Here is a 67,357-nt window from a genome sequence, read left to right on the forward strand (position 1 = left end):
TCACACAGCTCCAGGAGATGGGGACAAAGCTGAGGCCACACCGAAATCCCAAACGGGAATGCTCCAACCCCCAGGAAAAGCTGGGGGAGCCGAACGTTTGGACAGTGGCAGTCTGCATATATATATACATATACTATATGTATAAGTATACTATATACATAATACTATATATTATGTACTATATAAAATAATATAAATGATATATATATATGCGAAGTTTCGGATGATGGCGTGGATACCACCGTGCCTCCAGGGCTTCGTGATCTCCTGCTGGATACCGATGACGAAGAGTGACCAGGCTGCAAAAAAGACATTTCTTCATAGTTCCAATTAATGTCTTATGTTTTGTTCAGACTCACTAAATGATGCATTTCAGGGTACATCACATGGGAATATAAGAAGACTATTCAGAGCAGGAGCTGCAGAGCAAGATGAACGGCATGAGAAGGTAACGCCGGGAACCAAGGACACAGCTTTTGTGTCACTCAGCCACCTGTGGCAGAGGACAGGATATCTGTAGGTATGGGAAATCATCCCATCACTTAGTGCCTTACAAGGAGCTGAGAAGCTTTTCTTGCTCAAGTCCTGCTTCCAAGCTTAACCACCTACAATGAAGTAGTTGTCAGTTTTCTGGTGTCCTTCAATTCCGTGTCCGCATTTTCCCAAAAGCAAAAGAATTTGGAGGTAACCAGCTGCAGTGAAGTGAGCGATTTCAGTGCCTATTTCTGATGGTGGCAATGAGTTCAGAGGTCACACTTAACTGACGGTGCCTGTTTCCATTCTGACAAAGGCTGTAGTTGCAGCTGACTTCCCGAGGCTGCCATACGTGGTGGTGACGCAGCCTTGGGCTTGTGCGTTTGCATGACTCCCACCTTTCCTTTCTGTGTCTTGCAGGTCAGCTGGTGCTGGAAGCGGCCGGTATCTGAGTAGGAATGAAGGTGAGTGCAGGAGCAGCTGCTGAGGGGAGGAAGGAAGTCCATGCTAATGAGCTCTGAAGCATCTGTGGGTCCGGTACCAGAGGAGGCAGCAGTGATGAGAAGGGCACGTGGTGAGTGCGTGGACAGGGTGGCACAAACGCGTGCGTTTGCTGAGGAGTTGGGTTGCACACAGGTGCAGACAAACGAATATTTGTGGAAGGTGTAGGCACATACGTGTTTCCAGGGATGGTTTGCACACGTCTATGAATGCAAAGGAGGGCATACAATGCAGTGCGTGGACGTGGGTGTGCAATGCAGGGAGGGTGGCGCGTGGGTGTGCGTGTGCACATGGATAGGGGAAGGCTGGGGTTACAGGTTGACCTGTGCTGAGGTAAGTGGGGGCTCACAGTGTTGCTCAGTGGTAGATTTGTTCACAGTGAGTGCTAACAGGAAACTCGCACACCCTTTTTGTTTCAGCTGTGCCAGTGCTGTGATCCCTTGCTACAAGGATAGGGTTTTGGACGGATGGTGTGCATGCTGAGCTCCCATCTCTTGCAGGAATCAAGTGTAGAGCAAAAGGGATGTTTGGGCCAGGTGACTGTAAGAAGGCTGGCTGCTTTGGATGGTGGCAGCTGATGGAAACAGGTGCTCTGGGGACCGTTCAGCTTTTAACAGAAGTCAGGGGTCCTGCAGCAAGAACGACTAGGTTCTCGAATTGCTTCAAACTTGCACTCTGATTACGTCTGTCCTGCCGTGCCATCTCTGCTTCTCTGTGATGAAAGCATTTTCATGACCACGTGTTGGGCCTGTTTGCTTGTAGAAGGAGGAATGTTAGGTGCAGTTTTCACCAAGAACTTCTGCTAGGATTTCTGTGTATTTTGAATCATGAATGTTAGCACAGTGAGGTGAAGGAGGGCCCTGGAAGCAAGTTTGGTGCTATTGAAGCAGTGTGCGATGAGCAGGTGGGAGGTAACACGTGCTGGCAGATGTGGAAACTACTTTGGGATTGAGGTGTGGAGGAAAGGAAAGGCGATGAAGGAGCTGATGGCAAGGAGTTTCCTGGGGAGGCTCGGTGCTTGCTTGGGGATGGATCTGATCAACTTCTTGTGTGCTGGTGTCCTGCTGGGCTTTGGAGAGCAGTCTTCATTCCAGGGTCTGTCTGGTTAACTCATGCTAACGGCATGAGTTTCAATAGGGCCAAGAGTCGGGTCCTGCATTTTGGTCACAACAACCCCAGGCAACCCTGCAGGCTTGGTGAGGTGTGGCTGGAAAGCTCCCAGATGGAAAGGGACCTTGGTGTGCTGATGGACAGTCGGCTGAATATGAGCCAGCAGTGTGCCCAGGTGGCCAAGAGGGCCAATGGCATCTTGTCTTGTATCAGGAATGGTGTGGTGAGCAGGACTAGGGAAGTCATCCTGCCCCTGTACTCGGCATTGATGAGGCCTCACCTCGAGTACTGTGTTCAGTTTTGGGGACCTGAGGAAAGGAAAGACATGGAGTTACTGGAGCAGGTCCAGAGAAGGACAACAAGGCTCATGAAAAACTTGGAGAATCAGCCCTATGAGGAGAGGCTGAGGAAGCTGGGGCTGTTTAGTCTGGGGAAGAGGCTGAGGGGAGACCTTATCGCCCTCTTCCAGTACGTGAAAGGTTCTTACAGTGAGAGTGGGGCAGGTCTCTTCTCACTAGTGACAAGTGAGAGGACAAGGGGAAATGGCCTCAAGTTGCAGCAGGGCAAGTTTAGGTTGGATATTAGGAAGCACTTCTTTACAAAAAGGGTAGTTAGGTACTGGAATAGGCTCCCCAGGGAGGTGGTTGAATCGCCATCCCTGGTTGTGTTTAAGAGCCGTTTGGATGTGGTACTCAGGGATATGATTTAGTGTAGGGTATTTACAGTTAGGTCACTGGTTAGGCTGCGGTTGGACTTGATGATCTTCAAGGTATTTTCCAACCTGGGCAATTCTATGATTCTATGGTAGGACCGGGGCTTGGACCAGGCCAGGGTGAATCCAGTGACAGGAGTCCAATGGATTTGAGACCTGACTTGAAGCCTGTGGGCATCACCCAGGACTTGAGATGAGAGGATGAGGCGTAGGAACAAGAACCTCTTTGGTCCGTATTAGCTCCTGCCGTTCCTTTTTTTTTGGTTAGGGATCAATGTTGGTTTGTCTGTGTAAAGAACAGATACATTTTGCAGCCTGGGAATGAATTCATCCTCACCTGCTGATTGATGCTCTTCTCTAGATGGAGCTGCAGTGGAAATGGACACTTGTGGTCCGATGTCCGATCCCCTCCCTCATGCTCCGATCATCCGAATTAGCAAGACCTGGCTGACGGTTGGTGAGTTGGCTTTTGTTGGCTTGGAGAAACGTCTTCCAGTTGCACCTCACATTATATCTGTTGTATTGAGCTCTCGATCTCCAGCCCAAACTGGATCTATGTATGAACACAGAAGGAGTAGTTTAGATCTATGTTTACCTTGACTGGAAATGCAGTGCCAAGAGCTGCACACTGCTGTCACAGCTCTGAGATTATGGAAAAGGTATCTGGTGGGTGAGCGCTTTGCTGGGTGAGCATCCCCCTGCTGAAGAGCAGGCAGCTGTTGTGTTTGTAGACAGAATCATCCGTGGGGATTGGAGGCGTTTCCAGCCTTCCAGCTCTTGGCTGTTGCTGAGAGAGTAGAGCTTCCTGCCCAGAGAGAAGGAGCAGCAGAAGGGATCCCATGAGAGCAGCCTTAGAAGCCTTTCAGACAAAGCAGGTGGATCAGGCTGTGGCCTGTGCCTGTGGTTTGCAGTGAAGCCAGCAGGCTTTGCCCCAAGCAGAATGAGCTGTGGGTGCAGCATCCAGCAGTGCAAGTGGCCAACAGCTGGAGACAGCATCACCTTGAGCAGCACTCTTGAGGGAAATGCTGAGTGTGAAGGAAGGCCACGAAGAAGAGAGTAGCTTGTGGCTGTGTTCCCGGGGTAAGGTTTTCCTTCCTGAGCTGTTACCTCTCAGGTGCTGTGTGAGTCTTCTGCAGTGTGCCTACAGCTGTGCGATGTGCTCTGCAGGAAGCGCTGATGTTGCACATGCAGCCCTGTCTTTCATGTCTCATGTCCAGTTCCACATTTTGTTTGAAGCACCATCTTAGAGGCAGCCTTGATTTCTGCAGCCCCGAGCTTTGTGCCACGAGAGCTCTCCTGCTTCTCGCTGTGATGTGAGACCAAATGGAAGGCCCTGCAGAAGTCTGGGTAGGTGATGTCAGTTGCTGTTGATTTCCCAACCCATGCTGGGAAAAGCAGGGAATGGGACTGGGGGACATCCCGGTGGTGGGATCCTGCCTCATCAGAACTGAATGGCTGTTCTGATCCATGTATTTTAACCTGAGTGAATCTGACAGTAATGAGAAAGGGGAGGGACCTGTGGGAAGAAAATGTATGTGCCGCAGTTTGTGGTGCAAGGTGTTCTAGGAGCTGCTGGTAACAGTGCCCAGAAAGCTTGCTTTTTGACGGGGAGATAATTAACTAGGTTATTTTAATGAATCTATTTTCTTTCTCTTCATCATTCATACTACCTCTCAAAAAACTGTCTGTGGATTCTCAAGTAGTATTTCTTGCTAAAGAGAATTCATGTGCATCCTTCCTATTCGTCTGCTCAAATTATCTTGCAATCATCTCTGTCTGTGTTTCTTTTAGACCCTGTGATGGAGCAGAGAGGAACACAGACTTGGGTGGATCTTCATTCAGGAGCAGGGACACGTCATGCTCATCTGAGGTGTCTGGCTGACAGCAAGAGCAGAGAGGTAAGTTTCATAGGGTCGCGTGCCCATTTTATTTTATTTTTAATTCATGATGCATAGAGGCGTTCCCCAGACAAAGTGAGCATTTCTCAACTGGACTTTCTGGAAATGAGCTAGGCAGTGAAAATGGGTTTGAAGCATTCCTAAGAGCCCCGCAAGAGAATGCTGAGAGTTAATCTGGCACCCTCCTTTGGAAACGTCCGTTGTCTGTCAGCTCTTCAGCTGTGCCCTAACACCTCCCATTGCGCTGCCACACCAGGATAGAATTCCAAGCCCACACTGAGTCCTGGAATGTTGTGGTGCCGTGTTGGAATCAGATGTGACCACGTGGTCTTGGCTCCCCGCCTTGTGGGGGGTCATGGTGGACCAGGCTGTTGGCCGTTGGTGATGTCATAAGCGGCTGGAATGAGGGGAGGAGCGGTGCGTTCTGTGTTCCTTTGTGGGTGAGCTAGTGGTTGGAGTGGTTGGTTGTCTTCTTGGTCTTGTGCCTTTAGTGCCGTTAGTTAGTTAGTTCTGTTTGTTAGTTAGTTCTGTTTGTTAGTTAGTGACTTTAGTTAGTTAGTGCCATTAGTTAGTTAGTGTTGTTAGTTAGTTAGTGTTGTTAGTTAGTTAGTTAGTTAGTTCCTTTAGTGTTTTTTTCTTCACACCATCGTGTGCAGCAGCTTGTAGGTAAGTTGAGCTGGCGTGGGATGGATGGGTGGGCAGTGAGGTGTTGAGAACTGCTGGCTGTCGGAGCTCACAGCACCATATTGCTTACTCTGGACCATCAGACGTAATTTTCCCCGGTACACACGTTCCAAAGGGGGTATCAGTAAAGTTGGCACCTGTCCCGTGCTTCTTCCATTGTCTTTGCTCAGTAGTGGAAGCATTGTAAAGTTGCTGGGTGGACAGGCATCACGTAGCCTGAGACTCAGCATGTCTTGCAGCAAGTGGATGGGACAGTTGTGCTGTGTGTGTTATTCCATGACTGTCTTAGCCCTGCTCACTGACCTGCTCTTTCTCTCTCCTCTCCTCGCCCTCCGCCCACTGCCTCGGTGCAGCTTTTGCTCTCATATCATCTGAGCAAAGCGACAAGGAACTGCTGCAGAGAGCTTGAGGTGATCTCACTGCCAGGTACGTGCCATGTTTTTTCCCCTGCATGGTTTTGCCGCATGGTATGTGAATGTAGTTCTGAAGAATTCTGTCCATACTGTGCTGTGTGAATAGAGAAAACAGAAGTGTGTTTCTGCTCTGTTCCAGCTGTTCACACTTGCTGTGATGGGTGCTGCGTGCAGTGGGATCAGCCGTGAGCCTCAGTTGGTGGCGACGGAGGTACAGTATGAAGCTCTGGCTGGTCTTTGTTCCCTGTGTTGAGCCATTAGAAGGAGCTGCAGATGTACTCTCCTGCAGGAAAGATTGGGCCAAAAAAGGCCTGGCCAACTGTCTGCGCCAGTGCCATTGCTGATTAGTCTGGGTAGAGAGAGATGCATCTTTGCATGGCCTGGCAATGCACGCCAGGAAGAAAAATAACTGTGATGAGACGTGCAGCTCCTTCTGAAGTGCACCTGATAAGGACGGAGCACATTTGCTGCAGCTTTCTCTGCAGATGTGCTCCTCACCTTGAAATTCTCCTGGTTTGTCCTCAGCCCCTGACCATGGCCTGTTCTCTGTTTTGCAGGCTGATAACATGCGGAAGCCGCAGCTGGAGCGTGTGGTGTCATCTTTGAACGTTCCAGCGATTGCGGCGGCCCATGTTATTAAGACCTACGTCGCCCAGGGGCCGGGTGAGCTCTCCCTTGAGGTAAGCAGTTACAGGCGTTCCTTGTTGTCATGCATAGAAGAAGGCAGTCGTTTGAGATCTGTTTTCCTACCAGATTTGCTGAATGTGGGATTGACGTTTCAATCTCTTGCAGGTTGGAGATCTGGTGTGCATTATTGACATGCCACCAAAGGAGCTGAGCCCCTTTTGGAGAGGCAAGCGTGGCTTTGAGGTAGGCACACGTTTTTGAGCAGAGAGCACAACTTGAGTAGAGTCAGGAATCTCAGGTTGGAGCTGCTCTGCCTGCACAGGATGGCTTCTGGATGAAAACGGTTGCCCTGTGTTGGTGTCAGAGGACCTTCCCTTTGGCTCTGTGTTTGGTCTAATGCCCACCTGTCTTTTTGTTCTTATTACAGGTTGGGCTTTTCCCTGGTGAGTGCATTGAACTCATCAGTGGAAAAGTTCCCGATTCCCTCCTCAACTCATTGCCAGAGCCAGGTACGTATGTTACATTTGATAATTCGGGTTAGTAAAATGGGATCAAAATGTGAGTTTCAGGGGATTTGTTAATACCCAAGTTCAGCAAGCTTAGCAAGAGGACTGCATTAAGCTCCTTGGGCACCTCCAGGGATAGGGAAAATCTGTTCTTGCGTGTCCTTGTTGGGAATTCTCTTCCCATTGTTACATGCTTTGTCAAATGCATTATGTTTGGCCTTGTCCAACCGAGCCAAGCCTGAAATGAACTGGTTTCTTTGTTTTGTTGTGCAGTGCCAAGGAGACGGGGCAAGCTCATCCCCTTCCTTCGTTCCCTGGTGAAGGCCCGCCCCAGGAGAGCGACGGAGCCGGAGCCAGAGAAGGAAGGGGTGTTTGGTTGTGACCTGGGGGAGCACCTTCTCCGCACTGGCCGTGATGGTAAGGAACAGCCCATTCCTGAGATCTTCCTTCGTTGGGCAAGTTGAGCTAACCGCTGGCTCTTGTTCTGTAGTCCCCCAGGTCCTGCAGAGCTGTGCTCAATTCATTGAGCATCATGGCGTGGTGCGGGGGATATACCGCCTGTCTGGAGTCAAGTCCAAGATCCAGCGACTACGGTAAGAGTGCTGCGACTGACACAGCTGTCAGTAGGGGCACGTGCCATGCTGCGGGTGTTCAGAGGATCCCCTTCCTTTTCTTGACTCTATTTTGTGTGGCTGTGGACTTGTTTTCGTCTTTCTCAAAGCCCTCTGCCCAATTCTGTGTCCTTCTCTGCAGCCATGAATTCGATACGGAGCAGGTTCCCGAGCTCAGCGTCCAGGACATTCACAGCGTGAGCTCCCTGTGCAAGATGTATTTCAGGGAGCTCCCAAACCCGCTGCTGACCGAGGAGCTGTATGACAAGTTCCTGGTAAGCACTGGGGAATGTCTTGGAAATGACACATACCTGTTCCCTGGGCGTCCTGGCTAGTGGTTGCAGCAGTGCCCCAGCTCTGAGGTCTTCTTCCTGTTAGCCCCATGAGGCATGTCTTTGTCATATCCTGCCTCTCACTGATGGCACTTGTGGTGGTGCCAGGAGGTGCTTATTTAAGCTATTCACAATGCTTGTGAGAATTCCCTTTCCTATGCTGTTCCCCAGCTATTGCTAGAATGGGGTTATTAGCATTTTGGAGAAAAAATCCCTGCTGCGAGTAGCTGCACTATGTAATCAGGCAGTAAAGCCCCCCAGATCTTGCAATGCTTGGCCTTGGTGGCACAGGCTGCGTGCTGCTGTGTTCCCCTGATACCTCTTGGAAGGCATCGAGTCTGCCTCAGTGCTGACCACTAGCGCACTGTCCCATGGTTCACAAACCTGTGGCAGCTATCTATGCTGATTGGTGTCTGAATCCCTTCCTGCCTTTTTCCAGGACGCTGCCGGTGCTGCAGAAGAGGAGGAGCGGGTGCAGAGAATGAAGGACGCCATCCAGCAGCTGCCCGCTCCTCACTACAGGTCAGTGCTGCACTAGGTCTGCTGAGCTGGATGAAGTTATGTTTGTTTTGTGCACTGCAGCACAGCTTGCTTTTTGGTGGTGAACATCTGCCTCTCTTGTTTTCCAGGACCCTGGCGTACCTAATGAGACACCTGGCGTCTCTTGCAGGGAAGTGCTCCGACACCAGCATGGACGCTAACAACTTAGCTATTGTGTGGGCTCCAAACCTCTTAAGGTAAACTTCTTTTTCTGTTTCAACACGATGCTTAGTTCTGCTCTCCTCCTACCCCAGGGACACAATTTCTAGATGACAGTTTCTACTCACTTGTTTAGCTGGGACTGCTGTGTCCCTGATCATCCAGGAGAATTTCGTCAGTGGCATCGCTGTTTGCCCACTGCGGAAGTCTCCAGAGCCCAGTTTGACAGTTTTTGGCTACAGAAATTCAGACTTGGAGAAATGATCTTGGGGAAATAACTTGTAAGATCTGCCTTTTCTTCAGATCCCAGCAGAGCCCATCTGCCTGCTCCAATAGTGAAGCTGCCTGCATGGAGCTGCAGACACAGACAGATGTTGTGGAATTCATAATCAGTCACACAGATGTCATCTTCTGCTCCGAAACCACATCAGCCGTGGGAGAGGGTGAGCGTCTTCCTCCATTAGCTTGATCTGACACTTTGATCCAATCCAGAGCTTCTCCAAAACCTTTGAAAATGGTTTTGCTGTCGAGGAGACAGCAGGCTTCTGGGCTTAGATTAGCATATGGTGCCCTGTTGCTGGGTCCTTAGTGTGTCCAAACCCAAACCTTACATGGAGAAAACTGTCACTGCTGTTAAGATATTTTGCAAGCAGCTGAAGCTTGATTGAATTGTGGCAGCAAAGCTTTCTGAGATCCCTGCCCCCTAGTTTTTCTAGGCTTTTTGTTTGCCTGTTTCAGTATAGTGAGCTGCTCTTAATTATGACTGTGTCCTTTGCCACGAGCATACCTCTGAGCACACTGTTAGTTTGAGCTCCTCTTCTTTGAGTGGTTCGGATATGGAAGTCTTAGAGAAATGCAGAACTGGGATGGCTGTGCTGCTGCTTTCTGATCCTCCGTCTTACCTGTGTTTTTCCCTTGCAGGGCACAGTTCTCTGGCCGGGCCCAAGTCTGTGTCTCCTGCTACAAAGCTGCTCACGCTGCAGGAGGCACAGGCTCAGAGAAGCGGCCAGAGCAGCTCTCCCACTGCTACGTGGAGCAGCGAGATCGAAGTGGAGGAAGGCCCCGCAGCTGTACCTGGGGCCTTCCACACTGTCATTGATTTTCCATCTAAGAGGTAAAGAGGACTTCCCTTTCCAGACCGTATCTTCATTGGTTGGGTGGGTTTTATTGGTTTAATATTTGTCCATTATATATATATGAGCCTGCCAGCTCCTGTCCTGTCCAGCTGTGTAGCCTTTACTCACATGCTCTGTATCTTGATTGACATGGTTGAGAAGAATGTAGCCAGCAGGACTTGAGGGCTGAGCTGTAGGAATGGAAGCATCCTCTGCTGTTTGAAACAGAGTGTGTTTCTAAGCTGTGTTTCAGCAGAAAGCAGGCAGTGCTGGCAATGGGCAACTATTGGCAAGGGCTCAGTGCAGCTCTTCCCTCACCCTGCACCGCGACTGACAGCATGCTCTGTTTTCTCTCTCCAGACCAAGTTCTCCCAGTAAGAGGGCAGAGTCACCAGCTTGCAGTTGGTGTTCGTGCTTCTGCCTGCACAGACCATTCCATATGGCCGAACACCAACTGCAGAGCAGTGCCAGTGCGCCCTCTGAAGCAGAAGTCGTGGTCTTGGCAGGTAAGGGTGCAAATCCAGCTTTCAAAACACTGCTTGTCAGCAACACTGGTAGAATTCTTGCTTTCAGTGGGCTTGTACCTCCTTGTGGAGTTCAGGCCCGTGCCTGACATCTTCAGTTGACCCCTGTCTTTCCCAAATGAGTCTCTTGTCAACACAAGAGCTGGACCTGCACGAGGATCACTTTCAAGACAGTGACACTGTTGCTAGAAGCATATTTGCTTCTGCCCACCACCACTAAAAAATGCCAAATGTCAAGAACCTGTTTCATGATTCATCTTCTGAACATTCAACACTAACCACTGTGCATCTACTCGTTCCTAGGAGACTATAGCCCTTGTGGAACTGAAGGACGCAGCTCATATGATGATGCCGCATCCTGTGCTTCCATCAATATAGAGCTCATGGGAAGCACAGGATGCGGCACTTCAAGTGACAGCCTATCATATGACAGCAGTGACGAAGAAAGAAATGTCATCATCGTTGAAGCTCTCATTCACCCCATCCCTGATGAACCTGCTGACCTGAGCCTGCCAGACACCTCAGGCACCAGCCTGGACTGTGACCCAGAGCCTTTCCAGGAAAGCCCAGCGAAAGCACAGCCCGAGTGGCCCGACAGCAGCACAACCATGCAGGCTCAGGTCAGCTTTACAGAGGAGAAGCCAAACATCTTGGAGGGGCAGGTAGAATCAGGCCAAGAGGCCCAGGCTCCGGGCAACAGCACGACTTCTGAGCCACTCTCGTGAGACAACAGTGGATGAGTCCCGTCGTTCCGCCAAGCTTCACACCCCCTCCTTTCTCCTACTGAATAAAGGCACGCTCGTGCTCAATCGTGCCATGACTGCATTCTGAGTTTTCATTTGCAGAGTTTGGGATGAGTGTAAGAAACATCAAGGCAGCTCAGCTTGCAACGCTCTGGCTGTGGGGTGCATGCAGGGACACTGTAACCATACAGGGAAAGGCTTCCACTGCTTCCTCAAGCTGTAGTCCAGCCCTGCTACTGCTCTGTGGCACAAAGCCCTGAGGGATGTTCCATATTGTTAACCTAAGTGAAGCCAGCTTCACACACTGTGTTTTGTTGTTGCTGGGTGAGAGGGGGATGCACGTTGGTGAGAAGATGAGCATTGCTGGATCTGCCACGAGTGTCCCTTCTGCCTCTAAGAATATGTCCTAAGTAGGATGTGAACACTGCTGGCACTTCCTCATTGCACGTGCTTGGAGGATCTTCAGTTCTTGCACATTCAGGATGTCTGTCAGTGACTACAAGGAAATTCTCCAGTACTAGGAATTCCATGAAACAGTTGGAACGGGTAAGTGTCATCTTTGTACAGAAACAGCACGCCTAACAGTCTGTCTCACCACTCTAGAATTAATCTGAGAATAGATTAACAGCTCTTGTCAGTTCTCTAAGTCAGGTTTCATTTAAATAAACTTGAAATTGGATTTTTGAATCCAGTTGGAAATTGATGGTGCTGATTACCTCTTCCTCTAATTAAAGCATTACACACAATGTATGCTAGGTACTCTGCTTTACCTGTAATATTATATTAGAGAAGAATTCACACTCAACTTTAAGCATCTGTGTTCTGAATTGTAGGTGGTTTTGCAAAGGTAAAACTCGGGCGGCATCTTCTTAGTGGTGAAAAAGTTGCAGTAAAAATCATGGAGAAAGTTACTTTATGGGTAAGCCAAAAGGCATTTAAATATGATAATATCTTCTGTTGGAGTTGTGGAGTTCTCTAGAACACAGGGGCAGGTGGGATGGTACATAGGAATGCAGCCTACTGGTCCCATTGCCTTTTGAAAGATGCTGTAGAGCTGGAAAAAGTTTAACAGAGCACCACAAATCTTGTTCCTCATTGTTCAGAGGGCAGTATTCTCTGGCTGTAAAGTGGAGGAAGTTATTACATCATTACATTATGTCATTACAACATTATTACATTATTACAGCAACTTTACCAAAATGCCAATGAAAATGCTGAATGTTTTACTTCTCAGTTTTCACAGCTCTGTTTCAGAATTTCTATGGGAGTGATGTCAGTCATTGCTGAGTTGATGTTGAATTGTGTACAGTCCCATATGTGCTTGTTATGTTCCACAGCAGTCAGATGTGGTACCTGGTATGTCACAGTAGTGATGCTTTTATGGTCTCTTAAGGATGACTTGTCTCATGCTAAAACAGAAATTCATGCCGTGAAGAACTGAAGTCATCAACATGTTTGCCCATTGGATCATGTAAGAGAGACATCAAAGAAATATTTATAGTCTTAGAGGTAAGAAATAATTTCTGCCACACTTCAGTTGATTGTTTTTATCTTTAGCAGTAGACAATAATATAAAAATAAAGCTGAAATGAAAGGATTCTTATATATCTCAGTGGAGACTGGGTTCAAGATTCATTGGTTTGAAAATTAAGTAGAAAATTTTATATATTCTGATATATATTCTCTGATTGAGAACGGGGAACTGGAGAGTCCTGTCGGTGCTGTTCCATGCTTTCTGTGCTGTCATTGTTACTTATCTCTCTCTGATACTCTCTAAATGCATTTTCAGCCTCTAGAATGAAAACGTAGTATTACATCAGACACTGAAGAAAATAATTCAGTCCCAGCTGAAACTCAGACAGTAACGTGTGCTTAGGATTCTTTCCCTACAGGAAATGTTAGATAATTATTGCTATGTGGTACTGTGTTCTGTAGCTGAGCTGGAATTTGTTATCCTCGAAGAAGTATCTTCCTCTGAAAGGGGAGTAAAACATGATGCTCCGAATGAGCGGAGCAGAGACACAGATCTGATCTGAGTGTTGGTTTCACATTTTTGTGATGCTCTTTGCTGCAGTTTGTATCTAGAGAGAAGCCCTTGTGGTGTCAGTCTGTTGTGTAACCTGCTCTAGTTTTGTGCCTCAAGGAAGAGTGATCCTTTAAACAAATGGTGGCTATACAGAGGGTATGGGGTGAGATGCATTCCTCTGGCCCCATCCAATGGATTTTCTGTCACTGAAGTCTTGAAGCACAGGTTAGGTACTGGAAGGCTTGAATATTTCCTCACCAATAGGTTAGAGCTTGGCATTCTGTAAGCTGCTGGTATCTCTCAGTAAAGCAAATAATTACAGCACGAGCATTTTCCTAGGCATCTTATGAAATCCCTCTATCTAAGGAGCCTTTCCTCACTGAAAAATAAAGCATTGTCTATACCTTTTAGAAGTAACTGGCTTCCATCTGAGAAGCTGATGGATTTATAGGCTTGGACAGGAACTGGGTGTGGAGGTGACTTGTAGAGATTTGTGCCTGAACCTGCTGCTCTGGGAATCGTGAGACCAAGTTTCTCAAGAGCTTTTCCCACTCTCATCATCACCTTCTGCAAGGGATGAGGCTGCATGTTCTCTCTGGGTAATATGTTCAGTGCTTTGAGAGCTATTTCCTTCTATCTAGTCTGCTGTTTTGGTGTATGACTGCTTCCTGTCACTATCCCATCGTGACCTGCTGGCCAGAGCCTCAGTCAACCTTCATACGCACCCCCTCTCCCCACCCCGCAGGCATTGAGAAGCTGCCATGAGGTTCCTCTGCACTCTGAACAAACATCTTTCTCCCCAGCTTCTCTTCTCTGAGTGGGAGCTTCAGCCCCCTGCACAGGCTGGAGTTCATTCACAGAACTTGTTTCAGGTTGTTATCCTTCCTGGCCAAAAACCAGATACAGTATTGTAGATGTGGTGCAATGAGTGTTGAAGCAGGAATGACTTGTCCTGGTCTGGTTGTGCTGCTTTTTAATGCAGCTGATGATCTTGTTGTACTTCTTTTCTGTCAGAGCACACTGCTGGCTTGCATTCAGCCTGTGGTCTCTCACCACTTGTCCTCCTAGTCCCCAGGTCCTTTCCAACAGATACAAGCTAGTATTTCCCACCTGGGATATTGGAAGATGGGAACTTGCCAGCAGTCAGTGAAGATCTCTGAGACAGCGAGAGCGAGCGAGCTTTGAGTAGACTGGGAACCACTGTCCACAGCAGGAAAGAAGAGAAGAGAAAATATGTTTCCTTGGGCACTTGGGTGGAAATCATTCCTGACTGCTTTCTCATCCACCGGGAAAATCTGCTGATTGACAATTAGAAGCTGATGGACTTTGGACTCTGTGCAAAGCCAAAGGTAAGAGGATCTGTTAAATCAAATACAATGTGCCCCCAAGTAATGCATGTTTGACCACCGTATGCAACAGGGGCTTGTCCAAACAAACACCCTAAAATCAAGCTGTTTCTGTGGCTGACATGTCATTGCATCTTGTTTGGAATGGCCTGAACTGTGTGAGAGTGGTTAACAGATTGCTCAGAAGCACAGGTAGATTATTTTCTCTAGCTAGACTCCCTGTTTTCATAGTCTAAGCTGTAGATAATTTTGTAGGTATATCACCTGTCTTATGCAAGGTTCTGTAATAGGAGCATGGGGTTGGATAGAATAAAATGACTTTTGCAGGTGACGTACGGATCCTGTGATTGCATATGCTTGAACTGAATTGTTCCTTGATCTTCAAACTGATTTCCAGAAGCCTTTATTAACATGTAAGATAGGTACGAAAGAATGGGAAGTCTGACTTACTGATTCCAAAAGAATTACTTGTCATCAAATGAGTTTTCCTGGCCAGACTTAGAGCCTTTCACAGGTAATTTAGACCAACAGGCTGTTTGATCAGCTGAGGAAAATAAAGCATCATGCCAAGGGTACTAGATAAGTGAGCAGCTTGAGATCTCCACATTCATGTGATGCTCATGGTTTTAGACAATATTTGCTTCGTGAGGTCACATTGAATGAAAGCAAAATCAAAGATGAATGAAAAAATACACAGGAGAAGAAGCCTCTGAGGCTTCTGAAGTGTTATGACCAGAAGACATAAACTCTGTTAAAGCAAACATTTCTCTCTATTTTTTGTGTTCTTCCAGGGAGGCCTTGATTACCACCTGAACACATGCTGTGGAAGCCCAGCTTATGCAGCACCAGAGCTAATCCAGGGCAAAGCGTCTATTGGCTCAGAGGGATGTAGAGCGGTGTTTGTTTTCCCCTCTTTCCCTTCCCTCTCCACAGAGCATTTAAAGGCAGTGGAGCTCAGGTAGGCTCTCTTGGTTTCCCTTCTGAATTCTGCTAGGTTGCATTGCTTGGTAGCTCTCAGAAGCTGTCAGTGGCCACAGACTAGAAAAGTGCAATTGGTCTCAGTTCACACAGCTGGCTGGTTTGTCTCTGGCTAATCCTGAACTGCCTCAAGCGACTGCTTTGGGGCTTTACAGAACAGCAGCTTCAGAGATCTCTTTCTATTACTAAGTTTTTGAAAGAGCAATTTGCTGTGTTCTAATTATCCATCATTTTTGTGCAGTCTTTTTTGTCAGACTTCTCCTTAGATTCCATGTTGTATGTGAAGATTAATTTGCATTGTGATTTATAATGTACTAAAAATTGAGAGATGTCTGGAATTTTGGAACCCACTACTTGCAGTTGTTAATCTGTCCAAACTGGTCTGGTTTGCAATGCCCTCATCCTTCTTGAATCGCTCTGCTGTTAAAGGCGGAGCAATTCCTACAAGTGCCATGGCCCCACTGTTGTTCTAATTCTTGTTTCTTTGTTTTCCACACACTGCTTTTCAAGCCTCCTTTTTCTTTACAGTCCAAGTGAGAATTGCACTGTGAGGTGTCTGAACCTTGTTGTGCCTCTACATAAAGAGAACAGCAGCAAAGCCTGACAGGTGACTGTGCTGACAGCTCTCGTAGCCAGTAACACGTAACTGTGCTAAATCCCTTGTGACGGCTTTGATTTCATTTTTGCCAGTGAAATCCTTGTAAAAGGAACTGCAGCAGTGTGATGAGCTAAGGTGAAGATGCTGGTTTCAGTAGTGCTCTAAGCTGAGCGGAAGGGCAATTGAATGAGGGTTATATGCTTTCTCTGGGACGATAAGGTTTTTTTTCCTGAGGGAAAGAGCCAGCTTTTCATGGGCTATATGTGGGCTTTGGCAAGGGCAGACAATCCAGTCTGTCAGGAAGCCATTTGAGGTGCTTCAGGTTTGTAAGCTTGTCTTTTTGTTTTTCAGGCGGATATTTGGAGCATGGGTGTAGTCTGTATGCTCTGCTGTGTGGGTTTTCCCTTTGGATGATGACAATATGATGGCACTCTACAGGAGGATACCAGTGGGTATCAGTGGTGCTAGAATACACTGAGAAGGGAAATAGCTGAGCTTGACAAGAGGCCTTGCTTTTTGGATGGCAGAACATGCTGAGCTGTGGGTAGAAAGGCCTGTCTGCTGAATATTGTCCCTGTTTTTGCTGCTTTGTCTACCAGTATTTTGTGGATTTGGTTCTACGCTTGGTTGGCCTATGTGGCACTGTAGCCTGATTCTATACCATGATAGCATACAGAATTTAAGGAGAAGTATTTTCCTGCTTATTTGATTTCCCAGAAATGAATGTTCCTAATTGCCAGCTCTTCTCATGTCTACAAAGAGCAAAGTTCTGCATTTGCCATTAGAATTTCCTCTTCCAGAATCAGGAGGTAATGTAGGACCCCACAGATTGCCTTCAGAATTCAACAGTTAGTTCTGTTTCCTTTCTGAGTGCATAACAACCTGAGCACATGAACTGAATGATGTGGCTTTTTAGTCTGGTACAAACTCTGCTGTACACTGAAACTTGGTCCATTTGTAAGCAGGACTTTGTCCATTTTGTAGGACAGCAGAAAACCCTTTGTGCTAATCATGATGCCAAGAAGCAGAATGCGGCAAATGGCAGATGATCCAACTGCTTCAGGTATTCATTGCCTTAAAACTGAGAATAGTTTTGGACTGCGAGTTTGTAAGCAGAACGGAGTTCTTAAAGCTGTCAGAGATTATTTCTGCACTGTTCAGTTCTATCTGCCTAACATACACCGGATCTCAGAACTGCATTGCTTGAACTGGTGGAACTTGTTGAAGTGAACTGGGATGAGCAAATTTTAGAACTTAGTCAGAACGCAGTAAAAAATGGATAATCTCATGGGTATTAAGGTACAGGCTTGCTATTTCTGCACTGAATTTGTTTTTATTTTAAATGGTTGTGATCTGAAAGTTGCTTGAAACGCAGGCACCTCGGCACTGTTGTGTAACTGAATTTCACACATTATTGAACCTCAAATATCCTGGAATCTAAAACTCTGACTTGTTTTCAGTCTGCTGCTTGAGTCTAATCAGGTTCATAGTGTCTTTGTGCAGTGGAGTGTGTGGGGAGATTGTTGCTGCAGATCCTGGGAAGTTGCTGTGTATTTGCAGACAATGGCTGCTGTTGGTCACTGGGTGCCACTGTTGCTCTGCAGAACAGCTGTGCTGTGCATGCAGCACAGCATGCTGTGCACGCCATGGAACTAGGAATCAAGAAGAGAGAGAAGCGTCACTTCTGCTCTAGTAAAAGTTCTCATCTGCTGACAGGCTTTTGTACTTGAATTCAGAACTCAGGACCTGTTGCCACAGAGGGACTAGTTGCTGAAGTTGGACGACTCTTTCTGATTACTCCTTGTAATATGTAGCCATAACACTATTTAAAAAAGAATCTGAAATCATGGCTAATTATTGACTGCTGCACAGCAGAACACTACCATGCTGAGATTGGGCTGTGAGATGACTTGAAAGCTGTTTCCTCAGTATAGGTCTTATTCTTGCAGCTGGGACACCTTGATGAAGACTGTGTAACAGCTTTCTGTGTTTCACAACAAGAGAAGAGAGAGTAGATCAGCATTAACATCAGAGGGAATAAACGTATGTCAGTAATTCTCTGTATTTAAGCCCACTCCTACAGTAAATAACCTTACTGTATGAACAGACTCTAACACTCACTTATTCTCAAACATGAAATATTTCACACCTTTCAGAGGCAAGGTACCACTGCAGAACTTCATAGTCTACCTAATAACTACATTTCTGAAGTTCACATTTATTCCTTTTTTCTCCTTTAATTGTGTTTTTTCAACCTTTCTGTTATATTTTACCATGCTGAAATCCTTATGAACCTCTGGAAGTCCAGGCAGACTCAAAACAGAAACTGATGGATGAACAGCAGATGTCACATGCTGGCTTAACTCCCTGCTTTGAAATGTTTCACTAATAGGTGGAAAATAACAACACATCAGGTAAGGCAACCAAATAAATTTGGAGAATTACAGTTCACAAATACTTCAGGAAATAAATTAATTCCACTAACTTTCGAAAACAAATGAGAAAAGCTGAACTGAGTGCTGCTAGAGATGCTGTATAAATGTCAATAATAACATTCCAAGCTGTAGAAGAGATTTAAAACATGATGGGTACTCTGGCTTTAACCTGAATCTGAAAGTTGTCTCTTGCAATTGAGTTGTCTTTCTATTAAATAGAAAGTGGTAGCATTTGAAGGATTGTTAAGATTTCCATATAACTTTAGTAAGACTAGATGTAAAATGTAAGTTTTATCTAGGCTAGATCGTTTGTGGAGTCACTGTTTCTTTTCTTTATGTACAGGGAATAAAGAGAACAATCGACCTACATGGGGAAAGACTTCTTCAGTTTAAGTCTGTGATATTTTCACAGTCTTAATTCAAAAGACTTCTAATGCCTGATAAGTAATTCAAGCTTATTATACTACACTGAGTCTGTCAAGCATTGTACCCACGGTTCTCATAGTAGTCAAAAAGCTGCTGAAAATCCAGCTGAATGTCGATGCTCCTTGGAGCTGGGCTGAAACTTGCCCCCAGAAATGGGAGTCCAGCTGAAATGCTGTACAAACTGAATTAGTAGGAGCTTTGCCATTCACTTCAGTAGAGAGATTCTGGCACCAGCTTTAGTTTTCACTTCCAGCAATTGTACAATACACTAACTTTAAAGCAAAAACGAGCGTGGTCTGCTTCTTCATCTCAGACATATTGTGTGAATCAGCTGAGGCCTGAAACTACCCTAATGTGATCAGACGTGAAGGTTGCACATCAAGGGGAAAATATGGCAGACATGCAGAAATTTTCTTTGTACTGACTGTTTTTCTGAAGAGATCTATATCCTCTTGTTTTCTAGCGGAATTACGACCAGTTGTGTCAACCTATCTCTTGCTTCAGTCTAAGAAGGCTCGTGGCAAGCACATTCCCTTGAGATTTCCATCCCAAACATGACGTGCCAGTACCACAGAGTCAGGAAGCCTGGGGGTAAGTTTTAGAGTTCAGCACAAGGTTCTGGTCTAAATGCCTCTGTGTGCTGAAGCTCTGCCCGGGTAAACAGTCTGGTGGCCTAAACATCGGTGAGGGAGCATGTGTGCAACCAGTCTTGGTCATCAAATTTTGTTCTATGATAAGGCCACCCACTCAGTGTATGAAGGCAAAGGATGTAATCTTTCTAGATTTCAGGGAGGCCTTTGATCCTGTCCCTTTGGCTGCATGTTCCCAACCTCTCGCTCAGCCACGTAGACCAATAGTACTATTGAGGTTTGAGATCTTTCTGCTGTGGATGGGTTCCTTTTGTTATCTCTTGGTGGTGTTATCTCTTTTCTCCAGTCATCAGGGCTGTAAGATCTGTCAATGCTTGCAGAGTCTGTCCATTTCCTCTTTCTGACTTCCTTCTCTTGCAGTTAGAGTAAGCTCTGTGGCCTTCCTTACTCTCAGCTGGGCTAAAGTCCAGCAGTCTGTGGCCTTTGGCTTCAGCAAGTTTAACTACATCTTCTAGGCAAGTTCTGGGCAAGATTATTCTACTCAGGAAGCACAACAAATGAGAGAACAAAAATAGCCTCATGAAAACAGAACCATAGAATTGTTTGGATTGGAAAGGTCTGCGTTTTAGTGTTTCATGATCAAATGTTTTAGTAAGTTGGACTGGTCCTACGAAGTAGTATGACTGCAGTAAGCAGTGTACATGGTGTGCTGTGAGTACTGCACACATTCCTCTTGGCAGCTTGTGGAACAGAAATTGTGCATTGTTTGGATTGTGTAAGCATTCCTGTTGGTCTCTTGTGATGCTTAACTTCTTAGAGCACCTTTCCTCGTTTGGCTCTACATATTTTGGTACCTTACTTGTTCTGTTTGTCTTAGCAAGGAAGGTCTTCTTCTGAAGCATCCTCAGTCTTGGTCTGGGCAGCATACTTAGAAATGACATGGACATTACATGAGAGGGTGGTCAAAGGAGGGAAGATCTCACCTTTCTGATCAGTTTCCTTTTAGAAGACACGGTCCTGGAGAGGATTTGCTTTCCTTGTTTCCTAGAGACTTGGATTCTTAGATGGTTTTGGCTGCAGCTATTTCTGATGTTAATTCCTTGTTCTGTACTTTAGTAGCCAAGTGCAAGTGGAGTGCTTTGGAATTGTCTGAAGTTGCCAGGTTGCTTGTGATCACATATGTACTGTGGAGATATCTGTGGTGCCAGTGATAATTCAGTGTGATGAACTTGAAGGCTTTCATTAGAATTGCAGCCCTAATACAAACAATGACTTGAACTCTGTAATTCTGTGTAAAATCATTAGCTAGCTTGTGGTCCGGGTCTTCAAACCAAAGGCTATGAGGTGCTGCTCTTGTTGACGCAGGCTGTGAAAGATGACTTGAGCTCTAAGAGTAATTTCCCTTCTGCTCTTGATATGAACGTCAAATCCAAAATTACAGTATTAAGAACATAATATAAAAGTTGGTGCTGCTGGCTTGTGGACCTGCATTAGCTGTTAGCCATAGTTTGGAACTTGCAAAGCAATCTTATTTAGATTTTAGTGATGAAATCTTCTGATGAAATCTTCCTTTTAATTCTGCAAAAGAATCTCAATGGAACATTTCTGTCTGAAAAGGCTCTGACGTATGAAGATGTGCCAGACTGCAGCCATGTGCCAGATGCGTTTGGATCCATGGAATTTTCTGATGTAGCTTCAGTGTTTGAAGAATCTCCGCTCGATCTAAATACTCAGAGAACAAAGCAGGTGTGTGAAGATGTAGTGCTAGTTTCTTACAGAAAAAATACAGCACTTAATCCAGAAATCTGCTTCTCATTGTATATAGAGCTTAGTCTGTATTTAAGTATCTAGTGGACCTTGACCAAAGGGAGATACAGATTCAGCAAAGAAGCATGTTAAGCATAAATTTTGGTGCCTTCTGCCTGTAGGACATGGTTGGTTTGATGAGAAACCTAACTCCAGTGTTTGGTTTGCACAGAAACAGCAAGCAAAGGAACAAGTAAAGGAGTCAGGGAGGATTTTAAAACACATCGGGAAGCGATAAGGCACAGTTCATAAGATTCTGGAGTTAGGCCAGAGGTAGACAGAGCTTGAAAGGTACCGAAAGAAATTCAAGACAAGAACATGCACAGTGATGTGATTGAAATTTTGCAGCAAAACTATGTGATAATTCATAGTTATGTTTAGATAAGCTGGTGAGGGTTAATCCTAAATGGAGAACTGAGATGAACAAATCAAAAAATGGCGTTTGACAGTGTATAAGAAACGAACTTATTCTAGGAGAGAATCAGAGGTTTCAACTCTTTTGTTCAATAGACAAGTAGTGTATGATGTTTTTATAAGCATTGTGTCTGACCTTCTCAGCTGTTAGAATTTCCTTGACAGTAACTTCTCCGGCTGTGATCAGAAAACCTTTTGTTACATCTCTGGCAGCATTCGAGGCATGATACTCAACTGGGTGATATGGAATTCACACTGTCAACTCCAGTGACAAGAAAAGTGGCATCTAAGAAGCGTGCAAACACAGAGAATGTTGATGCAGAGTCAGCGTTAAGAAATGAGCTGCCCTTTGCACTTCCTGCTCCTGCTCTTTTCAAAGAGTCAGAGAAGCAAGTAGAAGGCACTTAGAAGAACCCTTTCAGGCACCTACTTCCAAAGGTATGTTGTGTCTAACAAATGGAAACCTAGAACATGTGTAGCTTAGGAGTTTTTTAATTTAAATATGAATGCAAGCCTTGTAGGTCCTAAAATTCTGAAAGGTTTCAGTGTGGGGTTTATTTGGTCACAGCACATACAGCCACCAGCCTGTAGATCTGACAGTGCACTGCAAGCGGTTTAACCATCTATCAGGGCACGGTACTTGTCTATTAATGATAGAAGTTCCCCAGTTTCACAAGCAGCATGCCTTTAGATGCATTCAGATAATGAGACAAGTGCTGTGTTCCTAAAACTAGCATGTGCTTCTACTTCCCATCGAGATCTAGTAGATAATTTCTTTAACATTCTTGATGAGGGTTTTGTTTTGTTTTTATTTTTTTCTGGGCTGTTATTTTGAGTGAAAGAAAAGGGTATGCTTTTATTTAAGCGTGCTTTTGATTGCATCTTGCTTCTAAATTAAATGTAACCTACTGACTTCCTCATGATAGCATTCTAGTACTTGCGTGTATCTGTTCAGCATGCCAATGGAAATAGTTTGACTAGCAATACAGACACCTACATTTATGTGATGTACCACGGAAATGTGTCTGTAGTATCAGCACTTCCAAGTTAAAAAATAAAAAAGAAGTTTGTCCTCAGCCTCTTTTAGTGTTGATACTGTGCATATTAAGTCTGCCCTTTAAGATACTAAGCATTTCTTACAATTTGAGATTCTTCTATTCCAATTGCTCAGGAATTTTCTTCAGAAAGGCTGTATCTTTGCAGGCTAATGTGTTATTAGGGGTTACTGATCATATCACTTCACCTTTGTTAAGTGTTCAACAAAGTGTAGTACGAGGGCTAGTTGTTCATATAGGTTTCATTTTTGTCTTAAGACTGCATGTGGTAACGTGTGATGTTTGTCTTATGGTAAGTTTAATAAGTAAAAGTAGGTATTTCTTAAAGGAGAAGTGCAGTAGTGTGATTTCTGCTCCTTTTTGTTAGATATTCCCGAGAGTTAAATAATTAAAATATTTTTGTTGTCCAGTTGGAAATTCTGACATTCAGGGCAGGCTGAAGCATTCCTTAGAGATAATGAATGGTGGAAGTATCGCTTGGAAATGTTGAGAACATCATTGTCTGGGGACAACTGCAGCTATGCAAAGCTGAATCTTTGAGCTTTTAGACTGAGTTGTCTCCACAAACTCAAAACTGTTCCACGTAACTCTTTTCCAACATGTATCCACAGAACTTCTTAGGCTGCTACTTAACACACAGTATTAACTGTGGGTATGTAATTCACACCTTTCATATGAAGGAAAGTACTTGATGTGGAATGGAACTTTATGAGACAGTAAATTCCTCAGTGTTTATTTTGAGACCAGTGCCAGAGCAAGGAAGCAGTTCTGTCTAATTCTCATCCCTTCCAAACCTGTAATACTGAACTGCACCGCTCCCTCAAAGACTTGACTTACAGAGCTCTGGGGAAATCAGTCTTAAGTTTCTTTTTCAGTCTTCTCATTGTAGTTGAAACCTATTTTATCACTCTGAAGATGCAGACTAGAGATAGGTAGGAGGCTGGCTTTAAAAAGTTAATTGCTAATCATGAGAAGTCCTGACTGAAGAAAAATAGATAGATCAGTTGGCAGAACAGGCAGGTGAAGAAGTCTTCAATTCCAGACGGTCCACTTAAAATCTCTGACCCCAAGTCAAAACCTGTAAAATATTCTAAGGAGGACAGGAGTCGAATGAATGACTTAGAAGGGAAGAGAGCAAGCTGACAGGTGGGTGCACACCCACAGGGATAGCTGTTTATGAGTGTGGATAGTGATAGGACAAGGGGAATGGTTTTAAACTGAGACAGGGGACGTTTAGGTTGGATCTTAGGAAGATGTTTTTCGCTCAGAGGGTGGTGACGCACTGGAACAGGTTGCCCAAGGAGGCTGTGGATGCCCCATCCCTGCAGGCATTCAAGGCCAGGCTGGATGTGGCTCTGGGCAACCTGGGCTGGTGGTTGGCATCCCTGCACATAGCAGGGGTGTTGAAACTAGGTGATGGCTGCGGTTCTTTGCAACCCGGGCCATTCTACGATTCTCTGATACGGGGGGATATGAGTCTATAGGGTGGACAATAGGGGGATGTGCTCGCAGACACTCGTGCAGCCCTGTGCACACACACATGCGTGTGCAGTTCCATCCTCGCTTTATGCAGTCCTGTGTGCACTCACATGTGTTTTGTATTGATTTCCCACTGAATCCTCCTGTGGACTTGTAGTTAGGCTGGGAGTGAAGGGGAGCACTGGGTAGCTGTTTGTGTTCCCTGCTGTGTGCTGTGGGGTTGTGCTGGCAGCGGTGCAGTTGGTTTGTTTTCCTTGGGAGTGTGGGAAGGAGCTTAGCAGGCCTGGTTCTTTTCTCAATGGATTCTGATCCCCCAGTGTCACTACACCAGGGAGTGCACGATCTAAAGGACTTCTGGGTTGTAATAAACTGGTATCTCGGTAGCTTCTATTATTTCAGAATGGGTGTTGTAGTGCAAGCAATCTGGGGGGCATGATTTATCGTCTCCGTAGCTAACGCTGTGTGGGACATTTTGACCTGCTTTGGCTTGCCAGTGCTTTCCTCTGTCTCCATTTGTCTGGAGCCTCGTTGAAGTATATGCCTACTGTGGAAATATTTTCTTCTTTCCTAGCTTTTGTGGTATAAAGAAGCGCAGAAAGGTGCTGGAACAGCTTGTTCTAGATGGCATCTCAAGGCAACTGGAGAAGAGGAAGAATCTTCAGGAATAGTCAGCATGGATTGACCAAGAGCAAATTGTACTTGACCAACAGTGCTAGGTGAGCTTCTGCTTTAAAGCATCAAGCTGTATAAACAAGGCAGTTTTAAAAGCAAGCTTGCCAGTTCTTATTTAACCAGTGATTTTTTCAGGAAGGAAAACTTTGAGATGCTGTTTGCTAATGGAAGATGGAGAGAGGAAAAGCAAGAGAAAGGCATGGTGTGCATAGCCACCACATCCCATCTGCAGCGTTCTCCCCCTGTGCAAATGAGGAGCTTCAAGCATCAAGCTTGGCCTGGGCCATGGAAAGGGAGCATGCAAACATCTGGGCCAACCCCAAACGAGTTAGTTCTGCAGGTTGGTTGTTTTCTGCTGTTTGTCTCACATCCTGTTGCTCAGCGGTAGATTTGTTCATGTTCAGTGCCAACAGGAAACTCTCACAGCATTTTTGTTTCTGCTGTCCCAGCACTTTGATCCCTTGCTGCTGGGATGGGGTGCTTGAAGAATGATACATGTGTTGATGTCCAGCCTGGCTTTGAGGATGAGTCTGCATCCCTGGCGGGACTGAGGGTGGGAGCAGGCCAGGTTGAATCCGGTGCACTTTGCTCTCGTTCTTAGTGCTTGTTCTTGCGCAGGAGGGCAGGTGGTGAACCTCATGAGCCAGTGCCTGCAGGTGGGGTTTGCGGAGAAAGAGGTCCTGCAGGTCTTGTGTGACACCCATGGAACCGTAGCGAGGCTGCATGGGTGTAAAACACCAGGAATCAACAGAGGTGTGAAGGTGAGCTGTGGGCTGCAGTACCACAGGAAGGGATGTGTGTGCTCTGGGTTTGGATGCTTCTGTGTGTTTTAAGTGACTGAGATACCACTGCTCAGTCTGCTTGAGTGTATAGAACAAGTGTAACATCCATTCTGATGGAGAATTGTGAACGGAGTCCTATGGGTTTGAGACCTGCCATTAAGCTTGTGGGCATCATCCAGGAGTTGGGGATGAAGGAAGGAAAGTTGGGGTGAGAGGATGAGGTGTAGGAACAGAAACTTCTTTGGTCCATATTAACTCCTCCCTTTTTTGATTAGGAATCGATGTGGGTTTTTTTTAATAAAGAAATAGACACATTGCGAAGCCTATGAATGAATTGATTCACGCCTGCTGATTGGTGCTGTTCTCTACAGGGAGCTGCAGTGGAAATGGGCACTTGTGGTCCAGTGTCTGGCCCGCTCCCGTGAGCTCAGATCAGCCAAGTTGTCAAGGCCTGGCTCTTGGTTGGTGAGTTGTGCCAAGGTCAGAGAGTTGGATTTTCTGGGCTTTGAGACACGTCTTCCAGATGCACGTTGTGTTATTTCTGATGTGTTGACCTGTTGAGGTCCAGCCCCAAATGAGGATTCAAGTACTACCACTGCAGGAATGGTTTAGATTGGAGTTGGAATGCAGAAGGTTGGAGTCAGCAGGAGCAGGGAATCGATCATCCCCCTGTACTCGGCACTGGTGAGTCCTCACCTTGAGTTCTGTGTTCAGTTCTTGGCCCCTCACTGCAAGAAGGACACTGAAATCCTGGGATATGTCCAAAGAAAAACATTGAAGCTGTGAGGTGTCTAGAGCACAAGTCTCTTTGCAAGCACTATCTTAGAGGCAGCCTTGATTTCTCCAGCCCCAAGCTTTGTGCCACAAGAGCTCTCCTGCTTCTAGCTGTGATGTGAGACCGTATGGAAGGCTCTGCAGAAGTCCTTCCTTTTCTGTATTTTGTGTGGCTTTGGACTTGTTTTCGTCTTTCTCAAAGCCCAGTGCACTGTCCCCATGGGACTTAATAAGACACTTGGTGTCTCTGGCTGGGATCTGCTCGGTGATAAACATGCATGCGAAGAACTTAGTGATAGTGTGGGCTCCAAACCTCTTAAGGTAAACTTCTTTTTCCGTTTCAACACGATGCTTAGTTCTGCTCTCCCCCAAACCCAGGTGCACAATTTCTAGATGGCAGTTTCTACTCACTTGTTTAGCTGGGACTGCTGTGTCCCTGATCATCCAGGAGAATTTCGTCAGTGGCATCACTGTTTGCCCACTGTGGAAGTCTCCAGAGCCCAGTTTTTGGCTACAGAAATTCAGACTTGGGGAAATGACCTTGGGGAAATGCCTTGTAAGATCTGCCTTTTCTTCAGATCCCAGCAGAGCCAATCTTCCTGCGCCAGTGGTGAAGCTGCCTGCATGGAGCTGCAGACACAGTCATATGTTGTGGAATACCTCATCAGCCACACAGATGTCATCTTCTGCTCCAAATCCACACCAGCCGTGGGAGAGTGAGCAGGTGAGTGTCTTCCTCCATTAGCTTGATCTTGATCTGACAGCTTCATCCAATCCAGGGCTTCGCCAAGACCTTTGAAAATTCTATTACTCTCGAGGAGACAGCAGGCTTCTGGGCTTAGATTAGAATATGGTGCCCCATTCCTGGATCCTTAGTGTGTCCAAACACAAACCTTACATGGAGAAAACGGTCACTGCTGTTAAGATTTTTTGCAAGCAGGTGAAGCTTGATTGAAGTGTTACAGCAAAGCTTTCTGAGATCCCTGCCCCCTAGTTTTTCTAGGGTTTTTGTTTGCCTGTTTCAGTATAGTGAGTTGCTATTAATTGTGGCTGTGTCCTTTGCCACTAGCATACCTCTGAGCACATGGTTATTTTGAGCTCCTCTTCTTCCAGTGTCTCAGATAAGCAAGTCTGAGAGAAATGCAGAACTGGGATGGCTGTGCTGCTGCTTTCTGATCCTCCGTCTTACCTGTGGTTTTCCCTTGCAGGGCACAGTTCTCTGGCAGGGCCCAAGTCTGTGTTGGTGTCTCCTCCATCCACAAAGCTGCTCACCGTGCAGGAGGCACAGGCTGAGAGGAGAGGCCAGAGCAGCTCTCCTGTTGCAACACGGAGCAGCAAGATACAAGTGGAGGAAGGGCCTGCAGCTGTACTGAGGAACTTCAATGCAATCATTGATTTTCCATCTGAAAGATAAAGAAAGAGGAATTCCCTTTCCAGCCGCTATCATCATTGTTCAGGTGATTTCTATTGGTTTATTTTTTGTCCATTATATCTCCGAGCACTCAACTAAAAAACAGTTGTCCTACGGGCTCAGTGGAGCCACACAAGGTGCATTTCCTTCCTGATTGGCAGGCACTCATGAGATGCAGAGAGCCACGCTGGTGTCTATCCTGGTCTGTGCTGGCTGTACCTGGAAACATTGGGGTTTTCCAGATTTCAGGGCCACGCACATGAAACCAATTGTGCTTCTCCTGTAAGCAGAGCTGTTGGTTGGACTTGCTGGCACTAGAAATTAAAGGTGGCAGTGAGCTGAGGCCGAGGAGGTTTTAACGTAAGAATCAGAGACCTAACCAGGTCCCCCAGCAGACACAGCAGTCTGTCCATGGAGCGCTCTGTGAAGGACTTTTTACCTTCTCCGAAGCTGACCCACAAGAGAGCATTCAGTGATGACTTGTGAGCACCGTTTCCTCAGAAAGCAGTTACACCTGCCGGCTCCTGTCCTTTCCTGCTGCTGAGACTTTGCTCACATACATGCTCCGCATCTTGCTTGACATGGTTGAGAGGAATGTAGCCAGCAGGACATGAGGGCTGAGCTGTAGGAATGGATGCATCCTCTGCTATTTGAAACAGAGCGTGTTTCTAAGCTGTGTTTCAGCAGAAAGCAGGCAGTGCCGGGAACAGGCAAATATAGGCAAGGGCTCGGTGCAGCTCATCACTCACCCTGCACCACGACTGACAGCATGCTCTGTTTTCTCTCTCCAGACCAAGTTCTCCCAGTAAGAGGGCAGAGTCAGCAGCTGGCAGTTGGTGTTCCTGCTTCTGCCTGCACAGACCATCCGCTGTGGCCAAACGCCAACTGCAGAGCAGTGCCAGGGAGCCCTCTGAAGCAGAAGTCATGGTCCTGCAGGTAAGGGTGCAAACCCAGCTTTCAAAACACTGCTTGTCAGCTACACAGGTAGAATTCATGCTTTCAGTGGGCTTGTACCTCCTTCTGTATTCCTGCGTTCAAGCCCGTGCCTGACATCTTTGGTTGACTCCTGTCTTTCTCAAATGAGTCTCGCAAGCTGCTTAAAACCTGCTTGACAGGCAGCACCAAGCCTTTGCCCTCTTGGATAGTGAAAGTTTACACTAACTGCTGTGTGTCTACTTCTTCCAGGCGAATCGAGCCCTTGCCAACTCAGGAACCCACCGGCAAGTTGCAATGATGCACGTTGTACTTCCATCAATGGAGTGCACTTAGGATGCATGAGTCACTGCAGTTCCAAGGACACCCTTCCACATGACAGCAATGATGGAGAGAAGGAGGTCTGACCTACTCAGTTTTTGGCCCCTCCATGAGAGAAAACGTTCCGGTTCTGGAACATCTTCAGCTACGAAGGTAGTAAGGGGTCTGGAGCACAAAGCTTACAAGGAGCAGCTGAAGGTGTTGGGATTGTTCAGCCTGTAGAAGAGGAGGCTCAGAAGAGACCTTATAACTCTCTGTAACTTCCTGAAGTTAGGTTGTAGTGAGCTGGGGTTTGGCCTCTTCTCTCGAGTAATCAGTGATAGAACTAGAGGGAATGGTTTTAAGCTGCGCAAGGGAAGATTCAGGCTGGACATTAGGAAATATTACTTCCCCTAAAGGGTATTCAGGCATTGGAATGCACTGCCCAGGGAGGTGGTGGAGTCACCAACCATGGGAGTGTTCAAGAAACGTTTGGAATATGATTTATCCAGGAATTATTGGTAATGGCTGGACCAGATGATCTTCTAGGTCTTTTCCAACCTTGATAATTCTGTGATTCTGAGCTGAGAAGCTTTTCTTGCTCAAGTCCTGCTTCCAAGCTTAACCACCTACAATGAAGTTGATGTCAATTTTCTGGTGTCCTTCAATTACGTGTCCGCATTTGCCCAAAATCAGGAGGTAACCAGCTACAGTGAAGTGAGCAATTTCAGTGCCTGTTTCTGATGGTGGCAATGAGTTCAGAGGTCACACTTAATTGATGGTGCCTGTTTCCATTCTGACAAAGGCTGTAGTTGCAGCTGACTTCCCGAGGCTGCCATACGTGGTGGTGACGCAGCCTTGGGCTTGTGCGTTTGCATGACTCCCACCTTTCCTTTCTGTGTCTTGCAGGTCAGCTGGTGCTGGAAGCGGCCGGTATCTGAGTAGGAATGAAGGTGAGTGCAGGAGCAGCTGCTGAGGGGAAGAAGGAAGTCCATGCTAATGAGCTCTGAAGCATCTGCAGGTCCAGTACGAAAGGAGGCAGCAGTGATGCAGGGGGCTCCCCAGCAGGAAGCAGGCTGATCCAAATGCTTGCTGAGAGTTTGGAAGCCCAAACCCTTATGGTCTCTGTAAGGGTGGCTAATATAAAGATGTTAACCAAGATGGTGGTAAATAGTCAAAGGTTGTTAGCAAAGGAAAACTCACCAATGTCGATGCCTTGACCAGAAAGCTGAGGCAGTCTCAACTGGGGAGCAGTCTCCAAGAGATGCTGCCTCAGTGGTGGTCAGCCCTTAAATGAGGTCTCAGAGGAGGTGGAGTCGAGATCCACCCCTTCTGTGAGCACAGCTCCATTACTCTCACCTGTGCTCCCGCAGCTGACCCAACACTTGCCTCAGCTGATTAATCAGAGGTTCAAGCTGTGATTTCCCATACAGTCTCTAAGCTGAAGGCAGCATCTCCTTGATCTGATGGTGGTGTGCCTGAGTGAGGGAGTGATCCAAGCTGGATTCAGAAGAGTCATCTTAATTTCTCTGCTATTTTACTTCAGATGACACCTATTGGGTGTTGGTTTCTTAAAATTTGGATCTAGGAGGTGGCCTCTCCCTTTACTTCTGACGAAAGCACAGAAGTGCAGCAGGAGTAGAAGACAAAGAGGTTTTCTTCGTGACAGGAACACCAATTATTTGATTCAAATGTAGAACTGTGATGAAGATGGTGAAGAACATATCCGCCTCAATGATATGCTTGATCTCATAAGGAATGAGCATGTGATCAAAGACAGACAGCATGGCTTTAGCAGGGGAAGGCCATGCCTAACCAATCTGGTGGCCTTCTATGATGGAGTGATGGCATTTGTGGACAAAAGGAAGGAAACTGATGTCATTGACCTGGACTTGAGCAAGATCTTTGACATGGCCCTCCACCACATCCTTATCTCTAAACTGGAGGGATGTGGATTTGACAGGTGGACCACCTGGTGGATAAGGGATTGGTTGAAAGGCCACAGACAGAGGGTGGTGATTCATGGTTCTGTGTCCAGGTGAAGGCTGATAACAAGTGGTGTCATGCAGGAGTCTGTCTTGGGACCAGTGCTTTTTTACATGGTTATCAGTGACACCAATGATGCAATGGAGTGCACCCTCTGCTGTTTGCTGAGTGGTGCGGCTGATGCAGTGGAAGGAAGGGATGCCATTCAGAGGGAGCTCAACCGAGAGGTTGGCCTAGGTGAATCTAATGAGGTTCAAGACAGCAAAGTGCAAGGTTTTGCACTTGGGCTGGAGGAATCCCAGGCATTTCTACAGCCTGGGAGGAGCAGTCCTTAAGAGAAGCCCCGCAGAGAAGGACCTGGGGGTCCTGGTGGATGAAAAACAGAACGTGAGCCATCAGCGTGCTCTTGCAGCTCAGAGAGCAAATGGTCCCCTGGGCTCCATCAGAAGAGGGGATGGCCAGCAGGGACTGGGAGGTGATTGATCTTCATGATCCTTGAGGTCCCTTCCAACCCGGGCCATTCTATGATTCTGTGATTACACTCGCTGTCAGAAATAACGGCAGCTGTACAGAAGCTGGATATATTTGGGGACAGTTCTTGTAACCAGCTGATTTTAAGACCTTGCCAGAGTTGAGAGTCTAAATTGCATGTCAGAAGAAAGCTGGGAAAGTGGTTATTGCTCATTCTTTTTCATTTGCTGATTCTTTCTTTAGTGTTCCTTTTCCAAAGGAGATTCTGGTGATGGAAGCAGTTGAAGAAAGAACCAAAGCAGCTCTTGCCAAGAGTGCTTGAAGTCCCTGTGGAGAGAAGCAAAGAACTTGGGCTTCCTCTGGGATGCTCCCCACCATGTCTCAGGAAGGAGACAACTGCTGTTCCACTTTCTGCTCTGTGTGTGGAAAGGTACGTCTGGGTTTCTTCTGCTTGTTTTTTCTTTCTTTTTCTGGCTTTGAAGGAGAAGGGGTGGAGCAAGGGGAGACCCACTGGTCATTTGTTACCTCAAGAGCAGGATGGATTCTGCATTGACTGTGAAAAACCTGGGCTAGTAGCATGGGCATGTTTCAGGCTGGACTCTTCTTTTGCTGCTTGGTTTCCTTTTGGCTACAGGGAGACAGCTGTCTAAAGGTGTGTTTTCAAACCCACTCTCCAAAACCACGTTTCATTGTTGCAGGTGGTTCAGTGTGCTCTTGCAGTGCAGATGCTGTAGTTTGCTGTAGAATCTGAATGGTTTCTGTTCCTAGGGGAGGACTGGGAGGAGGTAATGAGAAGAGAATTCAATGCCTGAGGTGTATCTTAGTGAGAAATGTTGGCATGAGGTGCTGAAAGTCTTGAGCTGTCAAAGGCCAGTGTTGCAGAAAGGAACCAGGTCGAGACTCGAACTCGTGGGTACTCCAGGGTTGATTTTATTAACAAGCTCAGTGCTCAGGTGAAACATTTTCCCTAACAGCCAGTTAGGCTCAGACTCCTTAACCTGCTGGAGCAGGGTGGAAGCAAGGAGTGGGCACTGCCGTCCCACAGGCTGCACTTGGTTCTGGTCTGCCAGGTCTGTGCTGGCCTGGATTTCTTCTGAGAAGTTTGTTGGAGCTGCTTGGAGTAGTGAAGGGTGGGGAAGAAGTGCTGCTCAAGAGCTAAGGCTCTGCTTGATCATTTTGGATGGATTTAACCATGATATCTGAAGACACAGTTTCCATCAGAATGGTCCCAGCATTGTGCAAGTGTCTCAGCTGAAGCCCCTGAGCAGATGTGTGAGAGCACCCGCCTCCTCCAGCTGAGCCATTGGAAAGCTGACTGTGCCCAGTAATTACAGCTTCTGCAGATTGAATGTGCTTCCAAGTGTTTTCCTTAGTGATCAATCATGTCCCAGCACTCTGAGATTCCATCTCTGGCACAATCTGGAGCATCTCTGCAATCCTTGGGTGCCCATTCCCACCAGCATTTCTTCCTTTCTCTCTTTAGAATCAGTGTGGTGCAGTTCCCTGTGTTTGTGAGCAGCAGAGATCCAATGGCAGCTTTCAGCACACAGAGGGATGTGATGGGGACAGACTGTCCTTACCGCCATGCAGAAGGGAGTTTTTACTGTCCTCTATCAAGAAGTATGAAAGAATAGAGTTTGAATGATACTTGTGAGCAGGTGCTGTGCTGTAGGGGATGTCAGGTAACCATTAATTTGGGGGTGCAGGAAGGAGCAGTGAAAGTGATGTATTAGTTTGTGTTTTGGCTGTTGGAGTGCAGTTCCATTTTTGGGAGCAAAACTATGGGCTAAGATGGAAAACAGAAGGGAGAAGGCTGATACCTGGATCGTGGGCTGAGCTTTGGTGACTGCAGCCATTTGCAGTAGAAGTTTTGCACAGTGGGGTTCAGAATGGGAGCTGATGATGAATGGGAGCTGCTCAAGGGACAGACTTCCACATACAAGTTCCAGTGCCTCAATGACTTTCTTGTAGCGAGGAGCCCAAAACTGAACATAAGACTTGAGGCGCAGCCTCCCCAGTGTTGAGTCCAAGGAGATGATTACCTCTCTGCTCCTGCTGGCCACACTATTTCTTATACAGGCCAGGATGCCGTTGGCCTTCTTGGCCACCTGGGCACACTGTTGGCTCATGTTCAGCTGAGCATCGACCAACAGCCCCAGGTCCATTTCCTCTGCACAGTCCTGCAGCCACTCAGCCCCAAGCCTATAGCGCTGCATGGGGTTATTGTGGCCAAAGTGCAGGACCTGGCATTTGGCCTCACTGAACCTCATCCCATTCACCTCAGCCCAGTGAGGTTGATCCAGCTTATCTAGATCCCTCTGAAGGGGCCTCCCTTCCCTCAGGCAGATTGACACCAGCTCCCAGACAAAAGACAAAAAGAGAAGAAAGCAGAAATGAAGAAGGCTTCTCTGAGAGCTGACCCTGCACCTGCAGAGGTGAGTCCTTGTTATGGACAGACACAGCTCTTGTTGTCAGGGCCTCCATGATGAAGATGTCACTGGCTGGGTGGATGGGGGGAGAGTGGTAGATGTAGTCTACCTTGATTTCAGAAAGGTTTTTGATACTGTCCCCCATGACATCCTTATAACAAAGCTGAGGAAGTATGGGATAGATGAGTGGACAGTGAAGTGGGTCGTGAACTGTCTGACTGGCAGAGTGCAGAGGGTTGTCGTTGGCGGTGCTGAGAGGGGATTGGATCCAGGTTTATAAATACCTGAGGTGTGGGGGCCATAGTGGCACGGCTGGTCTCTTTTCAGTAGTGCGTGGGGACAGGACTAGGGGTAATGGGGTGAAACTTGTGCATAGGAAGTTCCACATGAATGTGCACTATAACTTCTTTATGGTGAGGGTGACGGAGCACTGGAACAGGCTTCCCAGGGAGGTGGTGGAGTCTCCTTCTCTGGAGATATTCAAGACCCGCCTGAACACCTACCTGTGCAACGTGGTGTAGGGAGCCTGCATTGGCAGGGGGGTTGGACTCAATGATCTCTAGAGGTCCCTTCCAACCCCTACAATTCTGTGATTCTGTTGGAATGTGGGAATGCAAGAAAGAATATTCTGAGCAAAAGCTGTGGAGTGAGATAAATGGCATGAGAAAGCAAAGCTGATAACCAAGGAGGGCTCCAGAACAGAAAACGAAGTCCAATAGGGCATATTTAGAGACAGGTGAAGAACCCTTGAGCTCACTGAGGAGTACTAGGGTGCTCTGGAATGTCTCTTGGGCTCCCTACAGCACACATACTTGCTCTGGGGCATGTCTGGATGTCTGTAGAGCTAATTGCGGGGCCCTGAGAGACCTCTGGGGCACATTAGGTGGCACTGGCTTCCATGTGAGTGTTCCCAGGTTCCCAGAAGTCAACAGGGAAGCCTTTAGAGACCCCTTGGGAAGATTCAGTGGGGCCCTAGAGTGATGTAGCAGCTTGTGTTGGTTGCATCTGCTTGGCAGGGAAGCGATTTCCCTGATGGGAGCTGACTGACTGGGAGGTGATTCCCTTGGTTTAATTAATTTAATTACCTGGATTATAATTAAATAACACTGTTCAGCGTTCAATCAAGATTAAATTTTTCCAAAGTACTTCAGTCATGCATCTGTAGCAGATTTGCTAAAATATATCGAGTTTATTCAAAATTCCAGTGATGCTCCTAAAGCACTTGAAGTGCATTTGAGGTGGCGAGTGACAAAACAGCTCTGAGAGAATCATCATCAAATCAGAACATGGGAACGGTAACTAATAGCAGAGATTCTGATAAGAATATTTAAATTTTCAAATTACCTTTTTCTAAAGTTGTATTTCACCAAGTTTCATCAATGTGCACACTGAAAAGCTGACTTGCTGTGTTTCTTTTTATAAAAAATCATGTGTTACAATTGAGAAAAGAAGGTATAGCATGGAACATTCTCCAAGTAAAGTGCAAAAAACATTTCTTCACAGTTCCAATTAATGTCTTATGTTTTGTTCAGACTCACTAAATGATGTATTTCAGGGTACATCACATGGGAATATAAGAAGACTATTCAGAACAGGAGCTGCAGAGCAAGATGAACGGCATGAGAAGGTAAGGCCGGGAACCAAGGACACAGCTTTTGTGTCACTCAGCCACCTGTGGCAGAGGTCAGGATTTCAGCAAGGTTTTCTGCAGACGTTCCTTGAACACCCCCAGGGTGGGTGACTCCACCACCTCCCTGGGCAGTCCATTCCAGTGCCTGGCCACCCTTTCTGAGAAGTAATATTTCCTAATGTCCAGCCACAACCTCTCCTGCCGCAGCTTGAAACCATTCCCTCTAGTTCTATCAGTAATGACATGACAGAAGAGGTCGACCCCCAGCTCACTGCAACCTCCCTTCAGGAAGTTATAGAGAGCAATGAGGTCTCCCCTGAGCCATCTCTTCTCCAGGCTGGACATTCCCATCTCCTGCAGTCTCTCCTCATATGGCCCCATTGTGCTCCAGACCCCTCACCAGCTTTGTTGCCCTTCTTTGAACACGTTCCAATGCCTCAGTGTCTTTTTTGCAGTGAGGGGCCACAAACTGGACACAGAATTCGAGTTGTGGCCTCACCAGTGCTGAGTACAGGGGGACAGTCACCTCTCTGCTCCTGCTGGCGTCACTGTTTCTGATGCAAAATGTATGTAAGTGTCACATGTGTGACATCCTTTTTGATGGAGTTCTGTGACTGGAGTTCAATGGATTTGAGAGCTGACTTGAAGCCTGTGGGCATCACCCAGGAGTTGGGGTGAGAGGATGAGGCATAGGAACAGGAACCTCTTTGGTCGTTATTAACTCCCAACTTTTTGGTCAGGAATCTCTGTGTGTTACTTTATCATGTAAAGAACAGAGTCATTGTGCAGCTTGTGAATGAATTGATTCACGCCTGCTGATTGGTGCTGTTCTCTACAGGGAGCTGCAATGGAAATGGACACTTGTGGTCCACTGTCCAGCCCCCTCCCGTGTTGGATTTTCTGGGCTTTGAGACACGTCTTCCAGATGCACTTTGTGTTATTTCTGATGTGTGACCTGTTGAGCTCCAGCCCCAAATGAGGATTCAAGTACTACCACAGCAGTCCATTGGGACTGTAGTATTTCTTGCTAAACAGAATTCGTGTGCACCCGTGTCTTTCGTCTGCACAAAGGATCTTGCAATCATCTCTGTCTGTGTTTCTTTTAGACCCAGAGATGGAGCAGAGAGGAACACAGACTTGGGTGGATCTTCATTCAGGAGCAGGGACACGTCATGCTCATCTGAGGTGTCTGGCTGACAACAAGAGCAGAGAGGTAAGTTTCATAGGGTCGCGTGCCCATTTTATTTTATTTTTCATTCATGATGCATAGAGGCGTTCCCCAGACAAAGTGAGCATTTCTCAACTGGACTTTCTAGAAATGAGCTAGGCAGTGAAAATGGGTTTGAAGCATTCCTAAGAGCCCCGCAAGAGAATGCTGAGAGTTAATCTGGCACCCTCCTTTGGAAACGTCCGTTGTCTGTCAGCTCTTCAGCTGTGCCCTAACACCTCCCATTGCGCTGCCACACCAGGATAGAATTCCAAGCCCACACTGAGTCCTGGAATGTTGTGGTGCCGTGTTGGAATCAGATGTGACCACGTGGTCTTGGCTCCCCGCCTTGTGGGGGGTCATGGTGGACCAGGCTGTTGGCCGTTGGTGATGTCATAAGCGGCTGGAATGAGGGGAGGAGCGGTGCGTTCTGTGTTCCTTTGTGGGTGAGCTAGTGGTCGGAGTGGTTGGTTGCGTTGTGATTCTTGTGCCTTTAGTGCCGTTAGTTAGTGCTGTTAGTTAGTTAGTGCCGTTAGATAGTTAGTGCCTTTAGTTAGTTAGTGCCTTTAGTTAGTTAGTGCCATTCGTAGTTAGTTAGTGCGGTTCGTTAGTTAGTTAGTGCTGTTCGTTAGTTAGTTAGTGCCATTAGTTAGTTAGTGCCTTTAGTTAGTGACTTTAGTGCCTTTTTCTTCACACCGTCGTGTGTGAAGATAGCTTGAGGTCATCTCACTGCCAGGTACGTGCCATATTTTTTCCCCCCGCATGGTTTTGCCACAGGGTATGCAAGGGTAGTTCTGAGGAAATGTGTCCATACTGTGCTGTGTGAATAGAGAAAACAGAAGTGTGTTTCTGCTCTGTTCCAGCTCTTCACTCTTGCTGTGATGGGTGCTGCGTGCAGTGGGATCAGCCGTGAGCCAGAGGTGGCGGCGACAGAGGTACAGTATGAAGTTGTGGCTGGTCTTTGTTCCCTGTGTTGAGCCATTAGAAGGAGCTGCAGATGTATTCTCCTGCAGGAAAGAATGGGCCAAAAAGGGCCTGGCCAGCTGTCTGCGCCAGTGCCATTGCTGATTAGTCTGGGTAGAGAGAGATGCATCTTTGCATGGCCTGGCAATGCACACCAGGAAGAGAAATAACTGTGATGAGACATGCAGCTCCTTCTGAAGTGCTCCTGATAAGGACGGAGTGCATTTACTGCAGCTTTCTCTGCAGATGTGCTTCTCACCTTGAAATCCTCCTGGTTTGTCCGCAGCTCCTGACCACGGTCTGTTCTCTGTTTTGCAGGCTGATAACATGCGGAAGCCGCAGCTGGAGCGTGCTGTGTCATCTATTAATGTTCCAGCTATTGCGGCAGCCCATGTTATTAAGTCCTACGTCGCCCAGGGGCCGGGTGAGCTCTCCCTTGAGGTAAGCAGTTAGAGGCATTCCTTGTTGTCATGCATAGAAGAAGGCAGTCGTTTGAGATGTGTTTTCCTACCAGATTTGCTGAATGTGGGATTGACGTTTCAATCTCTTGCAGGTCGGAGACCTGGTGAGCATTGTTTCTACGCCACCAAAGGAGCTGAGCCCCTTTTGGAAAGGCAAGCGTGGCTTTGAGGTAGGCACACGTTTGTGACTAGAGAGCACAACTTTAGTAGAGTCAGGAGTCTCAGGTTGGAGCTGCTCTGCCTGCACAGGATGGCTTCTGGATGCAAATGGTTGCCCTGTGTCGGTGTCAGAGGACCTTCCCTTTCACTCTGGGTTCGGTCTAATGCCCACCTGTCTTTTTGTTCTTATTACAGGTTGGATCTTTCCCTGGTGAGTGCGTGGAACTCATCAGTGGAAAAGTTCCCGAGTCCCTGGTCAATTCCTTGCCAAAGCCAGGTACATATGTTACGTTTGATTATGCGGGTTAGTAAAATGGGGTCAGAATGTGGCTTTAAGGGGGTTCGTTAATGCCCAAGTTCAGCAAGCTTAGCAAGAGTACTGCATTAAGCTCCTTGGGCACCTCCAGGAATAGGGAAAATCTGTTCTTGCGTGTCCTTGTTGGGAATGCTCTTCCCGTTGTTACATGGCCTGTCAAATGCATTATGTTCAGCCTCATCCAACCGAGCCAGGCCTGAAATGAACTGGTTTCTTTGTTTTGTTGTGCAGTGCCAAGGAGACGGGGCAAGCTCATCCCCTTCCTTCGCTCCTTGGTGACGGCCCGCTCCAGGAGAGCAACGGAGCCGGAGCCGAAGAAGGAAGGGGTGTTTGGGTGTGACCTGGGGGAGCACCTTCTGCGCTCTGGCCGTGATGGTAAGGAACAGCCCATTCCTGACATCTTCCTCCGTTGGGCATGTAAAGGTGAAAGGGGGATCATAGCCAGCAATTGTTTCAGTCTGAAAATGCAGGAAGCCTTCTGGCCACAAAGTGCATCCTGCATCCTTTTTGTAGCTCTTCTGGTCTTTCGATTCCTGAGGGAGCTGTGATGGGACTTGCAGTGTCTGTGGCTTTGCCAGACTTACTTTCTCCAGGCTGTTGATATGTCGTGGCATTTCTGGAAAGCCAAGAACACATCTCTGTGCAGTTTCCTTACAGCTGTCTCTGCCAGCTTTCTCCTCTCTGGAGGAAGCAAGCGGTAGCCCGGCTGGGCTTAGAGGATGGGATGTGAGAAGGGCGCGGCCTGAAACAGGACTTAAGAAGCTGAGCTAACTGCTGGCTCTTGTTCTGTAGTCCCCCAGGTCCTGCAGAGCTGCACTGAATTCATAGAGCAGCATGGCGTAGTGCAGGGGATATACCGCCTGTCCGGCGTGGCGTCCAGGATCCAGCGACTACGGTAAGAGTGCTGCGACTGACACAGCTGTCAGTAGGGGCCCGTGCCATGCTGCAGGCGTTCAGAGGAACCCCTTCCTTTCCTTGACTGTATTCTGTGTGGCTTTGGACTTGTTTTCGTCTTTCTCAAAGCCCTCTGCCCAATTCTGTTTCCTTCTCTGCAGCCATGAATTTGATTCGGAGCAAGTTCCCGAGCTCAGCGTCCGAGAAATTCACAGCGTGAGCTCCCTGTGTAAAATGTATTTCAGGGAGCTCCCAAACCCTCTGTTAACCGACCAGCTGTATGACAAGTTCTCGGTAAGCTCAGGGCAGTGTCTTGGTAAAGATATGTACCTCTTCCCGGGGCGTCCTGGCTAGTGGTTGCAGCAGTGCCCCAGCTCTGAGGTCTTCTTTCTGTTAGCCCCATGAGGCATGTCTTTGCCACATCCTGCCTCTCACTGATGGTACTTGTAGTGCCAGGAGGTGCTTATTTAAGCTATTCACAATGCTAGTGAGAAATCCCTTTCCTTTGTTGTTCCCCAGCTATTGGTAGAATGGGGTTAATAGTAAATTGTAGATGAATGCGTGCTGTGAGGAGCTGTGCTCCACAATGAGGCTGTAAAGACCTCAGAGTTTGCACTGCTTGGCCTTGATGGCACAGGCTGCGTGCTGCTGTGTTCCCCTGATGCCTCTTGGAAGGCATCGAGTCTGCCTCGGTGCTGACCACCAGCGCGCTGTTTCCATTGTTCCCAAACCTGTGGCAGCTCTCCAGCCTGACTGGTGTCTGAATCCCTTCCTGCCTTTTTCCAGGACGCTGTTGGTGCTGCAGAGGAGGAGCGGGTGCTCAGAATGAAGGATGCCATCCAGCAGCTGCCCGCTCCTCACTACAGGTCAGTACTGCGCTTTGTCTGCTGAGCTGGATGAAGTTATGTTTGTTTTGTGCACTGCAGCACGGCTTGCTTTTTGTTGCTGAACATCTGCCTCTCTTGTTTTCCAGGACTCTGCAGTACCTAATGAAACATCTGGCAAATCTGGCAGGGAACTGCTCCGTGACAAACATGGACGCTAAGAATTTAGCGATAGTGTGGGCTCCAAACCTCTTAAGGTAAACTTCTTTTTTCTGTTTCAACACGATGCTTAGTTCTGCTCTCCCCCAACCCCAGGGGCACAATTTCTAGATGACAGTTTCTACTCACTTGTTTTGCTGGGACTGCTGTGTCCCTGATCATCCAGGAGAATTTCATCAGTGGCATCGCTGTTTGCCCACTGCGGAAGTCTCCAGAGCCCATCTTGACAGTTTTTGGCTACAGAAATTCAGACTTGGGGAAATGATCTTGGGGAAATGACTTGTAAGATCTGCCTTTTCTTCAGATCCCAGCAGAGCCAGTCAGCCTGCTCCAATAGTGAAGCTGCCTGCATGGAGCTGCAGACACAGACAGATGTTGTGGAGTTTATCATCAGCCACGCAGATGTTATCTTCTGCTCCGAATCTACACCAGCCGTGGGAGAGGGTGAGCATCTTCCTCCATTAGCTCGATGTTGATCTGAAACCTTGATCCAATTCTGGTCTTCTCCAAGACCTTTGAAAATTATTTTGCTGTCGAGGAGACAGCAGGCTTCCGGGGTTAGATTAGAATATGGCACCCTGTTGCTGGATCCTTAGTGTGTCCAAACCCAAACCTTACATGGAGAAAACTGTCACTGCCGTTTAGGTGTTCTTCATGCAGGTGAAGTTTGATTGTAATGTGGCAGCAAAGCTTTCTGAGATCCCTGCCCCCTAGTTTTTCTAGGCTTTTTGTTTGCCTGTTTCGATACAGAGAGCTGCTCTTAATTATGACTGTGTCCTTTGCCACAAGCATACTTCTGAGCACACGGTTATTTTGAGCTCCTCTTCGGTGAGTGGCTCTGATATGCAAGTCTGACAGAAATGCAGAACTGGGATGGCTGTGCTGCTGCTTTCTGATCCTCCGTCTTACCTGTGGTTTTCCCTTGCAGGGCACAGTTCTCTGGCTGGGCCCAAGTCTGTGTCTCCTGCTGCAAAGCTGCTCACGCTGCAGGAGGCACAGGCTCAGATAAGCGGCCAGAGAAGCTCTCCCACTGCGACTCGGAGCAGTGAGATCGAAGTGGAGGAAGGCCCCGCAGCTGTACCGGGGGCCTTCCACACTGTCATTGATTTTCCATCTAAAAGGTAAAGAGGACTTCCCATTCCAGCCCCTATCTTCATTGGTTGGGTGGGTTTTATTGGTTAAATATTTGTCCATTATATATATATGAGCCTGCCAGCTCCTGTCCTGTCCAGCTGTGGAGCCTTTACTCACATGCTCTGCATCTCGATTGACATGGTTGAGAGGAATGTAGCCAGCAGGACTTGAGGGCTGAGCTGTAGGAATGGAAGCATCCTCTGCTGTTTGAAACAGCGTGTTTCTAAGCTGTGTTTCAGCAGAAAGCAGACAGTGCCGGGAATGGGCAACTATTGGCAAGGGCTTGGTGCAGCTCTTCCCTCACCCTGCACCATGACTGACAGCATGCTCTGTTTTCTCTCTCCAGAACAAGTTCTCCCAGTAGGAGGGCAGAGTCAGCAGCTGGCAGTTGGTGTTCGTGCTTCTGCCTGCACAGACCATCCAGTGTGGCCGAACACCAACTGCAGAGCAGCGCCAGGGAGCCCTCTGAAGCTGAAGTCGTGGTACTGGCAGGTAAGGGTGCAAATCCAGCTTTCAAAACACTGCTTGTCAGCAACACAGGTAGAAATGATGCTTTGAGTGGGCTTGTACCTTTTTCTGGTGTTCAAGCCCGTGCCTGACATCTTCGGTTGACCCCTGTCTTTCCCAAATGAGTCTCTTGTCAACACAAGAGCTGGGCCTGCATGAGGATCACTTTCAAGGCAGTGACACTGTTGCTAGAAGCCTATTTGCTTCTGCCCACCACCACTACATAGCCAAATGGCAAGAACCTCTTTCATGATTCATCTTGTGAATGTTCGACACTAACCGCTGTGCATCTGTTCCTTTGTAGGTGAATCGAGTCCTTGTGTAACGCCAGGACGCAGCACTTATTATGATGCAGCATCCTGTGCTTCAATCAGTATAGAGGTGTTAGGAAGCACAGGATGCTGCAGTTCAAGTGACAGACTTTCATACGAAAGCAACGACGAAGAGAATAATGTCATCCTTGTTGAAGCCGTAATTCATCCCATACCTGCTGAATCTGCTGACCTGAGCCTGCCAGACACCACAAGCACCAGCTTTGATGGTGACCCAGTGCCTTTCGAGGACGGCGCAGCCCAAGCACAACCCGAGTGCCCCAACAGCAACACCATCATGCAGGCTCAGGTCAGCGTCACCGAGGAGAAGCCAAACATTTTGGAGGGGGATGTAGAATCAAACCATGAGTCCCAGGCTACAGAGGGCAACAGCACGACTTCTGAGACACTCTCGTGAGACAACAGAGGATGAGTCCCATCATTCCGCCACACCTCACATCCCCTTTTTTCTACTATTGAATAAAGGCACGTGTGTGCTCAATCAACGCCTTGACTGAATTCTGAGTCTTCATTCGCAGAGATTGGGATGAGTGCAAGAAACATCAAGGCAGCTCACCTTGGAACGCTCTGGCTGTGGGGTGCGTGCAGGGACACTGTAACCATAGAATCACAGAATCACAGAATTACCCAGGTTGGAAGGGACCTCAAGGATCATGTAGTTCCAACCCCCCTGCCTAGCAGGGCCACCAAACATACACATTTACTAGATCAGGTTGCCCGGAGCCCCGTCCAGCCTGGTCTTGAACACCTCCAAGGACAGGGCATCCACAACCTCACTGGGCAGCCTGTTCCAGGACCTAACCACTCTTCTAGTAAAGAACTTTCCCCTAACATCCAACCTAAATCTTCCCTCCTTCAACTTAAAACCATTTCCCCTAGTCCTGCTATTATCAGCCCTTTCGAAGAGTTTACTCCCCTCCTAGGAGTAAGTTCCCTTCAGGTATTGAAAGGCTGCAATGAGGTCACCCCGCAACCTTCTCTTCTCCAGGCTGAACAAACCCAACTCCCTCAGCCTGTCCTCATAGGGGAGGTGCTCCAGCCCCCTGATCATCTTTGTGGCCCTCCTCTGGACCCTTTCCAAAATCTCCATATCTTTTTTGTACTGAGGGCTCCACACCTGGACACAGTACTCCAGATGGGGCCTCACAAGAGCAGAGTAGAGAGGGACGATCACCTCCATATCCCTGCTGACCACCCCTCTCCTGATGGAGCCCAGGATCCCATTTGCTTTCCGGGCTGCCATAGCACACTGCTGGCTCATGTTAAGTTTCTCATCTATCAGGACCCCTAGGTCTTTTTCAGCCGAGCTGCTCTCAAGGACAACTCCTCCCAGCCTGTACAGGTGCCTGGGGTTCTTCCAGCCCAAGTGCAAAACCTTGCACTTTGCCGTGTTGAACCTCATTAGGTTCACCCGAGCCCAGCTTTCCAGCCTGTCAAGGTCCCTCTGAATGGCATCCGTTCCCTCCACCGTATCGACTGCACCACTCAGCTTGGTGTCATCAGCAAACTTGCTGAGGGTGCACTCCATTCCCTCATCGATGTCATTAATAAAGATGTTAAAGAGCACCGGTCCCAAGACAGACCCTTGAGGGACGCCGCTCGTTACCGGCCTCCACCTGGACATAGAGCCATTGACCACCACCCTCTGTCTGCGGCCTTTCAACCAATTGCTTATCCATCTAGTTTTCCACCCATCAAATCCACCTCCCTCCAATTTGGAGATGAGGATGTGATGGGGGACCATGTCAAAGGCCTTGCTCAGGTCCAGGTAAATGACATCGGTCGCCTTCCCTTCATCCACCAACGCCGTCACTCCATCATAGAAGGCCACAAGATTAGTTAAGCATGACCTTCCCCTGGTGAAGCCGTGCTGGCTGTCTCGGATCACATGCTTGTTCTTTATGTGATCAAGCATGTTGTCCAGGAGGATCTGTTCCATAATCTTCCCAGGCACAGAGGTGAAACTCACCGGCCTGTAGTTACCCGGGTCGTCCCTGCTCCCCTTCTTGTAAATGGGAGTGACGTGACCCTTCCTCCAATCATCCGGGACCTCACCTGACAGCCACGACTTCTCAAATATGATGGAGAGCGGCTCAGCAACCACCTCAGCCAGCTCCTTCAGGACCCTGGGATGCACGCCATCTGGCCCCATAGACTTATACTCATTCAGTCTAAGGAGGCACTCTCGGACTTGCTCTACCCTTACAGTGGGGAGGGATTTACCTCCTTGGTCCCCACATGGAGGTATGGGGGTGCAAGACTTAGGGACGTGAAAAAGACTAGAATCCTGGCCACCAGTGAAGACCGAGGTGAAGAACTCATTCAGCACCTCAGCTTTCTCTTCATCTGTTGAAGCCATTTCTCCTTTTAAATTTACCAGAGTAGGTACGCCCATTTTGGCCTGTCTCTTCTGGCCAATGTACCTGTAGAAGGTTTTCTTGTTGTTTTTCACATCCCTCGCCAAGTTCAGTTCTGCCTGCACTTTGGCTTTTCTGATCCCACATCTGCAAGTTCGGACGGCATCCCTGTATTCTTCCCGGGTGACACAGCCTTGTTTCCAGAGCTTGTACACCCCTTTCTTCACCCTCAGTTCTCTTAGCAGGTCCTTGCTGAGCCATGCCGGTTTTCTACCTCTCCTGCCCACTTTCTTAATCAGGGGAATGGAGACCTCTTGTGCTGCCAGGAGGGCATCCTTGAACAGTAGCCAGCTCTCCTCAACGTCCTTATCTTTGAGGGCAGCGCGCCAGGGGATCTTGGCCAGCATTCCATTGAGAAGCTTGAAGTCAGCTCTTCTAAAGTTGAGCATCCTGGTCCTGCTCTTTGCCAGGCCCACATCGCTTGAGATCACAAACTCAACCAGGGCATGATCGCTGGAGCCCAGGCATCCTCCAACCTTGACGCCTTTGATGATCTCCTCAGCGTTGGTGAGCAGCAGGTCCAGCAACGCTTGACCTCTGGTCGGTCTGTCCAATACCTGAACCAGAAAGCTATCATCAATGGATTCCAAGAGCCTTCTGGAGCTCTTGCAGCTCGCCGTGTGGTTTTCCCAACAGATGTCCGGATGGTTGAAGTCCCCAACTCCTGAGGTCTTGCTGCACAAAATATTGTCGGTTGGAGTACAGTCTTGAGCTTCAACTCTAACACAGAAATTCTCAGCCAGGATTTTGTAGCCTTGTTGTGAACTGGGTTTTAGGGTGAAATCTCAGTTTTCTTTGCACCTGACAGTGTGAGAATTTGCTCTGGCACTTTGTGTACCTCCCCGGTGCTCAGCTGTTCCTTCCCTTACTTGGGGATAACGTCATTTATTCAAGGTGATGTCCAAACGAGCTTGTTAACAGTCCTCCGCAGTGCTTTAAGCTGTCATAGGTCAGCCAGAATTTATGCATGTTCTATAGCCATTCCTACATGTTGAAAACACTGCACTGTGCTTAAGCTTCAACATATGTTCCAGTAAGCACAGTTCCATTAATTCTAGGGAAGCGGGTGAATTAAGCATAGATCTGAAGGCTGCCTTTGCTCAGTGCAGAGATGGAAGGACTCATGGAGATCTGACTTGATATTTTCCCTTGTAGGATGGGAAGGAGCTCCAGCAAAGTAAAAAAGTGGGCATTACTTCCCAGGGAAATAAGAGAAGCCTCGTTTTTCACAAGTGTGAATATGAAGATCAGGGAACATCCACGTGCCAAGCAGCTGAAGACAAGACACCAGCTACCCTAAATGTTCATGGTAAGTTTAACTGAAAGAGCAAATAAATCCTCTTGTGGTGTTTTGCACCACAGGAAGAAATGCTTCATGGGCAGTTTGGGCATTTCTTGGTTAGTCATTTTGGATATATTTCTCTTTCTTCTTTATGCACAAGACAGATTTTCCCTCCATGTGTTGCACTGGTTAAACCCCAGTCTGTAGCTCATCAGCGGGCTCTGAAGCATCAGACTGGTTACTGAACACACGGGTCTGCTGTGCCCTGGTAGATGCCACCTGCCAAAGGGACGTCTGAAAGGGTGTTTATTTCTGATTTCCTACTAGATGCTGTCCTCATGTGGCCACTTGGGTTCAGTGTTTGCATGAACATGAACATGTGTCCTGTCCCATGACTTTGGTGAACTCTTATTTTCTCTCTCAGTCTGCAACCAGGTTGGGTTGCTGTTTCAGTACTGGCTGTTTTATCATAGTAGCATAGTTTCGTGCGGGTTGGAAGGGACCTTAGAGATCATCAAGTCCAACACAGGGGTTCGAGCCTCTTCTGTAGCAGAGCGGCACTTCTACCACTTGCACCACAGGGGGGGATTCGAACGCATATCATTCAATGAGTGTTTTGACTCTGGAATGATTAATGACCAGGCTGTGAGCAACCTCATCTAGCTGTGAATGTCCCTGTTTATTGCAGGGGAGCTGGGCTAGATGGCCTTGAAGGGTCTCTTCCAATTCTAAGGATACTGTGATTCTAATCTGCTCTCCCCAGCAATTAAGCTCTTTTACTCAATTCGCTCAGCGTTTGAAGGATTTCCTCTTTCTCCTTTCTTTTGCATTTGGTGGATGTTTTTTCCCCAGTATAAACATCTGATGTGTGAAATAGAAGATAGATAAAAGGAGTCAATAAAACAGGAAAATCAAAAGTGTTCAGCAGCTTATCCTTTTAATACTGTGGCCTGCTGTATGAGCTCTGCTCCATGTGAGGGTAATGCCAGTTTTCCAGCTTTAGAAGAGCTGCATCCCAATTACTTCATATGATATCAGTCCCACCCATGGCAATGCAGGCTGTCCCTCCTGTTCCCTGTATTCTCCTACTGATTAGTTCAGAATTCCATAAAGCGTATTCATTCAACAGACATGAAACCGCTTTAGTTTCTATATTGGTGTTGTCAGTACTGGTAAAGATTTATTGATCCCTCTTTAAAAATCTGAAAGCAACTGGAAATGTCTCAACTTCTGTATCACGTTGTTCTGTTTTGCCTGTTTAATTGCAGAGAAGACTGCTGTCTTCATGAAGTCTGGAAAATTCCCATTGCTTCTGATGTAAATGTATCTCATTTTGCCATGAAAATCACCAAACACGTCAAGAATGTCCTGGAAATGTTTCCTTTCTAAACATCCCTAAAATGGAGAAATGGTTCGAACACCAGTAGGGGTAGGATGGAAACAAATTAGCTAATAGAAACATTTCTTGTCATAGGCAAAACCCTTTTTCTCACGCAGCATCCTAGATTTGTCCTCTCTGTTAGGTTTTTCCCTCTGTAGCTCATTGAATCTTCATTGTGCTCCATGGACTGAGCTGCTCTCCTTGTAGTTCTTCCAGAGCAAAGCCAAGAGATTCACGTCTCTTTTTTTTTATAGCTTTCTGGTAATTCTGAGTGTAGAATGTCTTAGAGAATACATCAGTAAGGAACGCAGCCATGTTCTGCAAATCCTGAGTTAAAACACCAGGACTGCTACTCACATCGGTTACAAATGCCTTTTCTCCATATAAACCTCATACTAACCCATCTCTTATCTTCCAGAGCTGAATATTGGCATTAGCAAACGGCTGAAAAACACTGAAATCCAGGAGGTAGAAGATTGCACTTTTGAATGCATTCTGTCCCATGAAAGTATTGATGAGTTCAAGTGGACACTGAATGGAAGCAGAGTGGAAAGTGGTGGGTAATTTAAAGCTTCTGACGTGGGTTGGAAATAGACTCTCCTCATCAAAAGTGTGACTCCTACTGACGCTGGGGAAGTCGTTTTTACTGCCCGTGGTCTAACCTCCAAAGCCTCTCTGTCTGTGAAAGGTAATGAGATGGGAGAGATTCTGGGGTCTGATTCCTTCAGCTGTCTCCTGATAAGTTTATTGTGAGAGCTAACTTATAATGTGGTTAAAGTGAATAGCAACCTTCTACTTGAACCTTGAAGCACTGAGAATTTCTCTTAAAAATAAGTGAAAGGAGGAACCATTTTACACAAATGTGAGAACTACCCAAAGCACTGGGGTAGTGTTGGCAACGGGCATCTCACTCCAGCTTGTTCCATTACCAGTAATTCAGGAATGATCTGTTGAGGGAACTGTGGGAGCAAATATCCTCTAAGTATAAGCTGAAGGGATGGCCTTCACATCATCTAGCTGTACAACAAATTCCTATCTAGAACATGTGCATCTGAGAGCATCATCTGAGGCTCCCAGTGTGATCAGTGGAGAGAAGGAAGAGGCAGTTTTCAGACATGGTTCATCATCCTCAATGGGGTAGATTTAAGACAGAATAAATGGTGCCTTGAATTCTATTGTCTGTACTTTACAGATTACTGCTGGCTGTAGGATGGCCTCTGCTGCAAGTGCCTCTCTAACTTATCTCCAGCATGTAGATGCGTGTATTTTGAGAGAGGCATCCTACCCTAAGTGTATGTTACTCAAAAAGCATGTTTTCTTTCAGAAAAACCTACTGAGGTAACAAAACAGCTGGAGGATAAGACAGCAGCAGCAGGGCAGGACATCAGCCTGAGCCGTGAGCTGTCGAAACCAGATGTGAACATCAGGTGGTACAAGGATGGCAAAGCAATCAGAAAAAGCCAGAAGTACGACTTGCAGCAGGAGGGAACTGGGGCCATTCTGATCATCCATGACTCTACCGCCAAGGCCAGCGGGGAGTACACCTGTGAGACAGAGGACTCTAAAACAAAAGCCAGAGTCACTGTGCAAGGTGAGTTGAAAAGCACACTGGGGATGGCATGTAGAGAAGTCGAGGTAAATATCTGCAGCCTGTGGGTGATGTTTTTCTCTTCTGTTTCCTTGAGCGGGATCAATTCTTAGTTTTCAGAAAATATGGTGGATTAAAATATTTTAGTTAAAATAATCTCTAATCTGAATGATAAATGGCATGAGAAAGCAAAGCTGATAACCAAGGAGGGCTCCAGAACAGAAAACGAAGTCCAGTATGGCATATTTAGAGACAGGTGAAGAACCCTTGAGCGCACTGAGGAGTACTAGGTTGCTCTGGAATGTCTCTTGGGCTCCCTACAGCACACATACTTGCTCTGGGGCATGTCTGGATGTCTGTAGAGCTAATTGCAGGGCCCTGAGAAACCTCTGGGGCACATTAGGGGGCACTGGCTTCCATGTGAGTGTTCCCAGGTTCCCAGAAGTCAACAGGGAAGCCTTTGGAGACCCCTTGGGAAGACTCAGTGGGGCCCTAGAGTGATGTAGCAGCTTGTGTTGGTTGCATCTGCTTGGCAGGGAAGCGATTTCCCTGGTTGGAGCTGACTGACTGGGAGGTGATTTCCTTGGTTTAATTAATTTAATTACCTGGATTATAATTAAATAACACTGTTCAGCATTCAATCAAGATTACATTTTTCCAAAGTACTTCAGTCATGCATCTGTAGCAGCTTTCCTAAAATATATCGAGTTTATTCAAAATTCCAGTGATGCTCCTAAAGCACTTGAAGTGCATTTGAGGTGGGGAGGGACAAAACAGCTCTGAGAGAATCATCATCAAATCAGAACATGGGAACGGTAACTAATAGCAGAGATTCTGATAAGAATATTTAAATTTTCAAATTACCTTTTTCTAAAGTTGTATTTCACCAAGTTTCATCAACACTTGGTGAAAACACTGAAAAGCTGACTTGCTGTGTTTCTTTTTATAAAAAATCATGTGTTACAATTGAGAAAAGAAGGTATAGCATGTAACATTCTCCAAGTAAAGTGCAAAAAACATTTCTTCACAGTTCCAATTAATGTCTTCTGTTTTGTTCAGACTCACTAAATGATGTATTTCAGGGTACATCACATGGGAATATAAGAAGACTATTCAGAACAGGAGCTGCAGAGCAAGATGAACGGCATGAGAAGGTAAGGCCGGGAACCAAGGACACAGCTTTTGTGTCACTCAGCCACCTGTGGCAGAGGTCAGGATTTCAGCAGGGATTTCTGCAGACTTTCCTTGAACACCCCCAGGGTGGGTGACTCCACCACCTCCCTGGGCAGTCCATTCCAGTGCCTGGCCACCCTTTCTGAGAAGTAATATTTCCTAATGTCCAGCCTGAACCTCCCCTGCCGCAGCTTGAAACCATTCCCTCTAGTTCTATCAGTAATGACATGAGAGAAGAGGCCGACCTCCAGCTCACTGCAACCTCCCTTCAGGAAGTTATAGAGAGCAATGAGGTCTCCCCTGAGCCATCTCTTCTCCAGGCTGGACATTCCCAGCTCCCGCAGCCTCTTCTTATATGGCCCCATTGTGCTCCAGACCCCTCACCAGCTTTGTTGCCCTTCTTTGAACACGTTCCAATGCCTCAGTGTCTTTTTTGCAGTGAGGGGCCACAAACTGGAAACAGAATTCGAGTTGTGGCCTCACCAGTGCTGGGTACAGGGAGACAGTCACCTCTCTGCTCCTGCTGGCATCACTGTTTCTGATGCAAAATGTATGTAAGTGTCACATGTGTGACATCCTTTTTGATGGAGTTCTGTGACTGGAGTTCAATGGATTTGAGAGCTGACTTGAAGCCTGTGGGCATCACCCAGGAGTTGGGGTGAGAGGATGAGGCGCAGGAACAGGAGCCTCTTTGGTCGTTATTAAACTCCCAACTTTTTGGTCAGGAATTTCTGTGTGTTTCTTTATCATGTAAAAAACAGAGTCATTGTGCAGCTTGTGAATGAATTGATTCACGCCTGCTGATTGGTGCTGTTCTCTACAGGGAGCTGCAATGGAAATGGACACTTGTGGTCCACTGTCCAGCCCCCTCCCGTGTTGGATTTTCTGGGCTTTGAGACACGTCTTCCAGATGCACTTTGTGTTATTTCTGATGTGTTGACCTGTTGAGCTCCAGCCCCAAATGAGGATTCAAGTACTACCACAGCAGTCCATTGGGACTGTAGTATTTCTTGCTAAACAGAATTCGTGTGCACCCTTGTCTTTCGTCTGTACAAAGGATCTTGTAATCATCTCTGCCTGTGTTTCTTTTAGACCCAGAGATGAAGCAGAGAGGAACACAGACTTGGGTGGATCTTCATTCAGGAGCAGGGACACGTCATGCTCATCTGAGGTGTCTGGCTGACAGCAAGAGCAGAGAGGTAAGTTTCATAGGGTCGCGTGCCCATTTTATTTTATTTTTAATTCATGATGCATAGAGGCGTTCCCCAGACAAAGTGAGCATTTCTCAACTGGACTTTGTAGAAATGAGCTAGGCAGTGAAAATGGGTTTGAAGCATCCCAAAGAGCCCCGCAAGAGAATGCTGAGAGTTAATCTGGCACCCTCCTTTGGAAACATCCAGTGTCTGTCAGCTCTTCAGCTGTGCCCTAACACCTCCCATTGCGCTGCCACACCAGGATAGAATTCCAAGCCCACACTGAGTCCTGGAATGTTGTGGTGCCGTGTTGGAATCAGATGTGACCACGTGGTCTTGGCTCCCCGCCTTGTGGGGGGTCATGGTGGACCAGGCTGTTGGCCGTTGGTGATGTCATAAGCGTCTGGAATGAGGGGAGGAGCGGTGCGTTCTGTGTTCCTTTGTGGGTGAGCTAGTGGTCGGAGTGGTTGGTTGTCTTGTTGTTGTTGTGCCTTTAGTGCCGTTAGTTAGTTTGTTCTGTTTGTTAGTTAGTTCTGTTTGTTAGTTACTTCTGTTTGTTAGTTAGTTTTGTTTGTTAGTTAGTGACTTTAGTTAGTTAGTGCCGTTAGTTAGTTCCTTTAGTGTTTTTTTCTTCACACCGTCGTGTGCAGCAGCTTGTAGGTAAGCTGAGCTGGTGTGGGATGGATGGGTGGGCAGTGAGGTGTTGAGAACTGCTGGCTGTCGGAGCTCACAGCACCGTATTGCTTACTCTTGACCATCAGACGTAATTTTCCCCTGGTACACACGTTCCAAAGGGGGTATCAGTAAAGTTGGCACCTGTCCCGTGCTTCTTCCATTGTCTTTGCTCAGTAGTGGAAGCGTTGTAAAGTTGCTGGGTGGACAGACATCACGTAGCCTGAGACTCAGCATGTCTTGCAGCAAGTGGATGGGACGGTTGTGCTGTGTGTGTTATTCCATGACTGTCTTAGCCCTGCTCACTGACCTGCTCTTTCTCTCTCCTCTCCTCGCCCTCCGCCCACTGCCTCGGTGCAGCTTTTGCTCTCATTCCATCTGAGCAAAGCGACAAGGAACTGCTGCAGATAGCTTGAGGTGATCTCACTGCCAGGTACGTGCCATGTTTTGTCCCCCCGCATGGTTTTGCCGCAGGGTATGCGCGGGTAGCTCTGAAGAAGTCTGTCCATACTGTGCTGTGTGAATAGAGAAAACAGAAGTGTGTTTCTGCTCTGTTCCAGTGTCTTCACACTTGCTGTGATGGGTGCTGCGTGCAGTGGGATCAGCCGTGAGCCTGAGGTGGCGGCGACGGAGGTACAGTATGAAGCTCTGGCTGGTCTTTTTTCCCTGTGTTGAGCCATTAGAAGGAGCTGCAGGTGTACTCTCCTGCAGGCAAGAATGGGCCAAAAAGGGCCTGGCCAACTTTCTGTACCAGTGCCATTGCTGATTAGTCTGTGTTGAGAGAGATGCATCTTTGCATGGCCTGGCAATGCGCACCAGGAAGGGAAATAACTGTGATGAGACGTGCAGCTCCTTCTGAAGTGCTGCTGATAAGGACGGAGCGCATTTGCTGCAGCTTTCTCTGCAGATGTGCTCCTCACCTTGAAATCCTCCTGGTATGTCCTCAGCTCCTGACCACAGCCTGTGCTCTGTTTTGCAGGCTGATAACATGTGGAAGCCGCAGCTGGAGCGTGCTGTGTCATCTATCAACGTTCCAGCGATTGCGGCGGCCCATGTTATTAAGAGCCACGTCGCCCAGGGGCCGGGTGAGCTCTCCCTTGAGGTAAGCAGTTAGAGGCGTTCCTTGTTGTCATGCATAGAAGAAGGCAGTCGTTTGAGATTTGTTTTCCTACCAGATTTGCTGAATCCGGGATTGACATTTCAATTTCTTTCAGGTCGGAGATCTGGTGTCCATTGTTGACATGCCACCAAAGGAGCTGAGCCCCTGTTGGAGAGGCAAGCGTGGCTTTGAGGTAGGCACACGTTTCTGACTAGAGAGCACAACTTGAGTAGAGTCGGGAATCTCAGGTTGGAGCTGCTCTGCCTGCACAGGATGGCTTCTGGATGCAAACGGTTGCCCTGTGTCGGTGTCAGAGGACCTTCCCTTTGGCTCTGGGCTCGCGCTAATGCCCACCTGTCTTTTTGTTCTTGTTACAGGTTGGACTTTTCCCTGGTGAGTGCGTGGAACTCATCAGTGGAAAAGTTCCTGAGTCCCTGGTCAATTCACTGCCAAAGCCAGGTACATATGTTACATCTGATAATGCGGGTTAGTAAAACGGGGTCAGAATGTAACTATCAAGGGATTCGTTAATGCCCAAGTTCAGCAAGCTTTGCAAGAGGAGTGCATTAAGCTCCATGGGCACCTCCAGGGATGGGGAAAATCTGTTATTGCTTGTCATTGTTGATACTGTTCTTCCAGTTGTTACATGCTCTGTTGAATGCATTATGTTTGGCCTCGTCCAACGGAGCCAAGCCTGAAATGAAGTGGTTTCTTTGTTTTGTTGTGCAGTGCCAAGGAGACGGGGCAAGCTCATCCCCTTCCTTCGTTCCCTGGTGAAGGCCCGTCCCAGGAGAGCGACGGAGCCTGAGCCGGAGAAGGAAGGGTTGTTTGGGTGTGACCTGGGGGAGCACCTTCTTCGCTCTGGCCGTGATGGTAAGGAACAGCCCATTCCTGGATCTATCTCCGTTGGGCGTGTAAAGGTGAAAGGGAGGTCATATCCTCCAATTGTTTCAGCCAGATAACGTAGGAAGCCTTCTGGACACAGAGAGCAGCCAGCATCCTTTCCCTAACTTTTCTGGACATGGGATTGGACTCCTCTATTCCCCAGGGAGCTGTGATGGAACTTGCAGTGTCTGTGGCTTTGCCAGAATTACTTTCTCCAGGCTGTTGATAGGTTGTGGCATTTCTGGAAAGCCAAGAACACATCTCTGTACAGTTTCCTCTCAGCTGTCTCTGCCAGCTTTCTCCTCTAAGGAGGAAGCAAGCAGTAGCCTGGCTGGGCTTAGTGGATGGGATGTGAGAAGGGCATGGCCTGAACCAGGACTTGAGTAAGAAGCTGAGCTAACCACTGGCTCTTGTTCTGTAGTCCCCCAGGTCCTCGAGAGCTGTGCTCAGTTCATTGAGGAGAATGGCGTAGTGCGCGGGATATACCGCCTGTCTGGCGTCATGTCCAAGATCCAGCGACTACGGTAAGAGTGCTGTGACTGACACAGCTGTCAGTAGGGCCCCGTGCCATGCTGCGGGCGTTCAGAGGAACCCCTTCCTTTTCTTGACTGTATGTTGTGTGGCTTTGGACTTGTTTTCGTCTTTCTCAAAGCCCTCTGCCCAATTCTGTGTCCTTCTCTGCAGCCATGAATTTGATTCAGAGCAGGTGCCAGAGCTCAGCGTCCGTGATATTCACAGTGTGAGCTCTGTATGCAAGATGTACTTCAGGGAGCTCCCAAACCCTCTCCTCACCAACCAGCTGTATGACCAGTTCTCGGTAAGCACAGGGCAATGTCTTGGAAAAGATACGTACCTGTTCCCTGGGCGTCCTGGCTAGTGGTTGCAGCAGTGCCCCAGCTCTGAGGTCTTCTTTCTGTTAGCCCCATGAGGCATGTCTTTGGCACATCCTACCTCTCACTGATACCGCTTTTGGTGGTGCCAGGAGGTGCTGATTTAAGTTATTCACCATACTTGCGAGAATTCCCTTTCCTTTGCTGTTCCCCAACTATTGGTAGAATGGGGTTAATAGCAAAGTGGACTTGGAGAGGAATGCCTGCTGCAAGGAGCTGCAATACGCAATCAGGCTGTAAAGCCCCCCAGAGCTTGGCCTTGATGGCGCAGGCTGAGTGCTGCTGTGTTCCCCTGATGCCTCTTGGAAGGCATCGAGTCTGCCTCGGTGCTGACCACCAGCACGCTGGCCCCACGGTTCCCAATCCTTTGGCAGCTATTTAGGCTGACTCGTGTCTGAATCACAGAATCACAGAATCACAGCATTGTAAGGGTTGGAAGGGACCTCTAGAGATCATCAAGTCCAACCCCCCTGCCAAAGCAGGCTCCCTACACCATATCACACAGGCAGGCGTCCAGGCAGGTCTTGAATATCTCCAGAGAAGGAGACTCCACCACCTCCCTGGGCAGCCTGTTCCAGTGCTCCGTCACCCTCACTGTAAAGAAGATCTTTACAAATGTGCGGAACTTCCTATGCTGTACTTTCATCCCATTACCCCTAGTCCTATCCCCACACACTACTGAAAAGAGACCAGACTCACCACTATGGCTCCCACACCTCAGGTATTTATAAACCTGGATCAAGTCCCCTCTCAGCCTTCATTTCTCAAGGCTAAACAGACCCAGTTCCCTAAGTCTCTCCTCACAGGGGAGATGCTCCAGGCCCTTCACCATCTTAGTGGCCCTCTGCAGGACTCTTTCCAAGAGATCCCTGTCTTTTTTGTACTGGGGAGCCCAGAACTGGACACAGTAATCCCTTCGTTCCTTATTCCAGGACGCTGCTTGTGCAGCTACCGAGGAGGAGAGGTTTGTGAGAATGAAGGATGCCATCCAGCAGCTGCCCGCTCCTCACTACAGGTCAGTGCTGCCCTCGGTCTGCTGAGCTCAGCCCTGCTGCCTTTCAGAGGGTGATGATGCGATTCCAGGTGTTGTCTCACACCTGCAACATCATTCCTGTGCACGCTGCAGCAGCTGAAGGCTGCACTGGGTCAATTGATTGGGTCATTTTCTTGGCATGGGATCATGGTTGGTGCAGCCGATGGCTGCGGCTGTGCTTTGCAGGGCTTGGTGCTGCGGCGTGGTGGCACTGGGAACATTTTATCTACTTCATATTCAGGGACTGTAGAAATGACATCAACCACCATGAAGTGAGGTTTGTTTTGTGCACTGCAGCACAGCTTGCTTTTTGGTGCTGAACATCTGCCCCTCTTGTTTTCCAGGACGCTGGAGCATCTGATGCGTCATTTGGCGTCTCTTGCTGGGAACTGTTCGGTCACCAACATGGATGCTCACAATTTAGCCATAGTGTGGGCTCCAAACCTCTTAAGGTAATCTTCTTTTTCTGTTTGAGCACAATGCTTACTTCTGCTCTCCAGAAAGAAAGCAATCCTCCCTTCTTCTTCATCTAATGTGCTCTTCTCCTGTAAAAGCTGTCAGAAGTGGCTGGCAGCAGAGGTAGAGCCTGAACTGCTCTCCCCCAACCCTAGGGGCACAATTCCTAGGTGACAGTTTCTGCTCTCTTGTTTAGCTGGGACTGCTGTGTCGTTGATCAAGGAGAATTTCGTAGGTGCTGATGCTGATTGCCCACTGCAAAAGTCTCCAGAGCCCAGTTGGACTGCTTTGGGCTGCAAAAATTCAGACCTGGGGAAACAGTCTTGGAGGAATGACTTGTAAAATCTGCCTTTTCTTCAGATCCCAGCACAGCCAGTCAGCCTGCGCCAGTGGAGGAGCTGCCTCCATAGAAGTCCAGACGCAGACAGCAGTGGTGGAGTTCATCATTAGCCACACAGACGGCCTCTTTGGCTCCAAATCCACGTCAGCCATGGGAGACGGAGCAGGTGAGTATCTTCCTCCATTATCTTGATCTTGATCTAATTGAGGCCACGATCTTTCAAATACACTTTGACTCTCAACGGGACAGGAGGCTTCTGGGCTTAGATGAGAACATGGCACCCTGTTGCTGGGTCCTGAGAATGAGAACACTGTCCCTGCCTTTATGATGTTCTGAATGGGGGTGAAGCATAATTGAAGTGTGGCAGCAAAGCTTTCTGAGTTCCCGGACCTGTCTTCTAGGGTTGGTTTTTTTTTTTTTATGCCTCTTTTCATACAGTGAGCAGCTCTTAATTGTGGCTGTGTCCTTTGCCATGAGCATACCTCTGAGCACCCAGTTACTTTGAGCTCCTCTTCTTCCAGTGGCTCGGATAAGCAAGTCTGAGAAAAATGCAGAACTGGGATGGTTGTGCTGCTGCTTTCTGATCCTCCGTCTTACCTGTGGTTTTCCCTTGCAGGGCACAGTTCTGAACCTGAGCCCAAGTCTGTGTTGGAGTCTCCTCATGCTGCAAAGCTGCTCACCGTGCAGGAGGCACAGGCCCTGAGAGGCCAGAGCAGCTCTCCTGCAGTGATAAGGAGCAGTGAAATCGAAGTGGAGGAAGGCCCCACAGCTGCACCAGGGAGATTCCACACAATCATTGATTTTCCATCTGAAAGGTAAAGAGGACTTCCCTTTCCAGCCCCTATCATAACTGGTCAGATGGGTTTTATTGGTTTACTTTTTGTCCATTATATCTTTGAGGATTCAACTAACACACAGTTGCCGAATGGGCTCAGTGGAGCCACACAAGGTGCCTTTCCTTCCTGGTTGGGCAGGCAGTCACGAGATGCAGAAAGCCACGCTGGCGTCTATCCTGGTCTGTGCTGGCTGTATCACGAAACGTTGGGGTTTTCCTGATTTCAGGGCCACGTGCCTGAAACCAGTTCCTGTTCTCCTCTAAGGAGAGCTGTTGGTCAGACTTGCTGGCACTAGAAATTAAAGATGGCAGTGAGCTGAGGCCGGGGTGGTGTTAGCATAAGAGTCAGAGATGCTTTTGAACTTCCCTTATGTCTGCACAGTTCCTCAGAAAGCAGTTAGGCCTGCCAGCTTCTGTCCTGTCTGGCTGTGGAGCCTTTGCTCACATGCTCCGCATCTTGCTTGACATGGTTGAGAGGAATGTAGCCAGCAGGACTTGAGGGCTGAGCTGTAGGAATGGAAGCATCCTCTGCTGTTTGAAACAGAGCGCGTTTCTAAGCTGTGTTTCAGCAGAAAGCAGGCAGTGCCAGGAATAGGGAACTGTTGGCAAGGGCTCGGTGCAACTCTTCCCTCACCCTGCACCACCACTGACAGCATGCTCTGTTTTCTCTCTCCAGTCCAAGGCGTCCCAGAAGGATGGAATCACCTGCTGGCAGTTGGTGTTCTTGCTTTTGCCTGCACAGAACATCACCGGTGGATGAACACCAACTGCAGAGCAGTGCCAGGGAGCCATCAGAAACAGAAGTCGTGCTCCTGGCAGGTAAGCGAGCAAATCCAGCAAAAATCCAGCAAAAACACTGCTTGTCAGCAACACAGGTAGAATTCATGCTTTCAGTGGGCTTGTACCTCCTCCTAGCATTCAAGCCTGTGCCTGTCATCTTCAGTTGACCCCTGTCTTTCCCAAATGAGTCTCTTGTCAACACAAGAGCTGGACCTGCACAAGGATCACTTTCAAGGCAGTGACACTGTTGCTAGAAGCCTATTTGCTTCTGCCCACCACCACTACAAAATGCCAAATGTCAAGAACCTCTTTCATGATTTATCTTGTGAACATTCAACACTAACCGCTGTGCATCTACTCCTTCCTAGGTGACTCCAGCCCTTGTGCGCCTCGAAGACCCAGGGCAAGTGATGATGGTGCATCCTGTGCTTCCATCAGTATTGAACTGTTAGGAAGCACAGGATGCGGCAGTTCAAAGGAAAGCCTTCTATGTGACAGCAGCGAAGGACAGAAGAGTGTCATAATTGTGGAAGCCCTTATTCATCCCATCCCTCCGGAAGCTGCTGACCTGAGCCTGCCAGATGCCACAGTCACCAGCCGGGACTATGGCCCGGTGCCTTTCCAGGACAGCCCAGAGCAAGCCCAGCCCGAGTGCCCCGATAACAACACCTCCAAGCAGGACCAGGACAGCGTTAATGAGGAGCAGCCGAGACTCTTGGAGGGGGACTTGGAGTCAGGCCTCCAGTCCCAGGCACCAGGAAGCACCACGAGCTCTGAGACACTTTCTCCTTAACATCAGAGGATGAGTTCCATCTTTACCCCGGACCTTTCATTCCCTCCATTCTCCTATTGAATAAAGGCACGCTCGTGCTCAATCAACGCCTTGACTGCATTCTGAGTCTTCATTCACAGAGATTGGGATGAGTGTAAGAAACATCAAGGCAGCTCAGCTTGCAACGCTCTGGCTGTGGGGTGCGTGCAGGGACACTGTAACCATACAGGGAAAGGCTTCCACTGCTTCCTAAAGCTGTAGTCCAGCCCTGCTACTGCTCTGTGGCACAAAGCCCTGAGGGATGTTCCATATTGTTAACCTAAGTGAAGCCAGCTTCATGCACTGTGTTTTGTTGTTGCTGGGTGAGAGGGGGATGCACGTTGGTGAGAAGATGAGCATTGCTGGATCTGCCACGAGTGTCCCTTCTGCCTCTAAGAATATGTCCTAAGTAGGATGTGAACACTGCTGGCACTTCCTCATTGCACGTGCTTGGAGGATCTTCAGTTCTTGCACATTTCAGGATGTCTGTCAGTGACTACGAGGAAATTCTCAAGTACTAGGAATTCCATGAAACAGTTGGAACGGGTAAGTGTCATCTTTGTACAGAAACAGCACGCCTAACAGTCTGTCTCACCACTCTAGAATTAATCTGAGAATAGATTGACAGCTCTTGTCAGTTCTCTAAGTCAGGTTTCATTAGTATAAACTTGGAATTGGATTTTTGAGACCTGTTGGAAATTGATGGTGCTGATTACCTCTTCCTCTAATTAAAGCATTACACACAGTGTATGCTAGGTACTCTGCTTTACCTGTAATATTATATTAGAGAAGAATTCATGCTCAACTTTAAGCATCTGTGTTTTGATTTGTAGGTGGTTTTGCAAAGGTAAAACTCGGGCGGCATCTTCTTACTGGTGAAAAAGTTGCACTAAAAATCATGGAGAAAGTTACTGTAGGGGTAAGCCAAAAGGCATTTAAATATGATAATATCTTCTGTTGGAGTTGTGGAGTTCTCAGGAACATGGGGGCAGGTGGGATGGTACATAGGAATGCAGCCTACTGGTCCCATTGCCTTTTGAAAGATGCTGTAGAGCTGGAAAAAGTTTAACAGAGCACCACAAATCTTGTTCCTCATTGTTCAGAGGGCAGTATTCTCTGGCTTTAAAATGGAGGAAGTTATTACGTTATTACATTACATTACATTATTGTTACATTATTACAGCAACTTTACCAAAATGCCAATGAAAATGCTGAATGTTTTGTTTTTCAGTTTTCACAGCTCTGTTTCACAATTTCTATGGGAGTGATGTCAGCCATTGCTGAGTTGATGTTGAATTGTGTACTGTCCCATATGTGCTTGTTCTGTTCCACAGCAGTCAGATGTGGTACCTGGTATGTCACAGTAGTTAGCGATTTCATCGCTTGCTTTTATGGTCTCTTAAGGATGACTTGCCTCATGCTAAAACAGAAATTGATGCCATGAAGAACTGAAGTCATCAACATGTTTGCCCATTGTATCATGTAAGAGAGACATCAAAGAAATATTTATAGTCTTAGAGGTAAGAAATAGTTTCTGCTCTCTGTGCTGTCATTGTTACTTATCTTTCTCTGATACTCTCTAAATGCATTTTCAGATAACCTTATCTTACAGGGAAGCTGTTTGATGACATTGTTTCTAAGGACCGCCTTTTGGAAGAGGAAGCTCCAGTCTTTTTTTGACAGACTGTTTCAGCAATTGCTTCTGTTCACAGTCAGGGTTATGCCCAGAGACCTCAAACCAGTGAGCATGAACTGCAGTCAGTCTTCCATAAATAATAATGAATGTGTTTTTATTTTTCTGTTGGGAGAGAAAGTTACAGTACTCCACTCCATTCCAGTGGATTGCAGGAGAGAACTGAAGGGGGAAAAAACAACACAAAGTAGAACTCATGGGTTGAGATAGAATTATGTACTGAGATAGAGAAAAGGATAATAGTTATGATGAATGCAAAAGCAATTGCTCACCACCTACCAATCAGTGCCCAGTTAGCCTCCTAGTAGTGGAAGAGATTTACATGAACTATTTACCCCCTTCAAAACTCTTTCCACAATATGTCATATAGTATGGAATATCCTTTGGCCAGTTTAAGTCAGCTGTCCTAGTTCTGTTCCTTCTCACTTCTTTGGGCTCTCAGCTGAAGTCTTGGTCCTGGCAGGTAAGGGTGCAAATCCAGCTTTCAAAACACTGTTTGTCAGCAACACAGGTAGAATTCATGCTTTCAGTGGGCTTGTACCTCGTTCTGGTGTTCAAGCCGTGCCTGACATCTTCAGTTGACCCCTGTCTTTCCCAAATGAGTCTCTTGTCAACACAAGAGCTGGACCTGTATGAGGATCACTTTCAAGACAGTGGCTCTGTTGCTTGAAGCCTATTTGCTTCTTCCTGCCGCCACTCTATAACCAAATATCAACAACCTCTTTCATGATTGAACTTGCAAACGTTTGACACTAACCCTTGTGTTTCTGTGCCTTCCTAGGTGATTCGAGCCCTTGTCAACCCCAAAGATCCAAACCAAGTAGTGATGTGCAGTGTGTTTCCATCAATGGAGAGTTCTTATTAAGCACAAATCGCTGCAATTCGGATGACAGCCTTCCACATGGTAACAGTGATGGACACAAGGGGCTCATCCACGTTCATGCTCTCATATCTCCTGGCTCTGCTGAAGCTCCTGACCTGAGCCTGCCAGACACCACAGTCACCTGCCTGGATTGTGACCCAGCGCCTTTGCAGTGCTGCCCATCCCAAGCACAGCCCGAGTGCCCCAACAGCAGCACCACCATGCAGGAGCAGGGCAGCATCAGTGAGGTGAAGCTGAGCATCTTAGATGGGGACTTAGAGTCAGGCTGCCAGTCCCAGGCACCAGGCAGCAGCACCAGCTCTGAGCCACTCTCATCTTGACAAGAGGAGTCCTATCTTCACCCTTGACCTCTCAAGCCCTCCTGTCTTTTATTGAATAAAGTCACTCTCATGCTCAGTCATCGCCTTGGCTGCATTCCGAGTCTTCATTCACAGGGATTGGGATGAATGCAACAAACAGCAAGGCAGCTCAGCTTGCAATGCTATGGCTGTGGGGTTCGTGCAGGCAGAGCTCTGGGTTCCCATTTTGCCTGGCTTTGGGATGTCAGCAGCAAGATCTCTACCATTTTGTATGGGAGCAAATAATCTCTAGCATCCAGGTTGCTGCTCATGATAATCCCAGTCTTCCTGGCTGTCGCTTTGTGATACCTTTCAAAGCCTTTTGATACTCTTTGATGCCTTGGCTGCTCCCTAACACCTCTGTCCTCCTGCCATGTTGACTCATGTCTCCCACTTTGAAGCTGGCTTTGCAGATCATCTCCAGCCCTGTCATCATCACGCTGCAGCAGGAGGTGCTCACCTGGCCCAGTGTCTGGCAGTGCTGCTTGTTCTGCAGATGAGCAGCTGCCTCCTCATCTCTTCAGCTACAGGAGTTTTTCTCAGGGCAGTTAGATGCAGTCATGCTCCTCTGGATTTGGTGTGTTAAATCCATGCTGCATGGCAGCAGTCAGTGCAATACAAAGGTGTTCTGTGTGCCACAGCATTTCTCCAGGGGCTGCCAAAGGTAGAAGCACAACACAGCACCATCCTTCTGACAGTGCATATATTTTTTTTTTATTTCTAATCTTTTGCCAATGTCAGTTAGATTGTTTTAAAATATCCACACACCAAAATCTGACTACCAAGCAAATGTAATGAAAATGAAATGAAGGTGAGTTAGCGGAAAGCACAAGGACATGTTATATTAGGCTCTAGCAAATTTACAGGCAGTCACTGCATGAAGAGGTAGATTTGAGTTGCACATTATATGATTCCCACAAAGATTAATGAAATCTGAAGCTTTCAATATATTTTTTTATTCTTTTTTCATTTCATTTTTTAAACACCTGACCCAGACCCCAACCCTCACAGGAGCTGTAAAGACAACAGCATTAACCCGCAATGTAACTCTAATCCTAACCCTTACCCTGATTCTAAAATCGTCTCTAACTCCAAATGTAACAACAAAAATGATGCTACAAGTTTGTAGCAAAAGGAGCCTTAACCCTGATCATAATCCAAAAAAACAATCATTAAGGTAACAATAATCTTTACCTTAAAAGTAATATTAATCGGAGCCCAGATGATGCCTGCATCCAATCAGAAGCATGCTTTGCATTATTTAAGAGTTGTATTTTTTCCAATGAACTCTCTCTATTATCACGTTTATAAAGTAACAGAGTCTGTTCTTTTTCTCCTGACACTGTGCCTTACTCCTGACATCCCCTGGAAATGACCCAGATAGGGCACCATCAAAGTAATGCTAATAGTAATGTCAGTCCTAAGGGTATCTCTAGCCTCAGTGTTAATGGGACGCTAACAACAATCCCGACAGCCTTAAACATTCTGGTGGTGTGACAGAGGTGCTGCCTTGCACATGCTGGGCAGTCCCGTTGCCTGTTCAATGCAGGCGGCAGCGTAGAAACATGATGCCCGTGGTCAGAATGCCCTGTGGCAGATCCTGGCACCGGAGAACTGACTGGAGAACCATGAGAGAACTGACAACAAATCACTCCACATCAGAACCTGATCAGAATCAGAATCTGAGTTACTGGTTCTACCACCTGTAGTGTAGAATAGGTAGCCAATAAATGCTTTTCAACTGTGATGTATCTTTATTCTGCTCCATGCCAAACCCGTGTCCAAAACCTCATAGGGGTTCACAAAGAACTCTGGCTCTGCCAGAGCCCCCATCCAGACCCTTCTTGAGTTACATTCACATCTAGTTTGGATCCTCTGTATTTCCTGTGGAATTCTAAGCACAGTTTTCTAACAGATTTCTCATAAGCAACCAAAGCCATTTCCAGTTAGCCTCAAAGTCCATCAGTTCTAGTGCTCATGAATGTTGTACCAGCACACTGTTTGTTTTCTTCTTCCACAGAGCCATCGTGTCACATTTTACTTCACATTAAATCATGGAGATGAAAAAAGAGTGTTCTTGTGGATTAACACAGGACTTAGCCCCAGGAAATACTGGTTCTATTCTCATCCTGGTCACATATGCAGCAAACACATCATAAGCCTCTTGATCTATCTGGAATCAAATTTGCTGGCAAAATGGCAAAGAACCCTGCAGGTCTCATTTCTCTATTTGTATCACGAAGCAATCATGGTATTCTAATCCCTTGGGGAATCTGAGGGTAGTCATTCACCCCAGTACCGAGATTACCCTTATACTTAGTAAGTGTTAGATAAGAATCAGGAGAGAAACACTAATCATACATGAGATAAACAAGTAGCAAATGGATTATAAGAGAGTAATCCTATGTACAGCATAGTCTAATAAAATTAACATTGGAGTGGTTGGAGATAGAGAGCCTTTGGGGATGAGAGCACTGGAAACAAAGAAATATTGTAGAGATTCCTTGGAGTTGAGAAATAAAACAAAACAAACTCAGTTTTATTGTGACTTCTCCATTTTCCTACATGCAAAATTAAAGAAGTGATTGAATTATAAATGATAGAAGCAGAAAGAAAATTGGTCTGCCTCTGTGCCAGACTTCATTAAATATTGGCCATAGCAGTATATAAAGCCACAGAAAGGTAAAGTAAATGCAAAGCACTGAATGAGAGAAATGCCGTTTTACCACATGCACCATCACAAGAAGTAATTTCCTGCCTTCAGGGGTAACGAGAGCAATGACATCTTGACTTCAGCTGTTTCTGTCTATAAAGAAAAGTAGACCTGTGGAAGGAGGGAGAGATTTCCTGAAGCTGAGGATCAACCACTGTGAGACTGAGGGTGACTCTGTAGTGAAGGGATGTGGATCAGATCTGTGGGTGTCAGAAGCTCTCACAAGCTTGTCCAGTCAGCAGTGTAGTTCTTACTCTGTGACTGGGTGATTCTATGATTCTGTGCCTCTCCCTTCTGCAAATAGCTTCATAAGTCCTGAGCTCCTTATAAGTGCTTGGACCAGAAGGATTTCTCAGAAGAATGAGAACCCCCAACTAGTTGCCCTGTATTACTGGAAATTTCCAGTCTGGAGCCAGAAAGTCTTCAGATATATATAAGCCCACAGTAGTCCCAGTGCATACAACTGAGCCCTGCACTTAATTGTTTCATCCAATACTTAAGCTCACTCTTTTATTTGTATTTCTTTCTCCTTTCCCCTGTTAAAGATTTCATGGCTGCTCTCAGGTCACCTTGGAGCCTTTTGTACTCCAGGCTGAACAGCCCCAGCTCTTTCAGCCTGTCCTCATAGGAGAGGTGTTCCAGCCCTTGAATCAGTTCTATGGCATGTATCAGTGACCTGTCCATGCTCCAACAGGTCCATGTCTCTCCTGTACTGAGGACTCTGCATCTGGATGCAGTACTCCAGATGAGGCCTCATCAGCACAGAGTAGAGGGGCAGGATCGCCTCCTTTGCCCTGCTGGCCGTGCTTCTTTTGATGCAGCCCAGGATATGGTTAACTTTCTGTGCTGTGAGAGCACACTGCTGGCTCATGTTCAGCTTCCCACCAACAGGAACCCCAGGGATTTTTCGCCAGGACTTTGCTCAATCCTTTCAGGCATTTCCCTTCCACTGAAAGCTTGATCCAGGATCTGGCCTTGTTCATGTGCACGGTGCTTTCTCACTTCATTGTGTGCACGGTGATTTCCCAAATAAGTCCAGATTTGCAGCATTTCCTTTCCAAAAAGAACTGAAGGTGGGGAATAAAGTGGGGAGGAGAGAGATAGATTCCAGCTGTATCTGCTGATCCATCTTTGCCTCATAGCAGGAAATAATCAAACACCTGTCTTAGTTCCTGGTGCTGTTCAAAGAGGAGCTCCTCATAAAGATGAATTTCTTCCTCAAGTTCTATTGATCACAATACCGGTCTGTTTATCAGTGTTCTGTTTTGGACCCATCACTATAAGAAAGATATTGAGGCCTTAAATCTTGTCCAGTGAAAGGCAACAAAGCAGCGAAGGATCTGGAGCAAAATTAAGCTGGGCAGTTCTTTTTTTTTTTTTTTTTGAGAACCAAAGCAATGATATTTTTATTTTATTTCTTTATTTATTGCTTACATCCCACTGAATGCAGCAAGAATATTCAGAAATATAAGTGTGAGGTGTCACTTCTCTCTTGCTGGTGCAAAAGCAGATCAAACCTCTGCACATCAGGAGCAAAAAGAGACAGATTTTGCAGAGCACTCCATAGCTGGGACTGCAGGAGGGCTCAGCCTGCTGTGCATAGCAAAGTTTCTCTTGTGTCCCTTGTCTCACTGCAGCTTTAAGGAATTCCCGAGGGGAGCTGCCTTAATAGCAAGTTGTACCACTTTTAAAGCTACATTTGTATCGCTCACACAGCAAGAGCTCTTGTCACATGGAAGCCATCGAATGAAAACACTGACATGGCAAGAGAATAAGGCGAGATAATGAGAAATTAAGAGCATGAAAAGTAAATGCTCTAGAAAAGCTGACACTTCATAACACTTCAAGTGAACACTTGCCTGAATTTCAAAGTCGACCGATAAAAAATTATTTGCTTTTTGGATAGGAAAAGATTCCACTAGGCTGCAATTTACATATGGATGCTCAATATTTAAGGAAATTGATTCTTTTACTTTGTAAAAGTGCTGTGCGTCACAGGGCAACCATGGGTCCTGTGATCCATCCTGCCCAGCCCCACAGCACGGGGCTCAGCTGTGACCCAGGAGCAGCCACCATCCTGTCCATGGCAGGGTGACCCTGCGCATGCCATCGTGCCCTCCACCAGGCCATGGAAACTGCATTTTCTTCTTCCCTCCCCCATCCCCAGAATGATAAAAGACAGACTCCATCAAGTCAATAGAGATGCTCCTGTTTCAAGGTGTGCAGAAATTCCCACCCTGCAGTGGTTTGAACAAGGACTGGTGACACGAAACAAACGGGGCTGCAGAAAGCAGAAAGAAATTGGTCTGTGCTTTATGGGGCACATCCTGGAGCTCCTCTGAGATCCGAGTTCAGCACCAATGGGATCATGCAGAGAAATCCTTAAGTC

General features: G+C 47.2%; 4 protein-coding genes and 1 long non-coding RNA gene across 9 annotated transcripts; all 5 read left to right on the forward strand.

Annotated features, from left to right (window-relative positions):
* Positions 1 to 882: 882 nt before the first annotated feature.
* On the forward strand, positions 883 to 11,019 carry LOC146753613 (rho GTPase-activating protein 32-like). Of its 3 annotated transcripts, none has more exons than XM_085530645.1 (18): positions 883 to 1,048; positions 3,159 to 3,254; positions 4,034 to 4,144; positions 4,589 to 4,695; positions 5,733 to 5,805; positions 5,932 to 6,003; positions 6,350 to 6,472; positions 6,585 to 6,662; positions 6,847 to 6,928; positions 7,199 to 7,342; positions 7,416 to 7,518; positions 7,679 to 7,811; positions 8,308 to 8,390; positions 8,498 to 8,605; positions 8,871 to 9,010; positions 9,489 to 9,681; positions 10,043 to 10,188; positions 10,510 to 11,019. In XM_085530645.1, exons 6-18 carry the CDS (start codon positions 5,950 to 5,952, stop codon positions 10,929 to 10,931), a joined length of 1,809 nt encoding a protein of 602 aa, XP_085386771.1. In that variant the 5' UTR covers positions 883 to 1,048; positions 3,159 to 3,254; positions 4,034 to 4,144; positions 4,589 to 4,695; positions 5,733 to 5,805; positions 5,932 to 5,949; the 3' UTR covers positions 10,932 to 11,019. The 3 variants fall into 3 exon arrangements, with proteins under 3 accessions (XP_085386771.1, XP_085386772.1, XP_085386773.1); XM_085530646.1 differs by having other exon boundaries at positions 4,066 to 4,144; XM_085530647.1 differs by lacking the exons at positions 883 to 1,048; positions 3,159 to 3,254; positions 4,034 to 4,144; positions 4,589 to 4,695 and adding an exon at positions 5,153 to 5,361.
* A 128-nt stretch (positions 11,020 to 11,147) lies between these two features.
* Positions 11,148 to 32,223, forward strand: LOC146753614 (uncharacterized). Of its 2 annotated transcripts, XM_085530676.1 has the most exons (19): positions 11,148 to 11,495; positions 11,783 to 14,324; positions 15,113 to 17,940; positions 18,206 to 18,311; positions 18,676 to 18,776; positions 19,222 to 19,349; positions 20,966 to 21,094; positions 21,782 to 22,006; positions 24,674 to 24,818; positions 24,910 to 25,114; positions 25,393 to 25,535; positions 25,928 to 26,021; positions 26,119 to 26,240; positions 26,909 to 27,054; positions 27,539 to 27,787; positions 28,533 to 28,677; positions 28,927 to 29,148; positions 29,884 to 29,927; positions 31,675 to 32,223. In XM_085530676.1, the coding sequence occupies exons 10-12, from the start codon at positions 24,946 to 24,948 to the stop codon at positions 25,979 to 25,981; spliced, it is 366 nt and encodes a 121-aa protein (XP_085386802.1). In that variant the 5' UTR covers positions 11,148 to 11,495; positions 11,783 to 14,324; positions 15,113 to 17,940; positions 18,206 to 18,311; positions 18,676 to 18,776; positions 19,222 to 19,349; positions 20,966 to 21,094; positions 21,782 to 22,006; positions 24,674 to 24,818; positions 24,910 to 24,945; the 3' UTR covers positions 25,982 to 26,021; positions 26,119 to 26,240; positions 26,909 to 27,054; positions 27,539 to 27,787; positions 28,533 to 28,677; positions 28,927 to 29,148; positions 29,884 to 29,927; positions 31,675 to 32,223. The 2 variants fall into 2 exon arrangements, with proteins under 2 accessions (XP_085386802.1, XP_085386801.1); XM_085530675.1 differs by having other exon boundaries at positions 25,928 to 26,240.
* A 3,849-nt stretch (positions 32,224 to 36,072) lies between these two features.
* On the forward strand, positions 36,073 to 42,991 carry LOC146753615 (rho GTPase-activating protein 32-like). Of its 2 annotated transcripts, none has more exons than XM_085530635.1 (14): positions 36,073 to 36,703; positions 37,561 to 37,632; positions 37,979 to 38,101; positions 38,214 to 38,291; positions 38,476 to 38,557; positions 38,828 to 38,971; positions 39,389 to 39,491; positions 39,652 to 39,784; positions 40,277 to 40,356; positions 40,464 to 40,571; positions 40,838 to 40,977; positions 41,462 to 41,654; positions 42,014 to 42,159; positions 42,479 to 42,991. In XM_085530635.1, the coding sequence occupies exons 1-14, from the start codon at positions 36,605 to 36,607 to the stop codon at positions 42,901 to 42,903; spliced, it is 1,926 nt and encodes a 641-aa protein (XP_085386761.1). In that variant the 5' UTR covers positions 36,073 to 36,604; the 3' UTR covers positions 42,904 to 42,991. The 2 variants fall into 2 exon arrangements, with proteins under 2 accessions (XP_085386761.1, XP_085386762.1); XM_085530636.1 differs by lacking the exon at positions 36,073 to 36,703 and adding an exon at positions 37,137 to 37,433.
* A 5,928-nt stretch (positions 42,992 to 48,919) lies between these two features.
* Positions 48,920 to 51,836, forward strand: LOC146753616 (uncharacterized). Its single transcript, XR_014940067.1, has 3 exons — positions 48,920 to 49,177; positions 50,257 to 50,328; positions 51,440 to 51,836. It is a non-coding gene; the product is annotated as an uncharacterized LOC146753616 (long non-coding RNA).
* A 734-nt stretch (positions 51,837 to 52,570) lies between these two features.
* LOC146753617 (rho GTPase-activating protein 32-like) lies at positions 52,571 to 59,409 on the forward strand. Its single transcript, XM_085530639.1, has 14 exons — positions 52,571 to 52,645; positions 52,773 to 52,845; positions 53,192 to 53,314; positions 53,427 to 53,504; positions 53,689 to 53,770; positions 54,041 to 54,184; positions 54,618 to 54,720; positions 54,881 to 55,013; positions 56,019 to 56,101; positions 56,464 to 56,571; positions 56,936 to 57,081; positions 57,532 to 57,730; positions 58,427 to 58,569; positions 58,899 to 59,409. Exons 2-14 carry the CDS (start codon positions 52,792 to 52,794, stop codon positions 59,321 to 59,323), a joined length of 1,821 nt encoding a protein of 606 aa, XP_085386765.1. The 5' UTR covers positions 52,571 to 52,645; positions 52,773 to 52,791; the 3' UTR covers positions 59,324 to 59,409.
* Positions 59,410 to 67,357: the final 7,948 nt, after the last annotated feature.

This window comes from Coturnix japonica, chromosome Z (genome assembly GCF_054131305.1).
Source record: "Coturnix japonica strain WE chromosome Z, WE-NBRP24, whole genome shotgun sequence".
Taxonomy (NCBI): Eukaryota; Metazoa; Chordata; class Aves; order Galliformes; family Phasianidae; genus Coturnix; species Coturnix japonica.

Bases quoted from the DNA above. Each gene is read 5' to 3' on its own strand.
- LOC146753615 (XM_085530635.1), top strand. From the start codon at position 36,605: ATGGAGCAGAGAGGAACACAGACTTGGGTGGATCTTCATTCAGGAGCA. The intron at 38,292-38,475 runs GTAGGCACACGT...TTCTTATTACAG, and splicing joins AAGGCAAGCGTGGCTTTGAG to GTTGGATCTTTCCCTGGTGA. The intron at 38,972-39,388 runs GTAAGGAACAGC...CTTGTTCTGTAG, and splicing joins TCTGCGCTCTGGCCGTGATG to TCCCCCAGGTCCTGCAGAGC.
- LOC146753617 (XM_085530639.1), top strand. From the start codon at position 52,792: ATGGGTGCTGCGTGCAGTGGGATCAGCCGTGAGCCTGAGGTGGCGGCG. The intron at 53,771-54,040 runs GTACATATGTTA...TTTGTTGTGCAG, and splicing joins CAATTCACTGCCAAAGCCAG to TGCCAAGGAGACGGGGCAAG. The intron at 57,082-57,531 runs GTGAGTATCTTC...TTTCCCTTGCAG, and splicing joins AGCCATGGGAGACGGAGCAG to GGCACAGTTCTGAACCTGAG.
- LOC146753614 (XM_085530675.1), top strand. From the start codon at position 24,946: ATGGAGAGAGGAAAAGCAAGAGAAAGGCATGGTGTGCATAGCCACCAC. The intron at 25,115-25,392 runs GTTGGTTGTTTT...GTTCTTGCGCAG, and splicing joins CAAACGAGTTAGTTCTGCAG to GAGGGCAGGTGGTGAACCTC. The intron at 25,536-25,927 runs GTGAGCTGTGGG...TGTTCTCTACAG, and splicing joins GAATCAACAGAGGTGTGAAG to GGAGCTGCAGTGGAAATGGG.
- LOC146753613 (XM_085530645.1), top strand. From the start codon at position 5,950: ATGGGTGCTGCGTGCAGTGGGATCAGCCGTGAGCCTCAGTTGGTGGCG. The intron at 6,004-6,349 runs GTACAGTATGAA...TCTGTTTTGCAG, and splicing joins CTCAGTTGGTGGCGACGGAG to GCTGATAACATGCGGAAGCC. The intron at 6,929-7,198 runs GTACGTATGTTA...TTTGTTGTGCAG, and splicing joins CAACTCATTGCCAGAGCCAG to TGCCAAGGAGACGGGGCAAG.